The sequence below is a fragment of the Nicotiana tomentosiformis genome, chromosome 5 (assembly GCF_000390325.3).
Source record: "Nicotiana tomentosiformis chromosome 5, ASM39032v3, whole genome shotgun sequence".
In the NCBI taxonomy this organism is placed as follows: Eukaryota; Viridiplantae; Streptophyta; class Magnoliopsida; order Solanales; family Solanaceae; genus Nicotiana; species Nicotiana tomentosiformis.
The window spans coordinates 104,323,174-104,395,262 of record NC_090816.1 but is presented as its reverse complement, the minus strand read 5'-3'; the positions used below and the strand labels follow the sequence as shown (position 1 = coordinate 104,395,262).

The 72,089-nt window shown below is 36.3% G+C and overlaps 3 protein-coding genes, 1 long non-coding RNA gene and 1 other non-coding gene across 5 annotated transcripts; 3 read left to right on the top strand and 2 right to left on the bottom strand.

Annotated features, from left to right (window-relative positions):
* Positions 1 to 2,671: 2,671 nt before the first annotated feature.
* On the top strand, positions 2,672 to 5,946 carry LOC138892928 (uncharacterized). Its single transcript, XM_070176684.1, has 6 exons — positions 2,672 to 3,857; positions 3,980 to 4,163; positions 4,305 to 4,540; positions 5,036 to 5,133; positions 5,317 to 5,389; positions 5,648 to 5,946. The coding sequence occupies exons 1-6, from the start codon at positions 2,672 to 2,674 to the stop codon at positions 5,944 to 5,946; spliced, it is 2,076 nt and encodes a 691-aa protein (XP_070032785.1).
* Positions 5,947 to 21,421: 15,475 nt separating this feature from the next.
* Positions 21,422 to 41,557, top strand: LOC104109110 (ABC transporter D family member 1). Its single transcript, XM_009618314.4, has 27 exons — positions 21,422 to 21,749; positions 23,776 to 23,957; positions 25,172 to 25,289; positions 26,392 to 26,671; positions 27,629 to 27,853; positions 28,236 to 28,433; positions 28,594 to 29,048; positions 29,917 to 30,052; positions 30,130 to 30,208; positions 32,506 to 32,744; positions 32,879 to 33,183; positions 33,270 to 33,381; positions 33,467 to 33,625; positions 34,116 to 34,215; positions 34,307 to 34,415; positions 35,440 to 35,530; positions 36,330 to 36,454; positions 36,534 to 36,683; positions 36,762 to 36,834; positions 38,333 to 38,513; positions 38,609 to 38,767; positions 39,244 to 39,387; positions 39,464 to 39,694; positions 40,618 to 40,778; positions 40,885 to 40,937; positions 41,021 to 41,099; positions 41,194 to 41,557. Exons 3-27 carry the CDS (start codon positions 25,228 to 25,230, stop codon positions 41,302 to 41,304), a joined length of 4,017 nt encoding a protein of 1,338 aa, XP_009616609.1. The 5' UTR covers positions 21,422 to 21,749; positions 23,776 to 23,957; positions 25,172 to 25,227; the 3' UTR covers positions 41,305 to 41,557.
* Positions 25,484 to 41,096, bottom strand: LOC138891603 (uncharacterized). Its single transcript, XR_011407974.1, has 2 exons — positions 40,991 to 41,096; positions 25,484 to 25,852 (listed from the first exon to the last, which is right to left on the bottom strand). It is a non-coding gene; the product is annotated as an uncharacterized lncRNA (long non-coding RNA).
* A 3,306-nt stretch (positions 41,558 to 44,863) lies between the features above and the next one.
* TRNAW-CCA (transfer RNA tryptophan (anticodon CCA)) lies at positions 44,864 to 44,935 on the bottom strand. The gene has a single exon. It is a non-coding gene; the product is annotated as a tRNA-Trp (tRNA).
* Positions 44,936 to 55,967: 11,032 nt separating this feature from the next.
* Positions 55,968 to 56,857, top strand: LOC104109109 (uncharacterized). The gene has a single exon (XM_009618313.4). The coding sequence runs from the start codon at positions 56,056 to 56,058 to the stop codon at positions 56,788 to 56,790; it is 735 nt and encodes a 244-aa protein (XP_009616608.1). The 5' UTR covers positions 55,968 to 56,055; the 3' UTR covers positions 56,791 to 56,857.
* The last annotated feature ends 15,232 nt before the right edge of the window (positions 56,858 to 72,089 follow it).

Sequence of the window (72,089 nt, the reverse complement as noted above, 5' to 3'; positions counted from 1 at the left end):
AGGTTACGAGTCTAGTTTGCAATCAAAGAAATCTCACATCAAACCGACATTGGAGTAAAAATTTATGACTGTTTTACCGCGGACTGTCCGGACTGAAATCGGGTCGCGAACCGGGTCGGGTCAAACAAGTGGTATAACTCGGAAAATCCAACTTTTAAGACCCCAAAACATTTCATCTTCGTCCCAAAATAGTGAGAAAGATTAAGAGAGGGTTTCATGGTGTTCTTGAGTGATTAAGGTGCATTTTTAACGATTTCTATCGTTAAAGTTTGCCCCCGTGCCTAGAAGCGCAATCTCTACGCTTTGCAATCGTTTTCCCCTTCTATTAGCTGTGTTTGGAGCTATTTTTAGAAGATAGGAAATTGTTGTTCTTGCTGGTTCTTCAGGATTTATACTTGGTTTGCCAAGGTAATCATCTTGGGACTCTTTTATGATCATTTTTACAAAGTTCTACGGGCGTTTCTTCAAGTTAGGTTCATATGGCAAATCTGCCGATTTAAACTCATTTATGAACTATTTATAGATGCGTATAAGCTGCATATATATAGTGGTTTCGAAGCTTAGGACGTAAGGAACAACTTTCGTGAAGGAACTACAGGCATTCGGACGTTCGTTGGAGAGGTATGTTAAGGCTAAGCTTCGTCCTTCCTTTTAGCACGAATTTTGGGAAATTCCTAAGACGCCAAATGTGATAATTTACTATTCTGTTGCTAGAAAGACCTTCTGTGAAAGGCATTGGTATCGTAGCTGAAGTATTTTCATGATGCTATTAGGTTGATATTCCACTCGTTCGGTTAAAAAGGATATTCGACATCTATATATGTCATTTTGTCGGCTTTCTTAAATATATGTCCATATATATAAATTCTTATTCGTCTTTGGGTTGTGTGACTTAAAAATAAAGGCATTTAGTATTTGCGATCAGTCTTTCTTCCTTGTTAAAGTGTATTTTAAAATCTCTAAAGTGACACGTCGATTTTAAAATTCTCAAATATAATTTTTATGTTTAAACTACTAAAATATTTGATTTTTTTTGAAATACTTTCTTTTACTAATTATCAAGAAATCAGGTATAAGGACTAAGTGAAGCACCTTAAGCTTTTTATGAACATATTCAGAGTTAAGTTATCTTTCTAAAAGTCGAGTTAAGTTTTCAAACTTATTAAAAAAAGATATGAGGTTCCACGAGACATTTATATGCGATACGAAGGTGATTATGAGATTATGAGAATAAGAGTACCAATGAGCCAAGGTTGGCTAAGTTCTTGTTATGGCCTATTATGTGCTTTCAAAGTTCATATCATACATGACATATTATGCATGGACTTCGAGCTATAATCGGAGGTAAGGGGTCTATTTGCCCGAAATACTATATATATTGTACAGATAGCCACAGGTTGGCAATATGATACCGGTTAGCTACCGGGAGAGACCGCCATTGCTAGCATTTGGTTGGGTATGTCATGCATTTGCATCAATATATATGTATTCACGGCATATGATTACACGAGTATACCATGCATATTTTATTACTATGAGGTCGGATGTCGGCCATGGAGGCTATCAGAGTTTCAGTGTCAGGTGGTATCTTTATTACCTTTTTATATCAGCTATGTATGATTCTACTTTCTGCCTTACATACCAGTACATTTTTATTCGTACTGATGTCCCGTTGCCTGGGGACACTGCATTTTTGTTTCGTGCGTGCAGGTCCAGGTAGGGACTCTGATCGACCCCTCCGCTAGGATTTTAGGGTTCAGCTGTGAGTTGGTAAGCTCCACCTCTTCCTGGAGCTTTCATAGGATGGTTACTTTTGTTGTACAGTTTGGGTATAGTTGGGGCCTTATCCCGACAATGCTTATGACACTCTTAGAGGCTATTGTGGACAAAATATTCTGGATTTTTTTTTCTTTTTGCTGCTTTCAGTCTCCAGCCCATAGGCTTGGCATATATATATAGGTGTGTAGGCATGTATGTCTTCAGTCGCGGCCTCGTCGGCCAGCTAGTATTTTATTATTTTGGCTTGTCTACCTATGTTTATATGGCTTATTGTTATTCATGTCATAACCTTACGGTCCAGGCTTAGTATTTCTGATGTTGCGCTGCCCGATCTGTTGGGCCCCCAGTCTAGTTAGCTAGTATGTTTAGTGGCTAACTTGATCGAATACAGTATCGAGTGCCAGTCGTGCCTCCCCTAGATTGGTGCGTGACAAACTTGGTATCAGAGCAGGTCGTATCCTAGGGAGTCCACAAGCCGTGTCTAGTAGAGTCTTGCTTATGGATGTGTTGTGCACCACACTTATAATCAGGAGGCTATGAGGCATTTAGGAATGGTTACATTTCTTTCAATTAATAGATCGTGCTATAGAGCGAAGTTATAAGAACATATGAAATCTAAATCATGCTTTGTGTTTCCTATCTAATAGGCTACCTACGCTCAGGAGATGGCACAACGAGAGATAGGTATGGATCTGGGAGAAGGTACCAGTCGTTCCCTACCGGGTCAGAGGGATAGATTTCCCTTAGAGGCTCACAGTGAGTCTCCAGTACCCCTAGTTTCAGTTTCCCCAGCACTTGTTGGAGCCCAGGGAGATGCAGTACCCCCTCACCAGTTCCATTGGTACCTGAGGCAGCACCTATTGTTCCCCCATCAGAGACTGGAGAGCAGGGGATGAGGGAGGCTGTTCAGTTGCTGACTAGGATGGTTTCTATTCATGAGCGACAGCTACAGTCAGGAGCAGATGCCCGGAGAGATCGGATAGGAAGCTCGACGGTACGAGAGTTTCTTTACTTGGCCCCTCCATTATTTACAGGATCCAATTCCACTGAGGATCCCCAGGACTTTATAGACCATATGTATAGAGTATTGGGGGTGATGCATGCCTCCGTCACCGAGGATGTGGAGTTGGCTTCTTTTCGACTACATGATGTAGCCGTCCTATGGTATGAGGCATGGGAGAGATCTAGAGGACCTGATGCTCCGCCAGCAGAGTGGGAGGACTTCTCTGAGGCTTTTTTAGTCCATTATTTGCTACGGGAGGTTCGGGAGGCCCGTCTTGACCAGTTTCTTAGCCTAAAGCAGGGGGATATGAGTGTGAGGGATTATAGCCATAAGTTTAATTCTTTGGCAAGGTATGCACCAGATATCGTACGTACCATGAGGGCTAGAGTTCATCATTATGTGGATGGTTTGGGGGATCATCTAATTAGAGACTGTAGGGCTGCATCCCTATCGGATGATGTAGATATTTCCCGCATACAGGCTTTCGCTCAGACTACAGAGGACCTTTCCCGTCGGATTCGTGATACTCGCAGGGATAGGGAGCAGAGTAAGAGGGCTCGTACTATGGGGTCTTATAGGGAGCCACGGGTTGATTTTAGGCCCCCACTCCATCGATATCCACCTCGGTCAACAGGTAGTTTCCCACCACAGATGCAGGGCCAGCGGTTTGATCGTTATATTCGGTCAGGACCGGGGCAGAGCTCAGGCCAGCCTGAGGGTCGTCGACAGGAGCGTTCTGCACAGATGAGAAAGCTTACTCCTCCATGTACTCAGTGCGGTAAGCTGCACACCGGGCAATGTAGACAGGGTTCGAGTGCATGTTTTCATTGTGGGCAGACAGGACATTATATTAGCCGGTGCCCGGGGTTAGGCAGAGATACACCAGCTCAACCTTCAGGATTCATAGTAGCCTCTTCGCCCTCAGTCCGTGCTCCCCGACTAGGTCCACAGTCTACTCGGGGCCGTGGTAGGGGGAGAGGTGGAGGAGACACCTCAGGTTCTAGTGGTGGCCAGAACCGTTTTTATGCACTCACAGGCCGACAGGATTCAGAGGCATCCCCGGATATTATCACAGGTATATTGACAATACATTCTCATGCCATTTATGCATTGATGGATCCGGCTCTACATTTTCATATATTACTCCATTTATTGCTGGTAAGCTTGACATGAGATCTGAGTTATTGCCACAACTAGTTGAGGTGTCTACGCCAGTTGGCGACTCTATTGTAGCTAATCATGTCTATCGAGATTGTACAGTGTTAATTAATGACCGTCCAACCTCTGTTGATTTAGTTGAATTGGTTATGCTAGACTTCGATGTCATTATGGGTATGGATTGGTTGGCAGCTTGTTATGCTAATATTGATTGTCGTGCAAAGTTGGTCCGATTTCATTTTCCTGGTGAGCCTGTCCTTGAATGGAAAGGTAATGCAGCCACGCCCAAGGGTAAGTTTATTTCATACCTTAGGGCTCGGAAGTTTATTGCTAAAGGTTGTATATACCATCTGGTTCATGTTAGGGATATAGATAAGGAGCCAGCGACTTTTCAGTCGGTTCCTATTGTGAATGAATTCCCGAAGGTATTCCCTGGCGAGCTTCCAGGAATTCCCCTCGAAAGGGAAATCGATTTCGCTATAGATTTGCCTCCTGATGTGCAGCCTATATCCATTCCTCTCTACAGAATGGCTCCTGTAGAGCTAAGGGAATTGAAGGAACAACTGAAGGACTTGCTCGATAAAGGCTTTATTAGGCCAAGTACATCCCCATGGGGTGCTCCGGTGCTCTTTGTTCGAAAGAAAAATGGGTCCTTGCGGATGTGCATTGACTACAGGCAACTAAATAAAGTCACTATCAAGAATAAGTATCCTCTTCCATGGATTGATGACTTGTTCGACTAGTTACAAGGTGCCAAATGCTTTTTGAAGATCGACTTGCGATCCGGTTATCATCAGCTACGAGTCAGGGATATTGATATCCCAAAAATAGCATTTAGGACGAGGTATGGCCATTTTGAATTCCTTGTCATGTCTTTTGGGCTTACAAATGCCCCAGCAGCCTTTATGGATCTTATGAACCGGGTATTCAAACCATTCTTGGATGAATTTGTGATTGTGTTTATTGACGATATCCTGATATATTCGCGATCAGAAGCCGAGCATGCGGACTACTTGCGAGCTGTATTGCAGACTCTCCAGGACTACAGGTTATATGCTAAATTCTCTAAATGTAAATTTTGGCTAACTTCTGTAGCTTTTCTTGGCCATGTTATTACCGGCGATGGTATCAAGGTTGATGGCCAAAAGATTGAAGCTGTGATGACTTGGCCGAGGCCCTTGAATCCGACAGAGGTTCATAGCTTTTTAGGCTTGGCAGGGTATTACCGAAGGTTTGTGGAGGGATTTTCCTCTATCTCTGCACCATTGACGAAACTGACACATAAGGGAGCTAAGTTTCAGTGGACTGAGGCATGTGAACAAAGTTTTCAGGAACTAAAAAAAAGGCTTACTACGGCACCTGTCTTGACTCTCCAGGATGGCACTGAGGGTTATGTTGTATATTGTGATGCCTCGAGAATTGGCCTAGGTTGTGTTCTTATGCAGCATGGTAAGGTTATCGCGTACACCTCCAGACAGTTGCGAAAACATGAACAGAACTATCCTAAGCACGATCTTGAGTTAGCCGCAGTTGTATTTGCCCTAAAGATATGGCGGCATTATCTATATGGGGTTCATATTGATGTTTTCACCGACCACCAGAGCCTTCAGTATTTATTTAAACAGAGGGAGCTGAACCTACGACAAAGAAGATGGCTAGAATTACTAAAGGACTATGATGTTGATATTTTATATCATCCCGGCAAAGCTAATATTGTTGCTGATGCCCTTAGCCGGAAGTCCATGGGCAGTCTAAGCCATGTTGAAGCTGATAAGGTCAAGATGACCAAATATCTATGCCAGCTAGCTAGTTTGCAGGTGCGTTTGGTAGATGCAGAGGGTGGACGCATTCTCGTTCAGAATACGGCAAAATCTTCTTTTGTTACTGAAGTGAAAGAGCGACAACACGAGGATCCTGAGCTTATAAAACTGAGGGAAAGTATTCCACAGCAGCGACAACCTTTATTTGAGCTAACTGGAGATGGAGTCCTTAGATACCAGGGCTGATTATGTGTACCGTCAGTAGGAGAGCTCCGTGCCAAGATTCTTTCGGAGGCCCATTATTCTAGATATGCAGTTCATCCCGGAGCGACAAAGATGTATCGGAACCTTCGACAGATCTATTGGTGGAATGGAATGAAAAAAGATATCGCGGAGATGGTAGCCCAATGTCCTAACTGCCAGCAAGTTAAAGCCGAACATCAGAGGCCTAGAGGCCTAACTCAGTGTATTGAGCTTCCATTATGGAAATGGGACATGATAAATATGGACTTCATCATTGGTTTGCCTCGCAGTCCACGGGGGTATGATTCTATTTGGGTAATTATTGATAGGCTTACAAAATCTGCTCATTTCCTGCCAGTCAGGACGACATATTCAGCCGAGGATTATGACAAGCTTTACATTCGAGAGATTGTTCGCCTTCACGGAGTGCCATTATCTATTATCTCTGATCGAGGGGCTCAATTTACAGCATATTTTTGGAAATCTTTTCAGAAGGTTCTATGCACGCAGGTAAATCTTAGCACCACTTTTCATCCGCAAACTGATGGACAGGCACAGCGTACTATTCAGACAGTTGAGGATATGTTACGTGCATGCGTGCTAGATTTTAAAGGAAGTTGGGATGATCATCTACCTCTTATTGAGTTCGCTTATAATAACAGCTTCCAAGCTAGTATTCAGATGGCTCCTTACGAAGCACTATACGGGCGGAAGTGTAGGTCGCCGATCGGTTTGTTCGAGGTCGGGGAAGCAGAGTCACTAGGTCCTAACTTAGTCCAGCAAGCAATGGAAAAGGTAAAACTTATTAGAGACCGGCTGCGTACAGCACAAAGTCGGCAAAAGTCTTATGCAGACGTTCGACGACGAGACTTAGAGTTTGATGTAGAAGATTGGGTTTTCCTGAAAGTATCGCCTATGAAGGGCGTCATGCGATTTGGAAAGAAGGGGAAGCTCAGCCCCAGGTATGTTGGACCGTATAAGATTATTCGGAGGATTGGTAGGGTGGCGTACGAGCTTTATTTGCCTTTAGAATTGGAAGCAGTCCATTCTGTGTTTCATGTATCTATGTTGCGGAAGTGCATTGGAGATCCTTCATGTATTATGCCCATTGAGGATATTCACATTGCTGAAGAATTATCTTATGCAGAGGTACCAGTAGTTATTTTAGATCGGCAGGTAAGGAAGCTTCGAACTAAAGAAGTGGCTTCCGCGAAAGTGTTATGGCGAAATAACAACATCGAGGAAATGACCTAGGAAGCTGAGGAGGAAATGAGGAAGAAGTACCCCCACCTATTTACGACTTAAGGTGAGTCGCATTTAAATAATTTCCAATTATTTCTTTACAGCAACTTAATTGGATTTTAAATGACTTGAAAGTGCAATTTAAATTTCTTATTGCGAGATAGCTACACGAATCCTAGTAGTTGGAATCTTTAGAATTTGATTTATGCTTTGCAAATGTAACAAATATAGCCTCGCAAATAACGTATTAGCGGACAAGAAATGAAACCAAGGAATTGACTTGACCCATTCGCGGACGAATGTTCTTAAGGGGGGAGACTGTGAGACCCTAGGTTTTATACGTAATATACATAATATACGTAACGTGGCGTGGTTATATTAGGTATATATGATTGGGCATAGCACATTGGGAGAACAAGACTGAAAATGTGTGGTAATATCAAGGAACTAAACTAAAGCTTTAAGTCAAAGGAATGCCTTAAACAAAGGTTCATGGTTAAAGAAATGGCTCGGGTAGCACCCCGCGCGTTCAGAAGATTTAAGTTAACTTGCACCTGTGGGATAAGACTAAGAGTGTATAATATACTACGAATAATGTGTTATGAGGTATTATAATATCACACTGGTCACATGTTAAGTTTTGGAGTCAAGCAAGTTGTGAAATAAAGGTCGGCAAAAGTTTTCGTAAATTTCTCTAATAAATTTTCTAAACTTCGGGTCAAATGTATCAGATCATTTCTCCCAATATATAAAGCGTTATGGGACTCACAACCTACCAAATCGAAGGTTACGAGTCTAGTTTGCAATCAAAGAAATCTCACATCAAACCGACATTGGAGTAAAAATTTATGACTGTTTTACCGCGGACTGTCCGGACTGAAATCGGGTCGCGAACCGGGTCGGGTCAAACAAGTGATATAACTCGGAAAATCCGACTTTTAAGACCCCAAAACATTTCATCTTCGTCCCAAAATAGTGAGAAAGCTTAAGAGAGGGTTTCATGGTGTTCTTGAGTGATTAAGGTGCGTTTTTAACGATTTCTATCGTTAAAGTTTGCCCCCGTGCCTAGAAGCGCAATCTCTACGCTTTGCAATCGTTTTCCCCTTCTATTAGCTGTGTTTGGAGCTATTTTTGGAAGATAGGAAATTGTTGTTCTTGCTGGTTCTTCAGGATTTATACTTGGTTTGCCAAGGTAATCATCTTGGGACTCTTTTATGATCGTTTTTACAAAGTTCTACGGGCGTTTCTTCAAGTTAGGTTCATATGGCAAATCTGCCGATTTAAACTCATTTATGAACTATTTATAGATGTGTATAAGCTGCATATATATAGTGGTTTCGAAGCTTAGGACGTAAGGAACAACTTTCGTGAAGGAACTACAGGCATTCGGACGTTCGTTGGAGAGGTATGTTAAGGCTAAGCTTCGTCCTTCCTTTTAGCACGAATTTTGGGAAATTCCTAAGACGCCAAATGTGATAATTTACTATTCTGTTGCTAGAAAGACCTTCTGTGAAAGGCATTGGTATCGTAGCTGAAGTATTTTCATGATGCTATTAGGTTGATATTCCACTCGTTCGGTTAAAAAGGATATTCGACATCTATATATGTCATTTTGTCGGCTTTCTTAAATATATGTCCATATATATAAATTCTTATTCGTCTTTGGGTTGTGTGACTTAAAAATAAAGGCATTTAGTATTTGCGATCAGTCTTTCTTCCTTGTTAAAGTGTATTTTAAAATCTCTAAAGTGACACGTCGATTTCAAAATTCTCAAATATAATTTTTATGTTTAAACTACTAAAATATTTGATTTTTTTTGAAATACTTTCTTTTACTAATTATCAAGAAATCAGGTATAAGGACTAAGTGAAGCACCTTAAGCTTTTTATGAACATATTCAGAGTTAAGTTATCTTTCTAAAAGTCGAGTTAAGTTTTCAAACTTATTAAAAAAAGATATGAGGTTCCACGAGACATTTATATGCGATACGAAGGTGATTATGAGATTATGAGAATAAGAGTACCAATGAGCCAAGGTTGGCTAAGTTCTTGTTATGGCCTATTATGTGCTTTCAAAGTTCATATCATACATGACATATTATGCATGGACTTCGAGCTATAATCGGAGGTAAGGGGTCTATTTGCCCGAAATACTATATATATTGTACAGATAGCCACAGGTTGGCAATATAATACCGGTTAGCTACCGGGAGAGACCGCCATTGCTAGCATTTGGTTGGGTATGTCATGCATTTGCATCAATATATATGTATTCACGGCATATGATTACACGAGTATACCATGCATATTTTATTACTATGAGGTCGGATGTCGGCCATGGAGGCTATCAGAGTTTCAGTGTCAGGTGGTATCTTTATTACCTTTTTATATCAGCTATGTATGATTCTACTTTCTGCCTTACATACCAGTACATTTTTATTCGTACTGATGTCCCGTTGCCTGGGGACACTGCATTTTTGTTTCGTGCGTGCAGGTCCAGGTAGGGACTCTGATCGACCCCTCCGCTAGGATTTTAGGGTTCAGCTGTGAGTTGGTAAGCTCCACCTCTTTCTGGAGCTTTCATAGGATGGTTACTTTTGTTGTACAGTTTGGGTATAGTTGGGGCCTTATCCCGACAGTGCTTATGACACTCTTAGAGGCTATTGTGGACACAATATTCTGGGTTTTTTTTCTTTTTGCTGCTTTCAGTCTCCAGCCCATAGGCTTGGCATGTATATATAGGTGTGTAGGCATGTATGCCTTCAGTCGCGGCCTCGTCGGCCAGCTAGTATTTTATTATTTTGGCTTGTCTACCTATGTTTATATGGCTTATTGTTATTCATGTCATAATCTTACGGTCCAGGCTTAGTATTCCAGATGTTGTGTTGCCCGATCTGTTGGGCCCCCAGTCTAGTTAGCTAGTATGTTTAGTGGCTAACTTGATCGAATACAGTATCGAGTGCCAGTCGTGCCTCCCCTAGTTTGGGGCGGGACAAGTATCTGTCTCAGATCCTGCACAAAAAGTGCAGCAAGTGTAGTTTGAGTACGTAAACAACGTGTACCCAGTAAGTATCAAGCCTAATCTCGAAGTGGTAGAGACGAGATGGCCGACTTTGACACTAACTATGGGTCAATAATAATTGAAAATAAATTAGGATATTCAAATCAGCATGATTTACAGAATTTACAAATAATTTATTTAATCAGCGAAAATAATCAAATTCCTTCAAATGTAACAATTCTCAATATATTAATTAAATTCCTTCAATTCAAATAAATTCTAATTTATCAATTAAATCTCATTTACAGGAGTAACAATTAATTCCTAAATAAGCAAGAATAATAATTCATTAAATTTCAAGGATTTTCCAATTTATTAATTAGCTTCACAAGCTGAAATAAATTATTAAAGTATCGTATAATTATTATTATTAAGCACGATTTCTGCCGAGGACGTACGGCCCGATCCAGAGTGTCGTGTACACTGCCGAGGGACGTGCAGCGCGATCCATAGATGCATCCATCCTGCCGAGGCGTTCGGCCCGCTGAAAGGAGGACATTTTCTTATGTGTCTCCGGAAGGAGAGTATAATCATTATAAGATGAATTTGGGAGGAGAACAATTTCTTTTAACAATTAATTGATTTAAACAGACAATCAAGCCTATGAGATTTCCATCCTTTAATATCTTTATCTAACAATTTACAATATATTCATATAGATATCAATTAATATAAATAAATCAAAGAATACAATTTACACAAGTAAGGCATGCTTTGAGTCCTAAACTACCCAGACTTTAGCATTAATAGTAGCTACGCACGGACTCTCATCACCTCGTGCATACGTAGCCCCCCTCCCCTCCTACAATTAGCAACAATTATTTAATTTTAATCACCTATGAGGTAATTTCTCCCTCACAAGATTAGACAAAAGACTTACCTCGTCTTGCTCCAATTTAATCCACAATTTTGCTTTTTTCACGATTATCCAACTCTGTCCGACTCGAATCTAGCCAAAATAATTCGATACAATCGCTAAAAATTATAGAAAATAAATTCTATAAGGAAATACTATATTTTTAATAAAAATCCCGAAATTAATTAAAATTTCGCCCGCGGGGCCCACATCTCGAAATCCGGCAAAAGTTATAAAATCCGACAACTCATTCAATTACGAGTCCAACCATACCAGTTTCACTCAATTCCAACTCCGAATCGATACCGAAATCTCAAAATTTCGTTTCTATGAGATTTCTAAACTTTTCCAAATCTCAAATCTCAAAACACTAATTAAATAGTGAAAAACTATGATACACTTGTATATGTAGACCAAATCCGAGTTAAAATCACTTACCCCAATATTTTTTCCTTGAAAATCTGCCAAAAGTCGTCTCTACTCAAGCTCAAGTTCGTCAAAAATGGCAAATGGGACGAATGTCCTCTTTTTATAAAACTGCCCAGCAGCCTTCGGAACTGGTCCTCGAACTGGGCCTCGATCGCGGCATCGAACATATGCCTTCAATCAGGGCATCGAGGTTGTGCCTTCGATCAGGGTATCGAGGTTGGGCCTCGATCCTAGCCCTCGAGCCATACCTTCGATCATGCCCTCGAGCCTTGCCTTCGATCAGGGCTTCGATCACAGGCTCGAGCCTGGACCTCGGTCATGGCCTCGATCAGGGCATCGAGGTTGGGCCTTCGATCATAGCCTCAATCATGGCATCGAGCTTGAGCCTTCGATTGTGACCCTCGATCTTGGGTCTCGATCCTGGCCCTCGAGCCTTGCCTTCGATCATGGCCCTCGAGCTGGACCTTCGATCATGGCCCTCGAGTTGGACCTTCGATCATGGCTTCGATACACTAGCTCGAGCCTGTACCTCGTCAACCCTAGGCTCGATACTTGGGCTCGATATCTGGCTCGATATCTGGGCTCGATCACAGCCCAGAATGTCCAACAGAAGAGGTAAAATTGCAGCAGCTTTTTAACTTAAATTTTTGATCTGTTAACCATCCGAAACTCACCCGAGGCCCTCGGGACCTCAACCAAATATACCAACAAGTCTTAAAACATCATACGAACTTAGTCGAACTTCTAAATCACATCAAACAATGCTAAAACCATGAATCATACCCCAATTCAAGCTTAATGAAACTAAGAGTTTTCAACTTCTACATTCGATGTCGGAACCCATCAAATCAACTCCGATTGACCTCAAATTTTACACACAAGTCATAAATTACATAATGGAGCTATGAAAATTTTTGGAACTGGATTCCGACTCCGGTATCAAAAAGTCAACTCCCCGGTCAAACTTTCAAACATTAAATTCCTATTTTGGCTATTTCAAGCCTAATTTCACTACGGACTTATAAAATTCCGATCACGCACCTAAGTCCAAAATCACCATACGGAGCTGTTGGAATCATCAAAATTCTATTCCGGGGTCATTTTCTTTAAATGTTGACCGAAGTCAAACTTAGCACTTTAAGGCCAACTTAAGGAACCAAGTGTTCCGGTTTCACCTCAAACTTTTCCAAATCCCGAACCAACCATCCCCGCAAGTCATAATTCATTACAAGCACCTACGAAAAGTTTTATTTTAGGGAACGAGGTTCTAAAAGTTAAAATAACCGGTTGGGTCATTACAATGTCAACCTTGCAGTGATAAAAGTTATTTTTTTTACTTGTTTCTTTGGTATTAAGGCACAAAAATAACAATCATTTTCATAAGATATTCTTATAAAACTCTAAGGATTGGACTAGATTTGGGATCAACATATATATATGTTTAGAAAGTTATGCATTTTATTTTTATTATTAGTTAAAGATATTATTTAATACTACTTATGTAATTTTTTTTACAAATTATTTGCTTATTGACATGGGGAACACGCGCAAAGCGCGTACCCTAAAACTAGTATTTATATTATTATAAAAGCATGAATACAATAATGATTTACAAAAATAACCTTATAATATTAAGCATAATAACTCGTAATAAAAGGACATAACCGGAACTCTAGATATTAGCTTTATAATCCTATTAGTTTTAGGACATAATACTACACGTTAGGAATCCTATTAGTATAATTACTTTTGGACTGTCAAATTCATAAAAAATTGAACAAGTAAATATCTTTAGTCATGTAATCCTATTACTTTTAGGATATACTTCTTAAAAATTCCTATTACTAATTTAATTTGAAAACGTATTATAATATCCTATCACTAAATTTAATTTGAGAATGTATTATATTGTCCAATTCAATATAAGGATTGTTGCGCCAACAGGCCTACGCCTCTCGTAAGTCTCCCACCATCTGAGTGCAGCCCCAGAAAACTGAAAAGTAGTGAATTAGACCCCACAAGTCTCCAGAATACCAGCTGTACGGAGTATCCTCTAACACCTGTCCAAGAAGTCCTGGGCATCCTCTCTCTCTGTGCCACTGAAAGTTGGAGGCTGGAGTCTCCCAAACCTCTCCAACCTACGTTGATCATCCTCAGGCATAGTAGGAATCACATAGTCCTGAGCAGCTACAATCGGCTAGGCAGGTGGTGCCCCCGGTGTCTGGAGTCCCTGAACACCCTGCTCGGGTGTGCGAGCGGCAGGAGTCTGAGTGCTTCCCCCGACCTGAGAAGTGGCTGCGGTCGTCGAGATAGAGACCGCCTGAGCAAGGCCGGTACACACTGTCAGAATCTGAGCTAGGGCCTCCTGAAGGCCTGGAATCACAATAGGCACAGGAGGTGCCTCAGCTGGGGCATCAACAACTAGGATCTGATCCTGATCTGGGGTAACTGGTGGGTATGCAGGTACTGCCCCAGCTGCTGTGCGGGATGCACCTCTACCCCTACCACGGCCTCGACCGCGGCCTCGGCCTCTGGCGGCCATGGCTGGTGGTATTGGTGCCTGTCCATCCCGACCGGTAGCACGAGTCCTCACCACCTGTGAGAGAATGAAACAACAAGTGTTTAATTACCAGAACAAACAGATTCGCACGACAAGAATCCAAGAATGTGAAATTTTCCTAAGGGTTCTGCAACCTCTCGAAGATAAGTACAGACGTCTCCGTACCAATCCACAAGACTCTACTAAACCCGCTCATGACTCGTGAGACCTATGTAACCTAGGCTCTGATACCAACTTGTCACGACCCAAAACCTAACCCGTCGTGATGGTGCCTATCGTGGAACTAGGCAAGCCGACTCATTTCCAAAACAAACCGATATATTTATTTCAAAGTTAATTTCAAGGTTATTTAACATAAAAACCTTCGTAAAGGATTTTAAATCAAAACAAAAGTGCGGAAAAGAAAAAGCCTGACATCGGGGTGTCACTAGTCATGAGCAACTACTACAAACTGTCTGATAACATTAAGACTAACAAAGTCTGGGAAAAATCCAAAATACAACTAAGGGGAAGATAAGGAAAGAGAAAAACAGGGTTGCGATCGCCAAGCAGCTACCTTGCTATCTCCGTTGATCCGCTACTGAATATATCAACAACCATTACCTTAGCTAGCAATGCCTGGATCTGCACACAAGGTGCAGGGAGTAACGTGAGTACACCAACTCAGTAAGTAACAGCAGTAAATAAAGACTGAGAAGTAGTGACGAGCAATAATGCAACTAAAGTTCATATCCCAAAAATTTAGTAAAATACAGCATGCTTTTAAAACTAGATTTTGAATCAAATCAGCTCTTTTAAATCCAGTTCCAGTAAAATCATTTAAAGATATCTTTTAACAGTTTTCAAACGAAGGCTCAATGCAAAGGTGAGCAAAAATAATAAAATCATAATCAGCCCTCGGGCAACATCACTCATATATAGCCTCTCGGGCAAACCTCACAATCACTCATATGCAGCCCCTCGGGCAGACCTTATCATCACTCATGCCTCCCAGTCACTCAGCACTCGACACTTGGCACTCACACTCAGTAGGTACCTGCGCTCACTGGGGGTGTGTACAGACTCCGAAGGGGCTTCTTCAGCCCAAACGCTATATCAAGCCAATCATGGCATAAATCAATGAGACCCTCGGCCTATATCAAACATGTTGCGGCATGCAACACGATCCCATAAATATCCTCACAAATTAGGCCCTCGGCCTCACTCAGTCATAAACCTCTCCAATCTCTCGGGCTCTCAAAAAACAAAGTATTCAGCCCAAAAAACATTTATATAATGCATAAAAATAGAGTAATAGAGACTGAGTTATGTTGTAAATATGTATAAACATGACTGAGTATAAATTTTTAATCAAAAACAATGAGAGGATAGCACGAAAAGACCTCTAAGGGTCCAAACAATACTGGCATAAGGCCTAAACATGGCATCCGGCCTGACTTACAGAAATTCTTTCTAAAACACATAAGAATCATACAGTTTCAACAGAATATTCAACTTTACAGTTGATACGGGATGGACCAAGTCACAATCCCCAACGGTGCATGCCCACACGTCCGTCACCTAGCATGTGCGCCACCTACAAAAAGTAAAATGATACAAAATTGTGGGGTTTCATACCCTCAGGACCAGATTTACAATCGTTACTTACCTCAAACCGATCAAATCCCTACTCCACGATGCTCTTGCCCCTCGATTCGCCTTCCCAATGCTCCGAATCTATTCACAATCAGTACAATACCGTCAATTTATGCTAAAGGAATGAATTCCACAAGAAAAACTACCAATTTAGACCAAAAACTCGAAATTGGCTCAAACCCGCCCCCGGGGCCCACGTCTCGAAATCCAACAAAAGTTACAAAACCCTAAAGCCCGGGACCTCAACCAAACATACCAACCAATCCTAAAACACCATACGAACTTAGTCGAGCCTTCAAATCACGTCGAACAATATCAAAAACACGGATTATGCACGGATTCAAGCCTAATAAACTTTAAAATTTCTAAATTCTACAAACGATGTCGAAACATAACAAATCACGTCTAAATGACCTCAAATTTTGCAAACAAGTTTGAAATGACACCACGAACCTACTCCAACTTCCGAAAATCCAATCCGACCCTGATATCAAAATTTTCACTACCGGCCAAATTCGCCAAAATTTTAACCTTCGCCAATTCAAGCCAAATTCTACTACGGACCTTCATATCACGTTCCGGACGCACTCCTAAGTCCAAAATCACCTAACGGAACCATCAAAATTCAAATCCGAGATTGTTTACACATAAGTCAACATCCGATTGACTTTTCTAATTTAAGCTTCTACTAAGTGTCTCAATTCACTCCGAATCCACTCCGGACCCGAACCAACTAATCCGACACATCATAATATAGCTGAAGAACATAAAAAGAAGTAGAAATGGGAGAAGCATGGTTATAACTCTCGAAACGACCGGTCGGGTCGTTACACTTATGTGTTATGTTAAGTTGCTGAGAATTTAGTGGAGGTAAATGAAAGTATTTTTTTCAAGTTGTTCCAAATGTGTGCCTTTCAAAAATAAAACTCATATCTTATTCGCAAATTTACTAAATTAATTGGAGATTATATTTTTACTTTAATTGATACCTCAACTTTCTCATTATCCTATCGTCGCGTAATTTGTGTGAAAAATTATTATTTCGTTTTACTTTAATAAATCCCATATTTATCTCATTAAAACTTCATTGAATGTCTTATTTGGTATAAGTGCAGTATTTTTATTGGATCTCATATATTTCTAAACTAAACTAAATTGGTATTCTATTTGCACAACCTCTCTACTATTTTACCTTATTTGAATCCTAAATTGGTTCAATAACTCATTTGACGCATCACTGTATTCAATTTGGAAATTGTATTTAAGTATGTTTATATTATTCATTGGTCATCTTGGTTGATATTGATACGGAAACTATACACATAGTAGCACGAGGATTTTATCGTGCAAAAGTGATTCGGAAAGATGGGGGGGAGGGGGCACAAGATGTCATATGTGTAAGAATTGGAAGTTGTGAATCATGATTTGAGGTTTTGAAGAGTGATACCTCTAGTAATTTATGTTGAAATACATGCATTATAAATAATATAATCGATTGATTTGTCATATGATTCCTTACTTAAACCCATTCATATGTCATTTGTACTCTGACTATGTTGTTGTTTAATTATTTGATTGTTTTCTCGTTGTCATCCGTGTTCTCATTGTTCTAATTGTTGATTTGAATTGGAAAGTTTTTTATTATTGGCCTTACAATGATATTCTTTCCTTGTTATATTTATGTAATATTTTGTACAGGTTTATTTGTGTGGTAGGTGTCTTGACCTGGCCTCGTCACTACTCTACCGAGGTTAGGCTTGGTACTTATTGGGTACCGCTGTGGTGTACTCATACTACTCTTCTGCATATTTTTGTGCAGATCCAGGTTACTCGGAGTTGTTGATATTCCTGTTATTTGATCGGGCATTTCGGTGGAGACTCAAAGTACACCTGTTGTCGCGTTCGCATGTCTCAGAGTCACCTTCTGATATTTTCCTTGCACTGTTTGATTCTTTTCTATAACAATTGTATTTAGAGATTTTCTAGCAAACTCTGTGGAGTTTAAGACTTGTACTACCGGTTTTGGGAATGTAGGAAATTTCTATTTCATATTTATTTCAGATATTTGGTTGAGTTATTATCTTTTCGTTTGAACGGTTAAAAATGGCTAAAATTTATTCTAACGTTGGCTTGCATAGCAAGTGAAATGTTAGGCGCCATCACGGTCCTGAAGGTGGGATTGTCGGGTCGTGACATTTATCAATCCCAATGGTAATAGTAGTGCATTTAATAATAGAAGTATTTCTATTATTAGATTAAAAACGCAATTTGTGCAAATCGCATGATAGAATTAAAAAGATATTTTAGCTAGAAGAAATGAATATATTGATCGACTAAATAAAAGTTGATTGCAAAATTTTATAGTAAAAATAAAATATTTTTCAGTTTTTGACTCAGCATAAAATAATACTAATAATTACTACCAAGAAGAATACTTAAATACTTTAATACCAAATGGCCTTCTGCCATACATGTTTGTTGTCAAGTTTCTTATTTTTTATGTATGTTAGTGTCACCGTATATATAATAGACTAAGTTAAAATTGATCTTCTATTGTAAATAGGTTAATTTTGAAGAAACATATGTCCGTCATGCTACTGAAAAACTTAAATACGTCGAATAACTTATGTAATGGCACACATATGGTATATAGAAGTTTTGACAATGACGTCATACATGCAAAAATTATGATACTGGTTAATGTGCTTCTAAGTATATTATTTTTTCTGAATTCAACTTTCGTCTTTCGAGACTCAGGAATGTCCTTTTAAATTTGTGTGAAAATATTTTTTAGTATGTGTATGTTTTGCAAATATAATAAATAAAGCACAAGGACAAACATCCTAAATATTGGATTATATTTACCGCAAATATATTTTCTTGCACGAACAATTATATGTTGTACTTTCAAGAGGGATATCAAGATCGACCACAAGAGTTTTGGTTAAGGCAGAGCAACCAACGCATTAGGAGGAAATATACACAAAAAAAAATATTGTCCACAAAGGAGTGTTCGTTAAGATACCATCACATTAAATACTTTTAAACTATAACATATAATTATCTAACTAACATGACAAAATTGATCATTTGTGTAACTTTTGATGATGTCCTTTTATTTTAAATTCATGTATTATACTAATGTAATAATATTTTCGGTATTTAGATGATTGTTGTATTATTATACATAAAATTTCTCTCATTAATTAAATTTTATTGTTCTTTCATATCAATAAATATTTAAATCATCACATGACATTATTAACGTACACATGTTCATAGATACTAGTTATATTAAACATGACATGCTTTCACCAATGTCATCATAACTTAAATTGTAATTTGAGTCCATTTAAAGTATAACTATAGTAATAATAAATATTTTGATTACTATTTTCATATAACACACATAAAATATATATTTAAATTTTACTGTCTCTTTTATTCTTTATTGCGCACACAATTTTGATTTGATTGTCATATGTGAATGATTTTTAACTTAAAAACTCATTAGAAATATAAACGGCTAATCTTTCATGACTTTTAAAAAACATATTTCTATACTTAATAATTATTATTTTTGTATTATAACGCATTAAATATATATAAAATTATCGCTCTCTTTTATTCTCAATTGCATAAATATATTTTTTAGTTTTGATTGCTATTATTCAAATTCTATAAGAGCAAATTATTTTTAACTAAATTTTTTTATTTTACTTGTTCTTTATATTATTTATGCTTATTTTTACTTAAAATAATAAAATAAAATTTATTCTAAAAAATAAGTCTTTAACATAGATTAAAATAATAATGTTATATTAAAAATAAAGATAAAGTTTGAAGATCAAGAGGGTGAGATAGATATTTAAAAAGGTTAATTAAGATAGGAGGAAGAGTATATGTTATTTTTAAAGTTGGAGGGAGAAATTAATTATTAAAGTAAAATTAGATGGAAATTATAATAATTTTACCCAATACTAGATGATAAAAAAAAAAATATACAATTCTTCATACGTCACACGTAAGCACAATAGAGCCAGCAAATCATTGCTTTCGTCATATCCTTTGAACCAAATATCAGCATTACGCCTAACGAGGCAATTAACTTCCCGTTTCAGTCCCCCATGTTCCCACTTGCGTTTACTCTATTTTTTCATATTTATCAAAAGTAACTTCAGTTATAAAATAAGGACAGTAAAATAAAGAAATTGAAGACAAATATAGAGAAATATTGATATATTATTTAACTTCAAATTAATATACATAATAAACTGAAATCTTATCTATTTATAGAAGAAAGAAAGCTGCTGCTGTAAGCTGCCGTGTAAGCTGCTACTACAAGCTGCTGTGTAAGGTACTCGTAAGCTGCTATGTAAGTTGCTACTGTAAGCTGCTATTGTATCAGATATATATAATCTTCTAACGGGGTAATATTTATCCATAATAGAGTACTAAAAGGATAAACTTTTTCAGGAGGCTTATTTCCAATAGAGTACTAAATAGATAAACATATTTACGGCGAAGTTCCATATGGATAAGAGCCCGTTTGGATTAGCTTATTTTAAGTGTTTTTAAGCCAAAATAACTTTTAAATTATTTTGTAGTGTTTGGATAAAATAAAAAAGTGTTTTTAAGTACTTATTTTTAAGCTAAAATGATAAAAATAAGCCAAAAGCTAAAAATTAGAATTCCTAACTTATGACTTTTGGCTTAAAAGTCACTTACAACAAGCTCATCCAAACGAGCTCTAAATTTCTTCAGAAAACTTATTTACAAGAGAGTACTAAATGAACATCCATAATAAAATATATTTATAACACAAACTAGATTTTACTTAAAGTTTTGTATTTTATAAGAGTTTGTATTTTTGCTCAAAATTGAGATACCATAATAAATTTACACTTCAGTCGTCAATGAAAGAGTCGAGTTGTTACCAAGTCAAAATAGTGGCTCCTATCGAAATTCGTGTTCTTGTCATTTTAAATTTTTAATATTGGTGTTCTTTATAAAATTTGCATTAAAAATGTTACTAATTTATATCAACTAGTACAATATATTTTGGAATTCTTTCTACTCTTTGATAAAAACTAACATTCTATTTTCAAATTCCAATAACTTATAACCCTTGCCGTCTACGATAAATGAAAGAAATAAAATAATTTCATCGCTTATTTTCTCAAAGACAATTAATTTATGTAACGTTAACAAAAAAATATTTTTGGTACAAAGTTTTTGACCAAAAAAAACAAAGAGGAAGTTTAACTTCCAATTAACAAAGCAACATAAAAGAGATCATGGATGTTCGTCTAATGTAATTTTGTTTTAACTTGATTTTGTTGCCTTAAAAAAAACTTCAATTTCAAGCTTATAAATTTTTTCCACCAATATTAGATTAAGATGACTACAACAACAGTTATAAAATATTTAACAAATCAATTTAGTAATTCACAAATTATACTAGTATATTGTAATCTACTATTAAAAAAGTAAATCATCTATTGGATCTCTTAAAATAATTTTTTTAACATATACATACACACCTAATTAAAAAAATAAATATTCCATAAAAAGGACACTAACAAGTACGAGTAATATTAGCAAAAAAGAAAAAATAAAAACAATAGGGTGAAAAAAAAAAAAAAACTAGTAACACTAGTACCCTGAGAAATCCGAAAAGCCACCTCACTTTTATTTCTCTCATCATCATCTTCTTAACGCTTCTCCAATCTAGGAGTAGTATTTATTACTTACAGAACTCTGATTCTCCCTTTTCTCTCACTCCCAACGTTTGAGGAAGTTTGTTACTTCTTGGTTGTTGCAACTTCTCTGTATTATTCTTTTTCATTTATTTTTTCCTGGATTTTATTTATTAGAAAAAAGACTAGATTTTTTTTTGTGTATAATAAAAGACTCTAGGGCTTGACCAGTTGATTCAAGAATCTTGGGTTTTTAATGGTTTTGCCAATCGTCAATTGGATAGCTCTTGTCTCTGCTGAGTTTTGCTTGCTTCAAGATTTCAGGTTATTTTATTTATTTATTTGCTGCTGTTTTTTTTATTGATTCTGTATTGTGGATTCAATAAAGTGAAAACAATTGGATTGTGGGTTTATCTTTTCTTGGAGTATATCTGTATATGTTTAGCTTGTGGTGAGTGTTTTTGAAATCTTTGATTAAATATCAAGAAACAGTTCAACAATGGGAAATTTGATACATGGGAGTTAAAAAGATGGTTTCTTTGATATTTAAAAAGGAAGAGGTTGGTTGCTTTGATTCTTTTTAATTTTAAAAGAATTATATGTAGGTTGTTGTTTTTAATAATTTTGATTTAAAGTGACCCTTTTCAAGGTTGAGAATTCTTTTATATATAAATGTACACCGAGGGCAGGATATTTCTGGTGTGTACTAGAGGTGTATAAATGAAGTTCTTCCCCGACTATTCTGTTTGGAATTCAATCTTTTTGTGGAAGTTGATAGCAAATATACAATATGGGTAATATGATCCTTATTGAAATTTAAAGGTGGAATATTTTACAGAGGATCTTTGCTTTGTCGAATTGTGTTGAAACTTTCACGAATGTGATGCCTTGTTAATAAGTTATTTGTTTGTTTCCTTGACAATAATAAGTAATCTGTCGTCAGGTGAAAGTTTGCCCTTACATTTATTAATTAGTGCTTTCTCATGGTAACAAAGCTGTTACTAAATGTGTAAACTGCACGCCCAACTTTTCAGTTTCAATAATATATTGATGGTGTCAGCAATGACGGGGGTTGAGTTGGTGGTGAAAGCTTAAAACATTTAAACTCTGGATTATTTGCATCTTACATCGCAAAATTACTCCAAAGAGTTAGTGTACTTCTTGGCATTGAGCAAAATTTTCTTAGATAAATAGGAATTGAGAATATCGAAGTTGAGACAACATCAATGAAGGAGTAAAGGAGAAGATTTTGAAACCATGTACCGTTGATTCACAACATTATTTTTTTAGAATGGTAGACTGAGACTTGAGTTGCTCTAGTGGTGAGCACACTCCACTTCCAACCAAGAGGTTGTGAGTTCGAGTCACCCCAAGAGCAAGGTGGGGAGTCCTTGGAGGGAGGGAGCCGAGGGTCTATCGGAAACAGCCTCTTTAAGGTCTGCGTACATACTACCCTCCCCAGACCCCACTAGTGGGATTATACTGGGTTGTTGTTGTTGTTGTTGTTGTTGGTAGACTGAGACTTGAGTTAACTGTCAAGAATGAAACAATCAGCGGTGTTGCCCTATTCAATCAATTGAATTAAGTGGCATTTTCTTTAGATCTAACAAGTCTCATCAATTCAAATTTGATACCAGCTTCTTGTTTTTTTGATAACCGTAGTGTTCGGGACACTTGTGCGCACCTCAACTATTTCCACGGGATACGTAATACCTCCTACCAGCAATAGGTACCGGATAACTCTATCCACCAAGGTTTGGACAGATGGAAAGAAATCACCTAGTGATTAATCACCCAATTTAATCTCATCATTTTTGTGAATGTAATCTCAAAGTTGCTTAGGGCTTGCTGTATAACTGCATTTTGGTTTCGTTATCAACTCAAAATATATGCTATGATATTTTTGGGTCATTCTTGGGTGAAAGAGGTTTCTAAGACCCATGCTACATGATGATGCCAAGTGTGAGGGGCGAATTACTGAGGAATATAGTGCAGGGGTTGGGGAATGATGTTGATCATCTAATGAGGAGCTGGTCTACGCTCAGGAATTGGATCAAGTATTTCTTCCTCCTAAGGAGTCAAGGCATGCATGAGACAAACAATTTGCTTAATATTATTTTGTCAATATATGTGTGATCCGAAAATGAATTGTGATTTTGTAATGGGATCAAGTTCATATGATTATTAGCTGTTACTCGTTTTAGGCCATACTTGGTGTTAGTTGATCTACTACTTCCGCGCTGTGTGGCAACCATCAATGTTCCATGTCTAATGTCTTGACTTCAATGTGCTCAATGTGTTATTGTATATGAATCAATTCATTTGACTAGACCAAGTTTTTAATTTACAGTTACAGCTGTCCAATTGCTTTGAGACTGTGATCTCTGCTGGAAACAAGTTGCACAATATTACGCATGGTAGTTTGTCCAATGATCTGAAGTAGATCGTCAAAATCCCCTTTCAAGAAGTATGTTCGTGTACCGGTTTCTTTATTTGACGGGGCTTGGTTAGCTTTTTCGCCACTTCTGAAAGGTAGCTTTCTATCACCATCTTTAAGTGATCTCTTTATTCCTGCCGTGCATTAAGGTGTATACTGGTCTAATTTGATAGACCTTCATCTGTTGGAATCTTGAATAAAGTCCCATATAGATTTCAGGAGTTACATGATCAGGACTTTGATTCCTTTGGTGTACATGCATCTCGTCATGCTTTCATTTGCCTGTTAGTGATCCATATGAGGTCACGGTTGACACAGTTCAATGCTAAGAAGATTGAGAAGAATAAACCGAATTGCTATAGAAAATCGAACGAGTCCTAGTGAAGTAGCCCATTAATTTGATAAATTACCTGCACATATACTTATGATAAATTATCTGTGCGTATGCTATCTATGCTAAAAAGAACCTGACCCTAGGTATCTAAGGGAGTAGCAAAGGTGAACTTCATTAGGAAAGAAGACGAAACCATTGGACTAGCTGCTGGAATTTGAAGATCCGGCAGGTTACACAACAGAGAGTAAAGATGAGAGAGATAGAATAGAATCAAGACAAAACTGAACCAATCTAGGTCCTATTGAGCTAGCAAAGAAATGGAATAGAACAGAGTGAAAGTAGGATGAAAGGTAGCAGGTACTTGGTGGAATAGTCAAGGTGCACGTTAAGCTGGGCCAGGCACCATCCTTTGTTTTAAAAAGAAAAGATAAAGAAAATTCTTTATTATGTTTATCTCAAATTTTTGCTGTCACAGGGAATTTTTCTAATTTAAGTAATCCTAAGCCATTTCCCTGATCTATAAGCTTGCTCTATCAACCACATCCAAGTAAAACACTCATGAATGTCAAAAAGTAAATAACTGCAACATGGCACACTAATAACTATTAACTAGTCAGTAATAGGATGCTGGATATCAAAACATGCAAATTTCTGTATTTGGTGATATTTGGATTCTCTTTTGCATTTCTTTTGCTTTTCTTTTCTTCTTCCCCCCACACCCTTTTAGAAATATTTGAGAGGGATGGGGAAGCTGTCAGAAGGATGATATAGGTGTTTAAACTTCTTCTTCTCCTTGATATGCTATCATTTTCATGCGGTGGTGGTTTCATATCTAGATTTAGTGTATAACAAGAGCAATATATTTGTGCTGAAACAGTAATATCCTCTACTTTTCATTCTTTTGTTCTTCTGATTTCCTTGAAGTTTATATTTCTTCGTCTCCCAATTAGTAACATAAACACACTATTCCTACAGGTATCAGGAATTTTTAGCGGCTAAAGTCTGTTGGTCTTGAAGGTTTATTTTCAGAAATGCCTTCTCTTCAACTTCTGCAGTTGACTGAACATGGGCGAGGCCTTCTGGCTTCTAAGAGGTATAGATCCTTTCTCCATTTTGTGCTGCTAGTTCATATCTTTTTTCACGTGTCGACGCATGCCTAGTTTTGAAATATAAAAAAGAAACGGAAAATTACACAAAAGATGCTGAGATTAGTGCATTGTTCTATCTCTTTTCTTTTGATAAGTAACAAAACTTTACTTTTGAAAAGCAGGGTGTACATAATAGAAATTTACAAGTAAAAGTTCCTTCCAACAAAATTCATCCAGTGATCCGAAAAATGAAGAGCTTAGAATGAGAGTTTTAACAAAATGGATTTATGGTCAGGCTTAATAGGATGTAGAATGCGAAAAGCTGACTAGCGATTACCTTCTGTTTTTAAGAAACATACATCTGATTGATTATGATAGAAAATTACTATTCCAGAAATTTCTGAAGCCGGATTTCCTAGGCATGCTGTCGTTGGGGAGTTCTGGCAGGGTTCATGAACAGAAGTCTTGATTTTCCTGGATATTTCCGGAAATCTTCAATAGGATGAAACAATGTTTTAAAAGGCAAAAGTGCAAGTCCGTGCGAAGACCTTTTGGTGTTTGTAGTAACCTGTGGCTTAAAGAAATAAAAATGAATTTTAATCCCAAAAAAATAAGTAATAATAAAAATGAGGATAAAGGAAAAGTTCAGGAAAGCATAGAACATTCACTAAAAGGAGTCACTTATTCAACAAAATTTATTAAATGAAATGAGAGATGCTATACAAATTGAAGTTAAGACACTCAGGAAGTGTGGGGAAAGGGAAAAAGGAGCAAACTACAAGAGTTAGAAGGATCTACAAGAGATATCAAACGTAAAAAATAATGAACAAAAGATTCAATAGTATTACTGGGGAGGATTTAAGTGTAAATATGTCACTGCACGAAAAGAGTGAGAATTTATATTTGCTGCGTGTAGTTTAATTTGATATTTTTAACTGTACCTATTTCTGGTTTTTCCATACTGAAATTCAAGTAACCTGTGATCCAACTTCATGTTCATATGTTCTTACATGCATTACTATCTTCCAACAGTGTTTTGAAAACTGTGCATCAATAGATTTTCTCCTACATGCACTAGTGTTCTTAAAGCTTTACTCCAATTTACAGGAAAGCTCTGCTGCTTGCAACGGGTGTAATTGTTGCTGGTGGAGCAGCGGCTGCATACATGCAGTCACGGAGAACGTACAAGGAGCATGATTCTATTCAATGCAATGGACTGAATGATAGTAAAATGGAGCCAAATAAGATGACCGGGAAGGGTAATAATGTGAAGAAAAGCAGGCAAAAGAAAGGAGGTTTGAAGTCCGTAAAAGTTTTAGCAGCCATTCTGCTATCTAGAATGGGCAAAATGGGAACACGAGATCTTTTGGCTCTGATAGCTACAGTGGTAAGAGTTTTTAGTTAAGCATATACTTCTTGTCTAACTAAAAACATACATTATACTATTCAACTGCATCTTGGATCTGATAAATATGGAGTATCTAGTAATGTTTAGGAGGTATGCTGTAGTTTCCAATGGAGAGACATAAGATTGGGTCTTAATAAAAGAACATAAGAAAAAGCTCGAGCACTATAAAGACTTCACAAGTTAATCACATATGCAGATACTACTCTGGATTGTGGTATTTTTGCTTTAGATGTTTGGCTTTACAATAAGAGGAGTCTTGGTATCATGATCACCTTACTCCAGGCCGCTTTTTCTTGCCTATAAATTGCATTTTGGTCTAAAGAGATGAAAGTTGGGACCAAAGTTACCATAGTGGTTTTGCAAATGTGCTTGGTGTATTTCTATTCAAGCTGCTTTGGTTATAGGACATTTAATGTTCAGAAAATTGAAGTTCAGTGAGCTGAGTTGTAAGGCTGGGTTAGAGCTAGCAAAATACTAACTGAATAATGGCTCTGTTACTCTTTTGATCATATGAAATCAGAAATCAAGTTCAGACCAGAAGGAGATGCAAATACTCCAGCACTGGCATCTTCTCACCATTGGAGTTGCTGCTGAGTTGTAAGGCTGGGTTAGAGCTAGCAAAATACTAACTGAATAATGGCTCTGTTACTCTTTTGATCATATGAAATCAGAAATCAAGTTCAGACCAGAAGGAGATGCAAATACTCCAGCACTGGCATCTTCTCACCATTGGAGTTACTTCTGAAGAGCGCATGAGCTTTACCACTTTTTGTTTACTTCTTCTTTGTTTTCTCATTGTAGGCATGTTTGCATATTTTTTTTTTAAGTACATTTTCTTATGTTTGGCTGGGATGCTCTTATCTGATATTTTCCACTTACCCTCTGTCTTGATCATTGATTCTTTTATAAACGTAACTGACCTTTCAACATCTGCAGGTGCTACGAACTGCTGTAAGCAACAGATTGGCAAAAGTACAGGGGTTTCTTTTTCGTGCTGCCTTCCTCCGACGTGTGCCAATGTTTTTCCGCCTCATACTTGAAAATATTTTGTTGTGTTTCCTCCAGTCAACATTGCATTCAACCTCGAAATATATAACTGGGACCTTGAGTTTACGCTTCCGGAATATTTTAACAAGGCTTATTCATGCACAATATTTTCAGGTAATGATTGACTCGCGACGTCTTCCGACAGTATTTGTTTTGTGTTTCATATTTGGTCTTTGGGGCGCTGAGAGGCTATTTATCATTTGAAATGAGAGTGCAAGAGCAGCTTTGACCAAAACCCTATTTTCTGCATTTCAATTAAATATACTTTTTCAAAGTAGCCTTTCTAGAGCAGGAAAGATAGCATTGCTCTATTCGTATTTGAAATCACATTGATGCTTCCTAATGGCAATTGGCATATATGTATAATTGTACAATGGTCTTACAAATTGTGCTGGAATTTGTTTGCCAAAACACTTGTTGTGGTGTGTGTCCAGATAGGAAGGAAATAGTGGAAGTTTGTTCATTGTCATTGTTTAACAAATCTTTATGATGTTAGGATATGGTGTACTATAAACTGTCCCATGTTGATGGTCGGATAACAAATCCAGAACAGAGAATTGCAAGTGATGTACCCAGGTTCTCTTCGGAGCTGAGTGATCTTATACAAGAGGATCTTGTAGCTGTCACTGATGGGCTTCTCTACACTTGGCGTCTGTGTTCGTATGCGAGTCCGAAGTATCTTTTCTGGATTTTGGTAATTATTTTGTTAAATTATTCCAACTCTTCAACCTTTAACATATGATTGTTGATTTCTTCAAATGCCTATTTATGGTTAATTCCTATTTTCTGTTCTGAAAATATCAATTTGCAACTCTTTTGTCTAGTGGGTTTTCTCAAGTGATGTTATTTTCCAGGCATATGTTTTGGGGGCAGGGGTTATTGTTAGAAACTTCTCACCTCCATTTGGGAAACTAATGTCAAAAGAACAGCAGCTGGAAGGGGAATACAGGCAGCTTCACTCACGATTAAGGACCCATGCAGAAAGCATTGCATTTTATGGTGGTGAAACCAGAGAAGACTTCCACATTCAGCACAAGTTTAAGAGTCTGGTTCGGCATATGAAGGTTGTTCTTCATGATCACTGGTGGTTTGGGATGATTCAGGATTTCCTGCACAAGTATCTTGGTGCTACAGTTGCTGTTGTCCTGATTATTGAGCCCTTCTTCTCTGGCGATTTGAGACCTGAGGCATCTACATTGGGACGAGCAGAGATGTTGAGTAACTTGAGATATCACACCAGTGTCATAATATCCTTATTCCAGGCATTGGGAACCCTTGCCATTAGTTCAAGACGACTTAATCGTCTAAGGTATTGCTTTATTGCCTTTTCAATGCAAGACCACATACACCTTTCAAATTCTCTATCGAATTAAATTTGCTAAGTGATTTAGCCTGGCATTATATAATTGCTTTTTGCATCTCTTGCTTCTTTGTTAACTGCATGTGTATTGCTGCAGCCACAATGAAGTCCCCTATCTACATAGCAAGATTATCTAATTGAGGCCTATGGTTCTGCATCTTTCTTGAGCTTCACTCTTGTTACAGAACCAGGCATTGTAGATAACCAGGAACTAAAGGAAAAAAATAAAGATACATACGAGGGATATGACACGATAAACTTTCCAGCTCTTTTATTACTCATCGATGATAGATTGATAGCAATGAACCCATTTAAGATGTGCAACTCTTATCAGCAATAAGATGAACGATAGATGAATGAAAGACTGCTAGATTTGTTTCCATTGATTCTATGGAGATTATTAGTTTATCAATTTGTGAATACTATTTCTTAGCTGCAAATCTTTGTTGTAGTCACTGGAAGATACTATTTTTGCTTCTCCTTTTTTGTTAAGAACATTGGCCTTGTATGGACTCAACCCAATAACTAGTTCAAGTAGTGAGGATTATCCAAGGCCAAATAAGAGAACTATAGCCTATAAATTCTCATGCACGCCAGTGCATGATGTAACATGGGGGGGGGGTGCACAATCTTGGTAGCCTAACATCACGGTTCTGGCTCTAGCTCTAATAACGTGTAAAGTAGAGATTGAGCAACACTAGTTACTATCTTATTATTATTGGTGTACTAGAGTTGTACTACACATTTTCATTTGCATTTCTACTGTATACTTGAGATAATCCTGTATCTTTTTCTGAATTGATTTTGGTATTTGCAGTGGCTATGCAGATCGTATTCATGAGCTCATGATTATTTCTAGAGAATTAGGTGGACGCAATGCCTCTTCCATGCACTCTAACGGGAGTAGCAATTACGTTACTGAGGCAAATTACATTGAGTTCGATGGGGTTAAGGTGATAGATCATCTCTTTGTTTTGATTTTAGTACCATCCATATTTGGGCTGTGATCCTAGATCTTTGGCGCTTTCAGGTAGTTACTCCAACTGGTAATGTTTTGGTAGAGGACTTGACCCTAAGGGTTGAATCAGGGTCTAATCTTTTGATAACAGGTATGTTAACGTTCTTATATATTTTCTTTTGATTGACTGCTCACTTTGTGCTCAGAGCACGGTGCTTTTGGCTCAGTTATGTCAGAGAAGAACTAAAGGTTCTCATGTAGTCATTAGGCCGAGTTGCGAAATATCCTCAACTGTAGATGGAGGCCAAATGCCAATTACCTGACAGGAATTAGTAGTGCATGGGTGCGCACTCCACCACATCTTTTCAACTACTCTCAAATTGGACAGGAAAGAGGGAATCTATTGTATCCTTCATATTCTAACTAACTACTGAGGGAGGCTAGACCCTCCTAGGAGCAAAAAACTCATTTTATCTCCTTTCTCCCTTACCTTCATTAGATTAAAATGTGGTGTTATGGAGATGAATTGTCCTTGTGTTGATTGTCGAACACTCGAATTTTCAGGGATCAACAACTACTATGAATCAATCCCAAGCTAGTTGGGGTCGGTTATATAAACTCTCACTATCTGTGTCGCTCCATTTAGGCTCGTCTCAATCTAATGTTAAAAATTTTAGGTTCTCTAACACTAAAAATTATTTATATTGTTTATTGGCAATTTGGCACATTTGACCTAAAGTACGCGTACTAACATGATTCCTCAATCCTAGGTCCTAGCTAATCGATTTTTTTTTTTGAGAAGGTAACATATTTGTATATTAATATATAGACTTCACTAAATTTGTGAAGTCACCCATAATTACAAAATGAGTGCCCAAAAAAGGAAATTAAAACACTTATAATCCTTGTTCTTCTCACAAGAAATCTAGCACATCAAAAATGGATTCATGATCTTCCAAAAACTTTCCTTTACACCAAAAATAGAAGAGAGCTAGACATTTCATCTTCGTCTTCTGGATGTTTCTGGATTTGTCTTCAAAACATCTCTGATTTCTCTCTTCCCAAATTGTCCACCATATGCACGCCGGGACAATTCTCCATCTCTCTTTATAACTAGAAAGGCAGCCCTCTTTATTCCAGCAAGCTAAAACATCAAGAATTCTTCCCGGCATTGCCCATAAAATTCCCCTAAAACTGATAAAAATCCTCCATATTTGAACTGTGAATTTGCAATGCAAAAACAGATGACTGATTGTCTCCGCCTCCTCTCCACATAAGTAACATCTAGAGCACAAGTGGAAACCTCTCTTAATTAGATTATCTTGTATTAGAACCGCTTCTTTTGCTAGTAACCATTGTGGATCTTTCTCAACCATTGTGCTTTATTTCTTGCTAAGTCTGCACGGATCCCACAAGATAGGTCTTTTGAGGCAACTTACTTCTATGTGATTTTAGGTATGCCTCATCCCTTTGTTAACCTTCAAGCACCATGGTTTCAACCTATGCATTGGAGGTTAACGTAGGACATGATCAAACCATCTCAACCGACTTTCTCTTAATTTATTCCCTATATGTGCTATTTGCACATTCTGTCGAATATTGTCATTTCTAATCTTGTCTAGTTGTGTACGACCTCACATCTATGTTAACATTTGCATTTCTCTGCAACTGTCATGCTTTGGATATGTTGGACATTATTGGTGCGCTGTATGCGGTCAGTTTTTAGGCAAATAAACATTTTTTGATCTGTCATAATGGTGGGAGCATTTTTCATGTGGGTTTGCCACAAATGTAATTTTTCCTCTGAGATGTCTTTGTTTTGTTATTTGGAAAGAAAATATTTCTAGCTATTCTACTGTGCTATTAAAGAAAAGAAAAAAAATCATTTTTTGGAAAATTTTCACTTGATCATGCCCTCATGCTCTGGAAATTAATTACAGTTTGCAAATATCCAAAATAGGAAAATTACATAATTACAAGCATATAATCCTACTTAGTGTGACTAATTCTTCCCAATCTAAGGCATGGCTAAAAGGATAGAGATTCTTAACTGTTATGTTGGAACATGGTGAAATAGGACTAATGTGGGACAGTATGGAGGGAGATATGAAGGAGTAGATAATGATTTTATACACTTGAGGTGGAGGAGTTGCCATTCCTATTTATATAGAAGATTCTGTGGCTTTTGTAGAAACCATATCTTTTTGTAAGGTTTTCTACTTTTTGCCATCGTACCTGTACACGGTTGTTTTGCGCTTTTCATTAATAAAATTTTATTAATTTATCAAAAAAGAATGTCGGAACATGGTGAACAAACTTTTAGCTATTTAAATTTTATGTTAGAGCATGGGGGACAAAAGTTTTGGCGACAGGTTCTTCAGAATAATTTTTTCGGACATAGGGGTGCATAGAATTTAATTCTCAGAGTTTGCTGGTTTCATTTTGAAGGTCCAAATGGTAGCGGCAAAAGCTCACTTTTTCGAGTCCTGGGTGGCCTTTGGCCACTTGTGTCTGGCCATATTGTAAAGCCTGGAGTTGGTTCTGATCTGAATAAGGAGATCTTTTATGTGCCCCAACGTCCATATACAGCTATCGGAACACTACGTGACCAGATTATATATCCTTTGACTGCTGATCAAGAGGTTGAACCACTCACACGAAGTGGTATGGTTGAACTTCTTAAAAATGTAAGTTCCCATAATTAATCTCTGCAACCTACACATTCACTTACCTATTACTAATCTATCATGTATTCATGGATTGGAACTGCTAATGTCATTCATTTTGGTTTAATGCGGTAAATTCTTCATTGACATGCTAGGTTGATCTTGAGTATCTTCTGGATCGCTATCCTCCTGAAAAGGAGGTAAACTGGGGTGATGAATTATCTCTGGGAGAGCAGCAAAGATTGGGGATGGCTAGACTTTTCTACCATAAACCAAAATTTGCCATTCTGGATGAATGTACCAGTGCTGTGACAACCGATATGGAGGAACGCTTTTGTTCAAAAGTAAGAGCGATGGGAACATCATGTATCACCATTTCTCACCGCCCTGCTCTGGTTGCATTTCATGATGTCGTCTTGTCCTTGGATGGTGAAGGGGGCTGGAGAGTTCACTATAAGAGGTACGAAGCTGAAGTAATAAATCTTTTAACACATGTTCTTAGCGAAAGCAGATACTTATTACTTGTTTGTTCTACAAAATCTCCAGGGCAGATGCTCCTAGTCTCACTGACTCTGAGTTCAATAAAAACCAGGATTCTGAAACAGATCGCCAAAGTGATGCAATGACTGTACAACGTGCATTTGCAAATGCAAAAAAGGTTTGGAATACTCATATGCTGCTCAAGCTTGTTTCCAGAGACTATTTCTACTTCAACTAACTCTTCTATTTGGCATCACCTACAGGGCACTGAATTCTCCAAGTCAGAGGCCGAATTGTATTTTTCGGAGTTAATATCGGCATCTCCATCTGAAGCTGATGTTTCCCCTTTGCCTGTCTTTCCACAGCTTAAGAGTGTTCCAAGGATACTTCCACTGAGAATTGCAGCCATGTCTAAGATTCTGGTGAGTGTTGTGCTACTATGACAGCTAGCTTGGTCCTTTTTAGTTGGTCAGTTTCCAATTTGCTCTCACAATTCTTTGCTTTTCATTTGTTGTCAAATCAAAACAAAATAAATCCTATAAACTTTTTACACAAGGACAAGTTATTCTATTGCGATTTACATGTAACATTTACTGAGTTTGGCTTAAAAAGCATTGTGGAAAAGTAATTGTATGGTTAGAAAATGGTAAGGCGGGTTTGAGTGGGTGCGACTAGTAAGTCGTGAGTTATGATGTAAATTTATATTTAACTGTGTCCAAAGTCAAGATTAATTACTCTGAAATAAATCTGATCACTATCTTTTTTTTTTTTTTTTTTTTTTGTTTTGTTTTGTAAAGAGCTGATCACTTTTTTTTAAATAAGGAGCTGGTCACTATATCTGTGTGGAGGGAGTTAATGTTATTGAGAACCATCTTCTTCACTTGCTTCTTATAGCTCTGGTGCTTGTTTTAGGTACCCACACTGCTAGATAAACAGGGGGCACAATTCCTTGCGGTCGCTTTACTCGTGGTGTCCAGAACGTGGGTTTCTGATCGCATTGCCTCTTTAAATGGTACTTCTCTATTTTCTCTTTTAATTGTTATTCTAATTAATCTGGAGTGAAGGATTTCACTGGACTCTTTATAATACATCTGTTTATATAGGAACAACTGTGAAATTTGTGCTGGAGCAGGATAAGGTGGCCTTCCTACGTTTGATTGGTGTTAGTGTCCTTCAGAGTGCTGCATCCTCTTTTATTGCGCCGTCTCTAAGGTGAATTTTTAAATCTGGAAAGACTACACACCTTCCTTACTTGAAACATGCTTGCATCAACTAGTTTTAAAATTTATACCTGGAAGACTCGACAGAAAAAATAGAACTTAGGTAACTAGGTCTCTTTCCCCGATCAACAAAACCATGATTCAGTTATTATAAAGAGCTATTAGGAGTCCAACCTTTGAAGCGATGCACAAAAGGAAAGTATTCTCGGATACATATATCGTCGATTCTGTGTACATCGAATTTGTGTTTAGAGCTCCATAAGATCAAAAACGTATTCCTTTTCAATGAAGTAAGATTAATTCCAGTGTTCTATTTGATGAATGTTCGCACATAAATAACATACAGACACTAATTCTTTTTTCCAGGAAGTAAGATTAGTTTCCAGTGTTCTATTTGATGAATAACACACATAAATAACATGCAGACTAATTCTGAGGTTCAAACAGACTACATCTTAGTCTAACTACACTCCTGGTTCAAATGCTATAGTTAACCTATATCTGTTTTTTGTTTTATGTATATAGTGATGTTATCTTTGACAAGGTTATATGTTTATTAATTTTATTTTTTAAAGAGAACAAGAATTGAAGAGACAATTCAGCCAGGTGGTTTTTCCCCAACATTATCCTGGAACCTTTTTTCTCGACTTTGGGTTAATAGTGTGGACAACTAGATACCATTATAGCCAAGCAGCATAAGATATCTCTTTGTATGCTGATTCAGGATGCTAGAAAGGTTGGACTTGATGTGGTTTATGTACTTTAGCTCCTCTAAATGAAATTTCTGTTCGGTAAATTTAAGTTTCAATAGATTGCTGCTTTGGTTGCTTATTGTGTGGGCAAACTCTGTTCTATCATTTCATTTAGTGCCATTTATTGTTTGCTATTATCTGCCTCTGAATCTTGCAGTGTTTTAGACCGTTTTATTTCATATTGGCATTTTTGTTGTGTATGTTCTTTGTTGATCTTTGTCCTTTCTTCGTTGAGATCAAACATTTCTTCCTCCTCTCATACAGGAACTTGACAGCGACATTGGCACTTGGATGGAGGATCCGTTTGACCAAGCACTTGTTGAAGAACTACTTAAGAAAGAATGCATACTATAAGGTACCTAAATTGTTCCGCGAGATATTATTACTCTTTAGTTCTGTCACATTACACTGTTGCGTCATTATCATTCACTGTCTTACTCATAAAGGCATCTTGGATGTGCTGTTCAGCAAACCCTAAGCTTTCCTATGCCTTTGGTGAAAGTTCAACACTTGAATATCTTTCACTCTTACTCATAAGGGAATCTTAAATGGATTATTTTTTATGCTACTCCATTTGTTCTAAAATTGTTGGATAAGTCTCACTTTTAGAGGTCAACCGGGGCTTTGGTCAGCATTTTTATGACTATATTTCTTAACTTCTATGAAAATTAAAAAACAAAATTCAACTACATGAAAAACTACCATGTGGAAGGTTTAGGATCTCCTTGACGTTTATGAATTTATCTAGAATGCTGGAAGTCGAATTTAACATTGAAAAGCCAACATGGACAAATCTTTAACAGCTTGTCTATTTTGGTCCTGTTGCATGCTGGTTTTTCATTTGCTTGAATACTAGGACACACTACCATGTGGAAGGTTTAGGATCTCCCCAGACATGGTAGGGGTAAGGTCTGCGTACACACTACCCTCCCCAGAGCTCACGGTGTGGGATAAGACTTGGGTATGTTGATGTTGTTGTTGAATAGTAGGACAACTTCTTGTATAACAGTTGCAACTTCTTTGATCATAATATTTTTTCGTCATCCTTGATCAAAGGATAACTAATGTTGAAGTACTATCCTTATCTTCTCAAGCAGAACTCTGATATAGTATTCAAATATCTCGGAAAAATAATTTTGAAGGATGGATTGTAGGTATTTAACATGGCGGGTGTCAACATGGACGCGGATCAGAGATTAACTCAGGATCTGGAGAAGCTTACCGCTGACTTGTCTAGTCTGGTAACTGGAATGGTGAAGCCAACAGTTGACATTCTATGGTAAGTTCGCTGGTTGGTGTTAACCTGGTGTTTTAACACTATGTTTTCAAGGCTTTAGAGAAGTACTAATGAAATGCAGGTTCACTTGGAGAATGAAACTGCTAACTGGCCAGAGAGGAGTTGCTATATTATATGCTTACATGTTATTGGGTCTGGGTTTCCTGAGATGTGTTACTCCTGACTTTGGTGACCTGGCGAGTCGAGAACAACAGCTTGAAGGAACTTTCAGGTTACATGATGTTTTAGTTACTTGCTTGCTCTATTGTGTTTGGATAGGCTACTGTTAAACCTGAATATCTGTTATCAGGTTCATGCATGAAAGGTTGCGGACACATGCTGAGTCTGTTGCTTTCTTTGGAGGTGGTACTCGTGAGAAAGAGGTAACATTATTTAGCAGCATTATTTTTATCTGCAGCGCAACCTTACAGAAATATGATATAGATTTACATTTGTCTTTTATTTGTATACATGCATATACATTTAGGTGATCATTTTCCTATGTGACATGCTAGAAGTTTGCTAGTACAGTAAATTTCTTCCAATTCATCAATCCTATCTGGAAATCAAAAGGGGTAAATCAACTGTCCAGTTTTAAGAAGTTGTCATCTCTTTGTATCAAGTGCTACAGATTACATCAAGACCTCCACTGTTCTTTTAAAAAGTAACTGTTGGCCAAAATGTGGCTAAGATATTACGTACAAGGACTACCTTCCTCATGTCTGGATTTATCGGTAATACGGGTAAAACTTAAAAGGCCAGGAAGTGGATTGAGGAACTGAAGTGTAGAAGACATGTATTGGTGTGGTATCTATCCAGTACATATCCTAGGGGTTTGGAGTAGTTCTTTGCTGTTTTTATTCTAGACCTGCAAAGTCTGCAACAACAAAATAGGTTAGAACTAATGAGTAATGACTAACTCGAACTAGGGTCAAAGAGCATTTAAGGAATGACTAGCTCGAACTAGGGGCCATCATGATCGAGAATACCATAAAACTAATCCATGTGATCCAGTCACCTCTGTTTTGTCCAAGAAAATGTGATCCTTATAAAAATTTGGGGAGGTTTTGAGTTCCAGAAATTTCTGATCTTCTATTGAACAGGTACATGATGCACTGACTGGAAGACTTCACCTTTGACTGATATTAGTAATTTGTAAAACTTTAACTATCTGATCATTATGAAGGGCATGGATAAACTTCAGGTCAAGGACATCGATATGAAATTGAACTTTATTGCCCTGATTTCTTAATATATACTATATATATACTTAACTACAAGGGGAGGTGAGCTGAGGAAGGAAAGAGAAGGGTTTTGCTTAGCTGTATCTTAAGGAAAAAGAAAAAACTAGTGAAAAGGACAGTAGTTGAATAGGTCTGGCGTACTAGAAGAAAAAAAGGAAAGACTGTGAAAAAGAAAGAGAAGAATAAGAAGCAAATCAAGAGATGCATAAAAGTATTATAGAAGAATCACTGGAGAAATACATAAAGAGAATAATGAAGAGTACCTGGTGAGAGCCCTGGACCTCAAATAGCAGAAGGTCATATTTTTACTCTTTTCTTAACATTCTTTTAAAGTAAAATACCAAATCCTAGCCCAGCTTCTCACTTGGATTGCTTTGCATCTGCTGCTTGAAACACCCGCTTCTCTGAAGTCACATTGCGTCGCCCTTGGAAGCAACAACCCCTTGTCTTTGTGTGTCTCTATTGCTTTAAGCAATGAAGCAATTGCTTTTAATAACACTGGTTCTTGTAAATTTCTTTCTTTCTTTAACTATCATATTAAGGATTCATGGAAGATTTCTTGCTTTTGTTATGTTTTACGGTTTTCTTGTCGATCCAGTTATCTCTATGCAATACTTATGCACGTTATGCATGGCAGATGGTTGAAGCAAGGTTTAAAGAACTTCTTCATCACTCTTCTTTGCTTCTCAAGAAGAAATGGTTATTTGGCATAATAGATGAGTTTATCACGAAGCAGCTTCCTCACAATGTTACTTGGGGATTGAGCCTGTTGTATGCTATGGAGCACAAGGGCGACCGGGCTTTGACTTCAACTCAAGGTGATAGCCAGACAAGTTATGAATTTGTGTATTCTTATACTGTTGTGATTTTGTGTTCAAATTATCACTTGTTATTTCTTTGTCCTGTTTCTTAGGTGAACTGGCTCATGCCCTGCGCTTTTTAGCATCTGTTGTGTCTCAGAGCTTTTTAGCTTTTGGTGACATCCTCGAGCTCCACAAAAAATTTGTCGAGCTTTCTGGTGGTATCAATAGAATTTTTGAGCTGGAAGAGTTTCTCGATGCTGCTCAATATGGTGGGTGTGATTTTTGACATTTTCATTTCTCTTGTTTCTGTTACTTGCAACTTTCAAATGCTTCACTCTGGTTATAAGATTCAATGACATTTATACAAGGTCAAGCTCTATGTTGGCCTGATTCGGAAGGCAAGAGACGTGGTCCAGTACATATGATAGATCTGTTTGAAGCCATACATTGTTGGAATTTCTGCTTACACATAGAAATTTGCTGTTTACTCTCTGGTTTGTTACAAATTAAGTTGAATTTTAGATAGAAGACTGAAATAGGAAAAATCAAATAGCTGACGCTAATTTTTGCTTCTGATAAAAATCCTGATATCCACCGGTGGTCAGGACTTTATAAAACCATTCAAATGGTAACTTTATGAGATGATTATCTTTCCTTTTCAAATTGCTCTTTGCTTGAAACTGCTTCACTAGTCTGCTGTTGTTAGTATAGTTATACGGTACTGATGTTTCTAGTACGCATGCAGAAGTTCCTGTGGGCATTTCTTCATCACCTTCCGCTGAGGATGTAATTTCTTTCTCTGAAATGGACATCATTACACCCGGACAAAAAACCTTGGCAAGGAAGCTGACATGTGATATAGTGCAGGGAAAAAGCCTTCTTGTTACTGGTTAGTGGCCCAATGACCCCTGATTTATACTTTAATACAGAGTGATACTTACTTGCTTATTACTTCCACTCTGAAGGCCCTAATGGAAGTGGAAAGAGTTCAATCTTCAGAGTGCTTCGTGGTTTATGGCCAGTTGTGAGTGGAAGACTAGTCAAACCATGCCAGCCGCTTAACTCAGAATTGGGAAGTGACATCTTCTATGTACCGCAACGACCATATACCTGCTTAGGAACCCTACGGGATCAAATCATATATCCTCTCTCATGTGAAGTGGCAGAGAAAAGGGTACTGGCTTCTTTCCAAGAAGGTACTTTTCTGGCTATATTGTATTCCTCCTCCCTGATTATGAATTGGCTTGCTGCTAGTCTGTGTACAATCTGTACTTGAGGTAAACTCGTTGAAAATCATACAGCTAACATAGGGAAGCGGAGATTTCTAATTGACGTGGTTATGTGATTTTATAACTTTTCCCGATGTATATAGGTGGTACAATAATTTATTTTGACATGGAGCTCTGTTAATGTCACTTGTTTTATTTAAAAAAGGATCCCAATGTGGAGGACTGTTTCAGGGGTATGCATACAAGTTTGTTGTGGTTTTCCAAAGGGGTATAAAAGTTCTTGTGATTTCATACTTGGTTTTCCTTTAGCAGTTGCAAAAACTCTGTTTGTAGCTGTTAACTAATAGGAGTTGGAGTTATTATTATGTAAAAGACATTCAGAAATGGAGATGACGTTGGTTTTGAACCATCCAAGTTTGTATATGTGTTTCTCCTCTTTCATGGCATTGCTCGGAAAACCCGCCGGTATAGAGTAAGTGGGTCGAGCAACCAAGTAGCAACTCTTAAGAAAACAGAGCAAGATGTAATTGAAAATTAAGTAAATTACTGATCATCTCACTTTGGTCTCGAATCTGTAACGCATTTAACAAAAGGTCATATTTTTGTTGATGTTAGCCTCCGGTATCAGGCCATAAATCCGGTGTCTGTGCTTTATAGATTATTGAACAACAAAAAATTGGATTAATAGGAATAGGTGGAAGACAGAAAAAGCTCAAATTTCTGTGAAAATATACATATACCAATACTATTTTCGGCATTTGGCACAAATTTCTATTTTTACTTTTAAGCATGGGTGGCTTTTGCTTGTGTTCCAGTTCTCATTGTTTTAGCAGGTACCGGTTTTGATGCCAACGTAATTGCCTTCTCATTGACTTATCTTGTGAATACAGGTCAGAAACCTCTAGGGTCTGCTAACATTTTGGATTCACATCTGCAAACAATTCTCGAGAACGTGAAATTAGTTTACCTTTTAGAAAGAGAAGGTGGCTGGGATGCCAACCAGAACTGGGAAGACATTTTATCCCTTGGGGAACAACAGCGATTAGGAATGGTGAGCTCAAATTGTGCTCTAATTGCTTGTTGACCCAACAACTATATTCTGAAATGTAATATTCATGTTTTGTTGCTAACTTATCCGGATTTCTACTTATGTCAAGGCACGCTTATTTTTTCACAAGCCACGGTTTGGAATCCTTGACGAATGTACCAAGTAAGTAAACCAGGAGCTCAGTGTCTTCCAATTTTGCGAAAGCTTTTCTATACCTGACCTGCCGTTTCCCCTTCCATTCGCAGTGCTACTAGTGTTGATGTTGAAGAACACCTTTATAGGCTTGCTACAGATGCTGGCATTACTGTTGTTACATCCTCACAGGTTGGCATCTGGTCCTCTTATTCTCATTGTTCTTTCTTATAGCGCTACCACTCCAAAACTTATTCAACTATTTCCTGGCAATGTTTTTCCTCAGCGCCCTGCTTTAATTCCATTCCATTCTGTGGAATTACGGTTGATTGATGGTGAAGGCAAGTGGGAGCTCCGTTCAATTAAGACCGATGAGCGGGAAGGCGAACCAAAATGACATTCCTTTTAGCCGGTAGTTGGCAAAGGTCTATTAAATTACACAACAATTGTGACTATGATTATGTATTCCAATGTTGTGAAAACGTTCTTGGACGGGTATAGAGGCAGTAATGAATTGATTATGCATGTGTTACATTGCAGTTAGATTGAAGCTAGGAAACTATACAGTTAGGGTATACAAATATTAAATTGTTTCTTGTAATATTTCATATAGCAAAACGAGTTTCTGTATAGGCAGTTGTTCTGATTAAGCCTTTGTCCCGTCGTTGTAAAAGGTTTATACCTGATCAGCCCCCCCCCCCCCATGAATAAAAATGGCAGGTAGAATTGAGGCTGATGGTTTTTATTCTACATTTAACATTATATATAATATTAATCAGCAGGCAAAAGGTGTACCCATATCTTTCTGTTCTGGAATTTATGATGTTTAATTGTTTATGCGTAGAACTCACTTGTTGCAAATATCGGGATTTTAGTAGGGCAAGTTACTCATTTGATCGGTCAGCCTAAATTAATTGCATCTGCTAGCCAATATATTAAAAATATGCATTGATTTAAATATGTACATTTTTTGTATGTTCTTATTTTTTCATATATTATATATTAATATATAAAAAAATGTACTATTTACCGGCAATTATTTTGAGATTGTTACACAAATAGCCGGTCAAATTCAAAGTTTACTTTTTTTAGTCGGTATACATAGATTATAAATTGATTATACGCAGTTATACATATATTACACATGAATTATATACATATTATACATCTGTCGGCCGGCTATTTGGGTTAATTCATCTATTTTTTTAAAGCATTTATACTATGTAGTTTTCCCATTTTATTAGTAGGCTCTTTTTTAATTCTGAATAGGCGGAACTATTCTGTTTTGGTTCCTTAGCGGTTAATTTCCTACTTTGTTCATGATTTTCACTTTCTTTTGTAGGTTTAAGTATGATTACTTGATATTTGCTGCGTCTCATGCTTGGTCTAGAACCATGGTTTTGATTTCTGGATATCTAGCCAATCTATATGCAGGGCATTGCGGTCTATTAAAGGTGGCTGGTGTCATGGATTTGACCATATGGTTAGAAGCATGAAATTTGAGTATAATGGATTTGCCTCTATTTTTAAGGTTGATATACGGAAAGTCTATGTGGCTATTTCACAAACATGCATTTGAATAGGCAGAATGGCCGATCAGATTTTACAACAACAACAACATCAACAACCCAGTATAATTCCACTAGTGGGGTCTGGGGAGGGTAGTATATACGCAGACCTTACCCCTACCCTGAGGTAGAGAGGCTGTTTCCGATAGACCCTCGGCTCCCTCCCTCCAAGAACTCCCCACTTTGCTCTTGGGGTGACTCGAACTCACAACCTCTTGGTTGGAAGTGGAGGGCCGATCAGATTTTACAGCCGATATTAAAACTCATTTTCCCTAATTTGGCAACTCAACTCGATAAAAATGATTATGATAAACCCCTCTTAGAGCGTGTATCTCAATTGCTCGATTTTAAAGCTTCTGGGCAACCTAAACTTGCATCGGATTTTAAAGCCGATATTAAAAGAGAAAACTACCCTCTATAGCCCCTCAAAATTTTAATAGCCCGTATTTTTCCTCATTGACCCGAAATGTCCCTCCGATTCAAACATATTACATCTAATAGCCCGAAATGTCTATTTTATATATTTTTTATATAGTGACAGTCTATTTTGTATAGTGACAGTCTATTGTATATAAATTGTATAGTGACAGTCTATTTAGTATATTTTTTATATAGTGACAGTTTATTTTGTAGAGTGAATATTATGCATTTTTCAAATTAATGATGTAACCATGTTTTGCACACGTTGATGCTCCACCACAGAGTTCAACTAATTTAATGTATGTTATTTTCATACTCGACTCCTCTATTTAGGGCATTTCTTGAAAGAAAATGACACCAAATGCACACTTGCATTTTAGCGATTGACAATTTTTTTTTACATAAAGGATTTTCGCCATGCAAAGAAATGCTTTTATATATATATATATATATATATATATATATATATATATATATATATATATATATATATATATTGGAAAGAGTGCATGCTCGTGATAGTGGGAAAAAAGAAGAAGGTAAATTTCACAAATGGTCATATAATTATAATTTTTCTAATCAAAGTCATACAACTATGTTTTTCACATAAAAATCATAAAATCTGCTAGTAACTCACAAAAAAAAAAAAAACATAATGACCGAAAAATATAACTTTTCAATAGCATTTTTTTTATTTTTCAGTCTAACAAATAATAACCGAATTAAAATAGGAATGACCCAACCTAATAAAAATATAAATAAATTGAAATAAATTTAAATCCTTCCCTCAAAAATACGTAACTTCTATTTTTGGAGTATTTTGCTTTTTTAAATTTTAATTATTTATCTCACTTAATATGGGCACATATTGAACTCATATAGGAAAAGGCAAAAAGTAACATTTATGACAAAAGTTTTATTTTTATATTCTTCACAAGTATGTATAAAATATTAATATCTAAATAGCATAAAAGCCAAAAAAGAATAAAGTAATGAATGATTCCCTTTGAATAAATTAAAAGCCATCTTAGAAATCATCTCCCATTGTGTTTCCGTGATAGTTGGGTTTGTCAATTTTTGTGGCTAGCCGCTAGAATTAGTTTTAGACTATAAATTGTATATTATAATTTGTGGCTACCGATTATCATTAATTTTTTTCGGATGGCTAGAAGTGGTAATAGCTCATATTAAAACTCTTATTTTTCCCAATTTGGCACCCCAACTTGATAAAAATGCTTATGATAAGCCCTTCTCTTAAAGCGTGTATATCAATTGCTCGATATGAATACAACGTCAGATTCTTAGACCATTTATTATTTGATAGCTGTAATTTGTGGGTCCTGTCTTTTTTCAAAATTAATTTATTAAGCTTCTATTTTTTCTTATCTTTCCCTTCTTTTATTCTTCATCATAGCTCTACCGGAAGAACCTTCCCTCGCCCAGCCATATTTCGAGCTTGACAGTTTTATTCTCTCTCTTAAAATTAGAAGGAGCATATATATGAAAAAGAAATGGTGAAGGAAAAAAATTAAAATGTTTGACTTTATTAATATGGTAGAACAAAGGGGGGAGGGGGAAAGGGGAGGTGGGAGCTTGGTAGAGAAGACGAGAGAGGTGGGAGGGAGGGGGAAAGAGAAGGGAAAAAGGAAATGTCTTTTTTTTTTCCTGTCTCATTTATGTTTTATTCTGATTCTAATATTTTTTTAAATAAAAATAATACTATCCACGTGCCTTGGCAACGTGATTTGTGTACAATTTAGCCATATCAGCTGCGCCGCTTTCACATAGTGTTCTAAAAAAGGCAAACCCGATTAAATTTTTAACAAGAGGGCATGGAGTCCATGATTATGACGATGGGGAATAACAGAGTTTTATTATTAAAACTGAAAAGGAATGAAAATGAAAAAGACATAAAAAGAGTAAAACCAAAAACAAAAATTTAAGGACCATATATTGATCGGGGATATTTGAACCCGACGTGAATCGAACACGCAACCTTCTGATCTGGAGTCAGACGCGCTACCATTGCGCCACGGATCCTTGTTGTGCAATCTTTTACACAAACCTTTTGTAATATCGTGACATCGTGTTTTCTCTTTATCTGTTTTTATTTTTACATTTTTTTGCGACGGCGAATTGAATATATAAGTGAAAATATTTCTGCAATGAAAAATATATATTAAAACAATATCTCACACAAAAAAAAAAGGACATTAGAAAAAAGTAAAAATATTTTGAGGGGAACGAGGTATTTTTAATGTTAAGAAGGAAAGATGGAACTCATGGAGTCATAGTGTGGATAGAAGCATAAAACGGGATGACAAATCTTAAATGGAGAATGAGGACATAATTAGATTAATAAAATAAAATTTGCAGTGAATGAACACTCAAATACTTTATTTACATCTGTCCTCCTTTCTCAATTTGAAAATTAAAAATAGTTTCCTCAACATCTTTCTGGAGGGGGCATATATTGGTGATGCTAGTTCCACTTTGTTTTCCTTTAAATTATGGAGAGGAAATCTGCAAAATCTTATAAATAGAAATTAAATTAGAAACTACTGTTTAAACAAACAAGACGAAAACAAATCACTAATTAATTACTTATTAGAGTATATATAAGTGAATTAAAAGAGTTGCGGTGTCTACACTTTATATGTGTGGTTTATACTGCTACTTGACTGTGGCCTAACTTGTTACTAGTATTTTATACCAAAAGAACGTACGGGTAATTTTACTTTGGAGATTTGATTTACAGACATGATATGCATTTTATGTTCATGTAGTGTTAATTAATGTATCTTTTTTCACTTTATACTTTATTTTTACGGCTGTCAATTGTCATAATCTTTCTTTGTTGAGTGTAGAAGGTTTGGATTGCTATACTTCCTATTCATTAATCAGCTTTAAGATAATAACAGGAAGATTATCTTTTCGCCTAAACATGTGTTTATGCCCGTGTAGTTGTAAAGCCAAAATCTTTATTTAATTCTTTCTCTTTTGATATAACAAATTTAACTTTAAAAAGTGACCAACAACAACAAACCCAGTGTAATCCCATAAGTGAAATCTGGATAGGGTGATGTTACGCAGACCTTACCCATACCTTGTGAAGGTAAAGATGTTGTTTCCGATAGACCCTCGGCTCAAGAAACAGTAAAAAAGAAGCATCCAATAATAACACCAACAAGAAAAAAAAAAAGTGACAAAAAGCCCAAATATATTAAAATGTAATCTTTGAAAAACAATGGAAATCATAGTACCCTCATGCAATAAATAGAGTTAAACAAATAATTACTTAATAAGAGAGATAAATTACAAAGTCACTATTCAATATCCCTTAATTAAGATCACATTTTAAACTTTATTTTTATAACTTTATAAGGTAGGGCATCACTATAAATTAAATTACAATTTGGCTTGTCCCTCACTTTTAAAGTACTTAAAGACAGTGGTCTGGTCTCTCTTTCTTTTTCTTTCTTAAGAGAAAAGGTTGTCTCTTAGGACACTTTCCATATACTATACTAGATTTCTACAGTGGAAGGTAGTGATCCGAATTGATAAGCAAGAATCCAGAAATTTAAGTTCAAGTATTATTAAATTTATATTTCTTTTATGACTTTATCATCTGCCTTTTCTTAATCTATCATATATGTCTTTTTTGTGTCTTTTATTTTAATTCTAAACTTAAGATCATAGATCTGCTTGCCAATTACTAGTTGATCTTCTTAACCCAATGGATATTAATCTGTGTGATTAAAAGAGCTTCTGAGTTGTAATTAAAAGAGTCAGAATCTTATCAAAGATTCAAAGATAGTGTTTACAATCCCATTCTTGTTTGTGTATTTTAAAGAACATCCCATTTATAAGTACACATATTTATGGTAGACTGCTAAGCAAGGGCGGCTCAATCTTAAAACCACTAAAGCACTAGTTTTAGACCCCCAAAAATTAAGGCCCCAAAATTAATCATATATATATATATATATAATATAATATAAATAATTATATATTTATTTTTAGTAAAAAATATTTTTTTGCAATTATATGTTGTCAGTTTTTATTAATTACTATTAAAGTTTATACTATGTACTATTTTTTAGTATGTAATGTTACGTTATTACGGTAGAAAGTAGTAGGCAATTAAATTTGTAGTTACTTTTTATCTTAATGTTGTGTCTAATGCATTTGAACTGGAATCATTCTTGTTTATAACTTCGGTGTTGCAAGAATTTTTTCAATTCTTTGAATATCTTTTTAAATACTTTCAAGCTAAAGCTAACTAGATTATTAAACAATTAGATTAGAAAATATGTTGTCTTATAGTCCGTTTCCTCCTAAAAGTTTGGCCAAACACCTCAACTTCTTAAAAAGGATATTTTTTTGGGGGAAAAGTATTTTTGCCCTCGAAGAAGCTTGGCTAAATAAGCTATTAAACTTGAATCTTTTAAAGCATAATGATCTATGAAATTGGTGATTTTACCAATTTTTATAATTAAAAAAGATATAATAAAAGTAAAAGATGATACTCTAATTTGCATATGCGAGGTCTTAATTATATTCTTTAAATTTTTTATTGCTTATAGAATAATTTTTTTTTTTCTAACAGTTCCTTCAATTGAAAAAAGTTTGTAAACTAAAATTAATAAGATTTAACTTAATATCAACAATGTCTTATGAGAATTACACATAATGATCATATTGTTAAATAAACAAAATTGATTATCCAAATATAATTAAGGCAAAATATACAAAGACCCCATTAAACTTGTCCAGAAAATATGTTTGAACACTTAACAGCTTGTTTGGATGGTCGTTACCTATCGTATTGTTACTTTAAATACAATGTTTGTTTTGGTTGTTACTTAAATTTTATTGTATCGTATTGTTAAATCCGTCGTTACGTAACGACGAAATGTGCCACTTTATGTAACGACCGATATATTTGGTGTGGTTGCGTCGTTATCTTATCTTTTTCTCTCATCTCACCCTTCACTATTATTAAATAATTTTATTTTATCATTTACCTTACCTTTTTATATAATAAATTTACCCATATCATAATTTTTCTTTATAATATTATAAATTTATTCTTCATATTGCTGGTGCATGATATCATGAAATAACGACAAACGATATAATCTATCCAAACATTGTATTCATCAAGCGATACAGTACAATACAATACGATATATTATGAAACGATGTGTAATAACCATCCAAACAAGCTGTAAACTAAGCGGGTGATTTTTTTTACCCCCTAAACGTATTTGGAGTGAATTATTATCCTCCCCTGAAATACTAATGCCAGTCTCACAATATGAGGTATTTTACACACGCGCGCCACGTCAAAACCATGCGAGCGACGCCTTAAATCTTTTTTCTTTGGTAAACTTTCCTCTTTTTCTTTTTCTTTTTTCTTACTCATAGTTTTCCACTAATAATCCTAATTAACTATTAAAATACTTCAATAATAATACCAAGTTCAGTGCTTGATTTAACCATCTCTTCAATCAAATGAGTAAGAATTTAGATATAGCAAAATCTTAATCTATTCCTATTTGTTCAACAAATTAATCACAATGCCTTCAAGTGGATTTGTACACCAAACTCCACAGCATTCCACGTAGGGGAAGTGCTGCCAATTGTGCAGGTACCACTGCGGTCGAAGGAGACTGGATGCTTAAAACTTTATTTTGGGGCTAAAAGAGAGAGCTGATGCAAAAGAGCTTTGAGTATTTTATTGATAGCATTCTTCTTTTTATACATAGAGAAGAGAATGAGATCCCATGAAAATAAATCAATACAAAAGAAAAATATACAAAGTGAATCAAAACGAATATTCTTGTGTCTGAGAATATCAAAACAAATATTCTTGTGATTGAGAATATCACAATCAATCTTCAGTTTTCTTATTATGCCTCCGCAAGTTAGGAGTTGGTGAAGCTACTCCTAACTTGATTAGATTGCGCCAAAAAGGTGCTTTTGGCAGAGGCTTGGTAAGCACATCTTCCAGTTGATCTCCCGAGTGAACATGTATTACTTGAATCTTTTGTTGTTGAACTTGATCGCGGACAAAGTGAAAATCAATGGCTATGTGCTTCATTCGACTATGAAAGACTGGATTTTGGCATAAGTAGTGCCCACATTATCACAGTAAACTGTTGGTGTGCGAGATAGAGCAATATGAAATTCAGAAAGGAGATTCATTATCCAATTTGTCTCTGTGACAGCTCCAGCCACAACACGATATTCTGCTTCAGTGGAAGATCTGACACAGTCCTTTGCTTTTTGGACGACCAACTAATGGGATTTGAGCCAAAATAAATAACATAAGCAGAGGTAGAAGACCAATCATTCAAATCACCCGCCCAATCCGCATCAAAATGAATGTGTAAGGTTTTTTCTGATTGACGACGAAGGAGAAGACCATAGTTGATTGTTTGCTTAAAGTAACGAAGACGCTTGACAACTTGCTAGTGTATAACTGTAGGCTTCTGCATAAACTGCGAGAGCTTGTTGACGGCAAAACTAATATCAGGCCGCGTAAAAGCAAGATATTGGAGTTTGCCGATGCCACTTCGATATTGTTTGGTGTCAGTAAGTGCAGAACCATCCTCAAGTTGTAGTGGTGTGGAGGTTCTTGACGAGCTAAAAACACAACACAAAATTATGCTCGCTAGTCGAATATAGTATAAAAAATATCGTATCCACAGGGATTAGATTTAAACAGTGTTTTCGTAGCTTCTAGTTTTAATTGCTATCCAAGATGATCAATAATTTAGATTTGTGTGAATTAAAACTAACATTAACTAAAAGTCTAACTATTGGCTAATAACAATTGTAACAAGAGTAAGCAAAAAGATATCAAGGGGAGAAAATATGGGTTGATTGGATAGGTGTAAGATACTTGTTTAGGAATTAACTTTAGTTACTTCACTTCTATGGTTTAAGTGAGTCTCTCGAATTCACTCTATTATGTTCAAACATTCAGTAGAAACTCCTCTCTCGATTAAGTCTCAACCTTACGATATGAGCTAAGTTAAGCTTGGTGAAGATATGCAAGAATTCGTAGTGGATTGATCCTTAGGAGAACCTCTTTCGATTATCCTCCTAACTAGGTCTAAACATTAATTCAACTAGCCTCTTTTGATTACTAAGAAGAATCAACGAATTCAACCAACAAGATAATGCAAAACATCACAAATTATGCCTCTTTCGATTATATAAACAAGTGAATATATATGCAATAATAAAAATACCCAAAATACTTCAATATATAAAACTAGAGTTAATATCCACAAACAATTCTCAAAATACCAAATCCATCAATCCCTAAGGAAGAATTACTCCATGGATATGGAAAAATTCATCATAATTAAGTTTAAGTCAAAGAAAAACATAAAATATCCAAACCCTTGTCTTGAGTGAGGATGAATGGTGAAATCCTTGTGCTCTTGCTTCTCCCTCTTCTCCTTAGCTTCCTTAGGTCTAAATTATTTCAAAAGTCCTCAAAATACCATTTTTCTATGTATATATACCTAGTAGGGTCGGGCCCAAATATATACACCTTCTCCTACGCAAAAAAGTATACTTTTCCGGAGTTGGACGTGCGCGACCGCGCACCTGGAAGGGTGGCCGCGCACTTTTCACACTTTCTGCAACATATGCGCGGTCAGTGCGTGGCCGTTCTTTTGCCGCGCACTTTCTACACTGTTATGTTGGGAATTTGAAATAACGTAAAACATGAAAATTGTAGCCCTTTGAATTAGATTTCCAACAATATATTGTGGAGCCCAAATAGATTTCTGAGCGAAAGATTATGTGTATTTAACTATACAGTGTGCAATATGCCTGCTCGATTCTTCATTTCGTTGCACTATCATCTGTTGATCCCCGAACATGATTCCGAATTAATTCCCTGGGCTTTTACTCAGACTTTAAAGTTTCAAATCACTTGAATTCATTCTATAACATCTAGATAGCTCGGAATTACTCCTACAAGGCATAAAATACACCATTAGTATAAAGCACTGGCGATTAAAGCTCAACTCAACTAAAGTACAGTAAATTGAAATGTAATAATCGATTAAAATATGAGATTATAGCCTACCATCAGTGCTGAGAGGCGTGGAAACTCTATTGCAATCATCCATACCGAATTCTTTGAGAACCTCAAGTATGTACTTTGATTGAGAAAGAAAAAGGTCATCAGCCAGAGGAAGTACTTCAACACCAAGGAAGAAGTTGAGTGGACCCAAATCTTTTAGTGAGAATCGAGCAGCAAAGGCATCTATCAAACTTTGGAGTGTTTGAGTATTATTCCTTGTTATCACAATATCATCGACATACACAAGAAAAAACAGAGTGATATCCAAGTTTTTATAAATAAAGAGAGAATTATCAGAATAAGCTTTGGTAAAACCTGATTAAACTAAGAAATTTCTTTCGTTGTACCATGTCCGGGGAGCTTGTTTGAGCCCATAAATGGTCTTTCGCAGGCGGCACACATGATTTGGATAGTCAGGATGCTCGAAGCCCTTTAGTTGTTGCATGAAAACTTCTTCATCAAGATGTCCTTGTAAAAAGGCATTATTGACATCAAGATGGTGGAGCGGCCAGCCATGCATTGTTGCAATGGACAAAATAACTCTAACGGTTGTTGGTTTGACGACCGGGCTGGACGTTGTGTGAAGCCTTTGGCAACTAATCTAGCTTTATATCGATCAAGACTCTCATCTGCTTTATGTTTGACATGAAAAATCCATTTGTTACCTATAAAATTCTGATTTTACATTGGTGGAACAAGGTCCCAAGTGTGAATTTTGAGTAATGCAAAAAATTTTTTTTGCATAGCTGCACGCCAGTGGGGGTCCTTAACTTCATGTGAGACTGAACTAGGAGTAATAATTTCATTAGAAATAGTAGCCGTGTAGTCAATAAAGTTTTTTGGTTTGAAAATATTATTTTGTGATCGAGTAGTTATACGTGGGGGATTAGGTTGGTGCAAATTTTCCTATGTGGAAGCACTATTATTTAAGGGAGAGTTATCAGGTGATGAATATAAAGCAGAAGATATTGATGGCGAAGAAGAAATTGAAGGATATTACTTACATGGTTTGAAGATGTACTTGGCGACTGTGAGGGTGCAACGATTGTGGCCTGAGTAAGAGGACCTATTTTAGTGTTCAATTTAGATTTGTTGCTGGAGTTTTAAAGTAAAAAAATAAAAGGAGAATCACTAGAGATATATGATTGGGAAGATTTGTTTGAGATATCAGTGGAACATACTTTGTGCCACAAAATAGGAGGGGATTACAAATTTAAACTGGAAGATTTGAGATGAGCGAAAATTATTTTGAAGGGAAAAACTTCTTCAATAAATCTTACATCACGAGAGATATAGACTTTTGACAAAATAGGATCGTAACATTAATGACTATAATAGAAATTAGAAAAATCCAAATAAACACATGGTACTAATTTTGGCTCTAATTTATTTTTGGCATATGGTTTAAGCCAAGGATAGCAAAGACATCCAAAAGGGCGAAGTAAATCAAAGTTAGGATCTTTGCCAAAAAATATTTGATATGGGGATTTGCGTTAGTAGTTGGTAAGGAAAAATGATTTATGAGGTAGACAGCTGCATGACATGCAAAGGACCATAAATTTTGGGGCAGGTAAGCTTGATGTAATAAAGTTCTAGACGTTTCTAATATATGACGGTGTTTCTGTTCAGCTAAGGCAACACGTTGAGGGGTGTAAGGTGGCGATAATAATTATTGTATTCCTTTAAAAGCTGGAGAAGATTTTAAACCAAGGTATTCTCCAGCACCATCAGAGTAAATAGTCAGGATTTTTGTATTAAAATAATTTTATACTAAAGGCTTGAAATCAGTAAGAATCTTTGCTAAACCACTTTTGTGTTTTAAGGTGCATGTATAACCATATATATTTGAAAAAATAATCGACAAAAATGACATAATAAGAGTTTTGATCGATAGATCGAACGGGGAAAGGGCCCCATACATTAGAGTATAGAAGTTTAAATTGTTTAGTACTGCTTAATGAATTTGTTGAAAAAGGAGATCTACGGATTTTATTGCAATAACAAGAATTACAAAACGCAATTTTTTCTGAATCGAAAAAAGGAAGATGATGACTACGTAATATGTAATCCAAAAGACGAAGATTGGAATGTCCTAATCTACGATGCCATAGAGAGAGAGAAGGTCTTGTGGTGGTGGCCGAGTATACAAAGGTTGATGATGTGCGCAAGAAATCTGATGTGCCACTCATAAAGATCCTTCCTATTCTGGCCACTAACCAACGGTGCCCCCGTATTCAGTGCCTTGATAAAAAATAAGATGGAAAAAATTCAATAGAGGTCTTATTTTGAGAACAAAATTTAGAAACTGAAATAAGATTCCGTTTAATAGAAGGAGCACATAAAATATTTTGCAGAGGAAAGGATCGAGAAGGAGTAAATAGAGAGGAAGTTCATGTGTGAGTAATTGGAATTGCATTACCATCACCCATTGAAATCTCTGCCGGTCCAGTATAATCCTATGCAGTAGCCAAGTTTTGAGGGATGTCAGTGATATGGTGAGACGCTTCTGTGTCTAGAATCCATGGTGCTTGGCTTGAGTTTGATCTGGAAGCAAATAAAGCTTTTGCTTCAAAGTCGTTATGAGACTTTGAGCGACAAACAGAGGCTGCATGACCAAATCGTCCTCATAGCTAGCATTGAATAGGCGACTTATTATAGAATAGGGATGAGGGACGTCATTGCTGAAAGTATCCATTGTTGCTCATATTTTTGTTGGGCTGTAAGTTTGCAGATTGTGGGTTATGTGCATGCCATTATGGTTGTCTGTTTCATGGTTGTGGTCCATTCCAATGCCGATTGCTTTTGGTATTGTTTGAACTAATATTTTGTTGTGCTACTTGAGCAGTAATGGAGTTGGTCTGCTTCTTCTTTTGTTCTTCATGTTGTAAGAAGATTTCATGATCTGAAAGTTTCTCAAATAGTTCTTCATAAGAGATGAGAGTATCACGTGTTCGAATAGCAACACTGAATTGACTGTATTCTGGTCCAAGACCATTCAAAATCTTGATTATTAACTCTTCATGAGCAACAGTTGATCCAACAACGGCAAGTTTGTCAGCGAGAGATCTAATTTCTCGAAGATATTCTATGACAAATTTGTTATCTTTCGAAACCTTAGCAAGAAGATCCCGAAGACTGTAGATTCTGGTTTGAGACTTATTTGCAAATGTGATGTGCAAATAGTCCCAAGCCTCTTTAGCAGTAGATACAGTAGCAACAGAAGGAGCAATTGTTGGGTCGACCGACGCCATCAATGCATTGCATATCAAACTATCATGTTGGAACCATACTTTATATTCTGGAGTAATAACATTAATATCGCCTTGTTTGATGATTTTGGGAGGCCAAACAGCGGAACCACCAAGGTAAGAAATAAGGTCAAATCCACACATCAGTTTGAAGAATTGAGCTTTATAAGTTGCAAAGTTGTTACTGCCTGTGAGCTTTATTGGCAGTTGTGATGCCAGATTAAAGTTGAAGACTTATGTTCTAGCAGAGGATATATCAAGATAAGTGGTATGTGAATGTTCTTGTAAAACAGATGGGTTTTATTGGTTGGATTTGGTTGCAAAGGATTCATATGGAGAGTTAGATGGAGAGCTGCCTGCCATTGGTTAAAAAAAAATGGAGAGAAGTGATCAGATTGCTCGTTTGAGTGTGTAATGCTCTGATACCATAAAAGAGAGAGCTGATGCAAAAGAGCTTTGAGTATTTTATTGATAGCATTCTTCTTTTTATACACAGAGAAGAGAATGAGATCCCATGAAAATAGACCAATACAAAAGGAAAATATACAAAGTGAATCAAAATGAATATTCTTGTGTCAGAGAATATCAAAACAAATATTCTTGTGATTAAGAATATCACAATCAATCTTCAGTTTTCTTATTAGGGATAAATTGCCAATCTTCCTGAGTTGAGTGTAATAATGTTAAATCACAAATGATATGCTACTATATAGCAATCTTGTTAAAATAATTTGAAATCATATGTTGCTGCAACCAAATCAATCCAATCATCTTATCAATAGCTTTCAGAACTATGTTCATTCATTTTATTTTTTCCTCAATTTGCTTCGTTAATTTGATAAATCAAATTCTGAATTCATGTAGATTAGTTCCCATATTTGTCTTATAGATTAGTAAATCTGCATATTAATTCAAATTTTTTTGTTAAACTATTAAAGAAAAGAAGTAAGAAAAAGAAGAAGAAAGTAAACGAACATAGATATGAAGAAGAAAGGGGGAGAAGGAGAAAGAAGGAAGTGATTGAAGAGATCTCATAGAATAGAAAAGAAAGGGGCTCAATTTTTTTTTTGCCACATCAGTTATTAGGGTGGAATAAAATTACTCACAATGTGTTTTGGGGGGGGGGGGGAGGAGGAGGGGATTAAAAATCACTCGCTTAGTTTAAGTGTTCAAACATATTTTCTGGACAAGTTTAATGAGATCTTTATGTATTTTATCTATAATTAACTTCCTTGCATTTTAGGAAGCTATAGGAATAAATATCAAATACAATATATATATAAAAATTTACGAAAGAAATTTAGGGCTACAACACGCATTTATCTTCTTCAATTCACAGGTATGAATTTAAGTTGGGATAAATAATCTAAAGATTTTGGGTCATCAATTCCACTTGAATCCTAGACAGAGTAAAATATATGAATATAGTCATATGTCAAATTGCAGTAGATGCCATATTTTAACAGCTGATTGGACATTCCAGATAAACCCACTAAACCGCTATTTGCCACATCCACAAGCATTCTACCTCAATAATTAATTATCCTAAGAGTCGTTTCATACATTTTTTAACCTTTCAAGATTCTGAAGAGCTTTGTCTTGAAATTCTTCATAAAGACAATATCTTTCATATGATCCCAAAGGATTCACTTCAGCTCCATATATACGAGATTAGCACTAATTCTCGTGTAGTTTAATTTTTCTTATTTATAGTGTAAGGATAATATATTCTAGCTAGCTAGTTCCTCCTCCATAAATAAAGTTACACCACTTTAATTTCCTTCCACTGCACAGAGTGAAGCATGTTTCCAACTATAAATACTCCCACTAACTATTTGCTTCCCATCACCAAAACAAACCATCTCTCAAAGAAAACAAGACAACCCTATAAAAGAAAAGCCGTTTTTTTTTCAATGGATAATACTCAAAATTGTTCATCTATTAGTTGTGAAATACAAATCATAAGAGCAAGAAACATAGAAAAAAGCTCTTTAGCAAAAAGCAACCTGTTTGTTAGATGCTATCTTCCAGCAGGAAACAACCAAAGAATTCAGCTAAACAGCCAAGAAATCTCATCATCAAAATCCGACAACTTGTTTTGGGATGAATCTTTCTCATTGGATTGCATGGGAACTCAAGAATCCATTAACATGCTGAAGCAAGGAACAGTCGTTTTCGAGCTCCGATCAAGAAAATATATTCCAGTTTTTGGGAAAAATATTGGTGGATCACAAGTGTTGGGGAGAGCTGAAATTCCATGGAAAAGAGTATTTGAGTCAACAGAAATGAAGATTGAGGAATGGGCAATCATGGCCACTTCTAAGAATAATGAAAATGTGAAACCTCCAGCAGTTAAAATAGTAATGAAGGTTAATGTAAAAGATCAGGCAAATAAAGTCAAGAAAAATGATAGATTGATAAGATCATGGGATGAGTCGTGTACATGTAAAGGTTACTGTGGGTGCAATGGTGGTAGTATTTTCAGTGCTGATGATTATGAAATCTTTGCACTTGGAGTTGCCCTAGATGCCTTTTAATTTAAGGCCAGAAATGGGCGAAGCACTGTTACTCAATTGGATTGATTTTTTTAGTGACTTAGACTAATTAATTCTTGCATTAACTATGTCATTGTACGTTTTTAGTGTTAAGAAATTTCATTGCTTTGATAGAATACAAGGCTTTTATCTTTTCATAGAAATTGTTCTTTCTTGTTTAACTTCAGTTCCCTTAAAGTGAATCTTGACTTCTTCTTTTTTCAGTATCAGCAACACAATGAAATGATAATTAATTGACATACCATATTACAATTTATAATTAATTATATATAAATCAAGATCTACACCAAATGACCAAGTTAATTATTCACGAAAGTAAAATCTTTATATATGCACATTAAATTTTCAAGAATCAATGCTGTTTTTCAGGGTAATCGAACCAAAGGCCTCAAGGGTCGAGCATAAATGTTTCTGTTGGTTCTCTTTAAAATGGGAGCCAACTCAACAGAAAAATAATGTTTCTTCGAGGGGATATTGAGGGTAATAGCCAAAAGGAGAAGTATAGGAAACTAAATTTGCAAGTATTCTTTAAACAAACAAAAAGAAAACAAACCACTAATTAACTTAGAATACAGAGGTGAATTAAAAGATTGTTGTGGTGCTTACACTTTATATTTGTTGTTTATACTGCTACTTGACTGTGGCCTTTTAAACTTGCTACTACTAGTGTTATATATCAAAAGAACGTAAGGGTATCGCTATTTTGGAAATTCAGTTGAATGCGTTAACCTTAGATTAATCTAGTGTAAATAAATGTATCTTTTTTCACTTTGTACTTTACTTTATGGCTGTCAATTGTCATTAACTTTCTTTGTTGAGTAGATTGCTACACTTCCTATTTATTCGGTATTTGAAATCGACTGGCCCGACTAGATAGGATACGAGTCGATATTGATAAGTCAACTCGTTAGTGTTCCCTATCAAGAAGTTCACAATTTCTAGGGCTCAAACATGATACTTCTAGTTCAAGGGGAAGAAATCCAAATCATGTCATCACATCCCTTGATGATCATAATTAGCTTTTGTCAATTCATAATACTCCCGTCTCTAATAAAATGAGTGTTAAACAAATAATCATAATTACAACTTGGCTTGACCCTCCTTTTTCATAACTGTGATGACCCAAAATATTATTTTTAAATTTAATAATTAATTATGTTTTAAGACCTCAAAAAATACTATTTATCATTCCTCGACTTGCGTGCGTAGTCAGTAAAATTTTCCGGAAAGTTTTCAGGTGAAAAATGGATTAAAATGTGAATTAGTGCTTTAAAACTCAACTAAGTTGACTTTGGTCAACATTTTGAGCAAACAGACTCAGATCAATGTTTTGACAGTTCCGGTAGGCCCGTATCATGATTTGGGACTTAGGCGTATGCTCGGAATCAAATTCCGAGGTCCCTAGCCCGAGATATGGAATTTTGATAAAAAATTAAAAGTTTAATTTCAAATAGTGACCGAATGTCAAATTATATGCAAACGACTCCGGAATAGAATTTTGATGATTCCAACAGCTCTGTATGGTGATTTTGGACTTAGGAGCGTAATCAGAATTTTATTTGAAAGTCCGTAGTGGAATTAGGCTTGAAATGCCAAAAGTTAAATTTTTTGGAAATTTGACGGGGGGTTGACTTTTTGATATCGAGGTCGGAATCCGATTCTGAGAATTGGAATAGGTCTGTTATATCAATTATGACTTGTGTGCAAAATTTGAAGTCATTCCGAATTGATTTGATGTGTTTCAGCACAAGATATAGAATTTGAAAGTTCAAAGTTCATAGATTTTGATTTGAGGTGCGATTCGTCGTTTTGATATTGTTTGATGTGGTTTGAAATCTCGACTAAGTTCGTATTATATTTTGGGAGGTGTTGGAATAATTGGTTAAGGTCCCGAGGGTCTCGTGTGGATTTCGGAAGGTAACGGAATGGATTTCGAACAAAGAGGGTTGCTGCAGAAATTTCGCCAGAAATTTCTAGTGCGTGGAGCCACCTTTGAAAGCTTATATCTCGCAATTTATAAGGAATCAGAAACTTTTCAAAACATGAAAGTTGTAGTCGTTTGATTCTTGTTTAGAGAAAGTTACACCATTCATTATTTGGACATTTGTACAGAAAGTTATGATGGATTGAATGAAAGCTGGTAGAGCAGTTTTGCCAGAAATTTCGCTGTGTGGAGCCGATTTTGGAAGCTTATATCTCGCAATTCATAAGGAATCGGAAAACTTTTAAAATATCAAATTATAGTCGGTTGATTCTAGTTTCCAGAAAGTTAAACCATTCATCATTTAGGCATTTGTGCATAAAATTATGATCGATTGAAGGAAGGCTGGTACAAGCAAGTTCTGGTGAATTTTTAGTGACGGAAAATGGACTTTTAGTGATGGATGGACAGAAACTTAAGGACCAAAAATGGTCATTTTCTTCATTTCGTTTTGGATTTTTGGAGCACGGTTCTTGGGCGATTTGCACGGAAAAATATTGGGGTAAGTGTTTCTTATCCTATATTGATTATATTTCATGATTCCATACCCATTTACATCATGAATCCGTGAATTTATAGAAGAAAAATCAAGATTTTTGCAAAATCTTTCAGAAACAAAAATTTAAGATTTGGAGGTCGAGTTATTGCCGGAATTTGGTAAAATTGGTATGGGTGGACTCGTAATTGAATGGGTTATCGGATTTTGTAAGTTTCACCGGATTTCGAGATGTGGTCCCCACGGGCAAATTTTGAGCTAATTTCGGATTTTATTGAAAAATATAATATTTTCTTATGATTTTGATTACTATAATTTTTATTGATTTATCGAATTAATTATGACTAGATACGAGTCGATCAGAGTCAGAAAATCGAGGAAAAAGCATAATACTTGGTTAAATTGGAGCAAGCCGAGGTAAGTGACTTGTCTAACCTTGTGTGGGGGAAATTTCCCCTAGGATTAATAATTGTAATGTGTGAAAAGTCGTGTACACGGGCTAAATATAAAAGATTATGTTTTAAATTATTTAGATCACTGTTGCGCATTGATTAAATTATTTTATTTTGTTATATTCTTCATTATTGATTTAATGTTTATATTTTAAATTTGCTTGAATTTTTCCTGCTAATTATTTTATCTGTTTAGTTGGAACTTGATTTCTTTTATTTTGTGTATTATTTGAAGGTTGATTTTTTTTAAATTAAATATTATTAATATGAAGTATTTGACATTTTTAAACTTGATATTAAAGCAACGTATTAAAGATTTTGAAATATTATTTTCCTGAATTATTTATTCCTGAATATTTTTGTAAGATTTTCGTACTCATTGTGATGGAGCAGTGAGCTCTTTATTGTGGAAAAATATTATTGTGTAATTATTTTGACATGAGCCGTGAGCTCTTTATTGTGAAAAAATATTATTGTTGAATTATTTTGATATGAGCCGTGAGCTCTTTATTGTGAAAATATATTATTGTTGAATTATTTTGACATGAGCCGTGAGCTCTTTGTTGTGAAAAAATATTATTGTTGAATTATTTTGACATTAGTCGTGAGCTCTTTATTGTGGAAAAATATTATTCTTGAATTATTTTGACATGAGTTGTGAGCTCTTTATTGTAGAAATATATTGTTGTTGAATTACTTTGACAAGTTAAATTATTTGAGCACCTGAGGTGCAAATTGTGATATATTGATACGCATGCGGTGGTATAAGGTCTGGGTATTGAAACGTATGCGGTGAGATAAGGGTGGCTTGATACGCGTGGCTAGTAGGGGGAACTATTAGAAGTCATGCGGTGTGATAAGGATGGCTAAAACGCGGGACGCTATTTCGGGATAAATGTTTTCTTTAAAATAAATTGTGAAGGCTCTCACGGTGAGATAAGAAAATGAGATATTGTGAATTTGTTTATGATTTAGGACTACGAGACGGTACCTCGGGAGTACCCTTGTTGATATTGATTTATGGCCGCAGTTGCCTTTGATTATTGTTGTGATTTTCTTAAAGTTGAAAAGAATTCTGTTTTGTTTTCACGAGGTATTTATTTGTCATTAATTGATGTAATTAAATGTGACATACTACTTGATTCATTTCCATTGTCATTTTAACTTATAATATTATTTAAACATTTTACCATGCCATTATTTATTCTCCAGTAGGGCCTGACCTGACCTCGTCCCTATTCTACCTAGGTTAGGCTTGACACTTACTGGGTATCGCTGTGGTGTACTCACACTACGCTTCTGAACATCTTTTTGTGCAGATCCAGGTACATCTTATCAGACCACGCATCAGTAAACTAGTTGTACGAGGAGACTTCGAGGTATATCTGCCAGCGTCCGCAGACTCCGGAGTCCCCTTCTATCTTACTATGTTGTCTTCCTTATTTACTTTAGACTTTGATGTATAGAGACATAGAGAATAGATTCTTAGAAACTTGTGACTTATTTCTACCGGGTTTTGGGAGCTGAAATTATTTGAATTGTAGTTTATTTATTTCAGATATTTATTATTATTTCGCATTGATAGGCTTACCTAGTCTTAGAGACTAGATGCTATCACGACATCCTACGGAGGGAATTTGGGGCCGTGACAAGTTGGTATCAGAGATCTAGGTTCATAGGTGTTATGAGTCACAAGCAGGTTTAGTAGAGTCTTGTGGATCAATACGAAGACGTCTGCACTTATCTTCAGGAGGCTATGCAACGGTTAGGAAAATATTCACTTCTTTGATTCCTTATTGTGCGATATTGATTTAGCTTGAAACATATATCTCATATTCCTTTGTATCCACTCGTGTATGACATTGTGCACTCTGTATCAGTTGTGCATCAATGGCTCGTGATGCCGCAGATGGACTACGAGGGAGCCAGAGATGCTCAAACATTGCCTTAACGTGTGGTTCCGACTGAAGATGCGGGCATATTGAGAGATCACCTAGTGAATCATGTGCTGGGTGCAACGGACATTGGCGTCTGGTTGATTTATATGAGCTGTGAAGGTTATTATTGTGAATCATCGGACGTTGTGACCTATGACTTCATGCCGTCCACTATCAATGGGTGGATTGCGGGGTCATATATTATATCAGTTTTGGGCCTGAAATATATATATATATATATATATATATATATATATATATATATATATGGTACTGAAAGGTTCCCTAAAATTTACACATGTTTAAGGCTTGAGATTTTGTAGAGGATAAGGTTGGGACTTGTGGTATGTCCTTCCTTAATAATCCTATACTTCAATACCAAAGGAGTTATAGAAACAACTCTAAATTTGTAGAAGGTCTACTCAGCGTGGACGTCACTTTTTGCGGATTTTGGGGTGCTTCGGAGGAAGTACACTTGTTGACGAGAGTCTGGACTATGTGGTTTGTGACAAGATTTGTCTGTATGGACCTCTACTTTTGTGATCGTTGTGTATAAATAGGGGTAAGGGTTACCCCAAAGAAGAATCAAAAAGTATGTTAAGAAATGGGTTAGCTCAACAGTGTTGAGTTAGCATAACAAAAGAAGAAATTTGCCTTGGGAGAGATAATTATCCACCGGTGTTCGTGGCAAGCCTATGAAGAGGGCAGACCAACCAATGCAACACCGCCCGCTTGGCTCAGTTCTCAGAAATGCTTTGAAAAGAGTTTGTTTTCCGGACTCTCCGTAATGCGTGTCATATAGGGTTTGAACAGTTGCGTCAGGTCACCATTGACGGTGTCAGAATATGCCATCAAGTTCAATAAGTTAGCCCGTCATACTCCTACTTTGCAACCTACAGCCAGAGGGCGAGTCCACAAACTCATTAAATGACTCAATTATGACCGTAAAATTTTGTACGACTCGGGAGCTACAAGCTGATACTTCATTTCTTCTAGTTGTACAAATTTCCAAGATATTAGAATGTGTTCGGGGTGAGGAAAAAAAGGAACCTAAGGAGACCAAGACGTCTCGAGGTTCTGGGGGATTCAGTGGATTCTACTCTGCAAGTATAAATCATTATGGCGGGGGCTCGGGCTGTCAGCCAGCCCAGTCCGCACATCGGATTACTCGGGGTGATCCAGTAAGTTCTTTTAATGCACCACCGACATGAGTTCCTACATTGGTTATTCCAGTTATCTGGCACAGACTCAATATGTGTAGCCTAACCCGCAAAGGGGTTGTTATGAATACGGTGATACTAGGAACATCTTGAGAAAAATTGTCCCAAACTTGGGAGAGACTTATTTCATCAAAGCACTCAGGCTACGTGCTCCATTGCAGTTACTACACCACCCATACGACACGTTAGGGGTGGAGGACAGGTGGGTAGAAGGCGTCCTAGAGGTGGAGACCCAGCCGTTGATATATTTGTTTTATGGTATGGCGGAGGTCGCTACATCAGTTGGTGTCGTTACAGGTACGACCTTGATATAATATAAATGAATAATTTCCTTAACTTGATTCGGTTCTGAGTATCGAGACGATTCCTCCTATTGTGCTCCACTTATGAGTGAGTTTCATAATTCTATAATCTACTTATGTGTTTACTTTTGTTGGGAGATTCCATGGAGATAACTACGCTTATCATTCCATGTTGGTCACTAATAAGACCTGTGAGGCTAAATGTGGCTTTCTGTTACTCATTCCGATAAGTTTTAATGTAATTTACGGATAATTAATTACAAATTATGAATTATATACCCTACCGGTGTGGGGTTCATTATGTGTTGTGATTTTATTTAACGAAAATTATTTAGAAGGAGCAAATAAAAAGTTTCGATTGGCACGATGTGCATTGTGATTCAGAACCGAGGACGAGATTCTCGCATTTTAATATAAACTGATATGTTTAAATTGGGCTACGAGCTGCGGTTGAAGTTATATAAGGACGAGATCCTTGTGAGAAAAATTCTTGTGTTTAAGTTATCCCTTGTGAATTTTAATTTGTACTATAGTACTAATAGGGAGTCATGCATGTTAGGCTTATTTGAAAATTCTATATGAAATTCTTTGTGCATACTTACCAATTTTTTGTTGTAATTATTGAGTTTTAACCTACGAGGTAGGTTCCCGCCCAGGTGACGTTAAATGTGACTCATTAATTTGGGTAAATAATTATGAGGTCTTCATGCCTCGTATCTCGTTATCAGTATTGTGAAGGTTTGAAATGAGATTTTTGTTAACATGAAGTTAATTGACGCTTTTGTAATTGATTATGAACAACTATTAAGACCAGATTGACCCAGAAGGGTGCTCCGTTCATATGGACCGAGGAATGTGCTAAGAGCTTCTAAAAGCTCAAGACAACTTTGACTACAGCCCTAATGTTAGTATTACCTACAGGTTCAGGGTCTTATATTATGTATTATGATACGTCACGTATTGACCTCGGCGCAGTGTTGATGCTAAAAGGTAGGGTGATTGCCTACTCGTCCAGATAGTTAAAGGTGTATAAGAAGAATTATCTTGTACACAACCTTGAGTTAGCAGCTATTGTTCATGCCTTAAAGATTTGGCGGCATTATTTGTACGGTGTCCATTACGAGGTCTACACCGATCACCGAAGTCTACAATATCTGTTTAAACAGAAGGATCTTAATTTGCGGCAACGGAGATGGTTGGAGTTGCTTAAGGATTATGATATCACCATTCTCTATCATCCTGGGAAGGCCAATGTAGTGGCCGATGCCTTGAGTCCTACGGCGAAGAGTTGGGCAACTTAGCATATTTACCGGTAGCAGAGAAGCCTTTAGCCTTGGATGTTCAGGACTTGGCCAACTAGTTTGTTAGACTGGATGTTTCCGAGCAGAGCCGAGTGTTGGCTTGTGTGGTTTATCAGTCTTCTCTTTATGACCGTATCAGGGAACGTCAGTATGATGACCCCCATCTACTTGTCCTTAAGGACACAGTTCAGCACGGCGATGCCAAGAAAGTCACTATTGGAGATGAAGATGTATTACGGATGCAGGGAAGGCTATATGTGCCAAATGTAGATGGTTTGCGCGACTTGATTTTCCAGGAGGCTCACAGTTCGTGGTACTCCATTCATCCGGGTGCTGTAAAAATGTATCAAGACTTGATACAACACTATTGGTAGAGGCGGATAAAGAAATATATATTGGAATATGTAGCTCGGTGCCTAAATTATCAGCAGGTGAAATATGAGCATCAATAACCGGGTGGATTGCTTCAGAAGATGGAAATTCCAGAATGGAAATGGGAGCGGATCACTATGGATTTCGTTGTTGGGCTCCCACAGACTCGGAGGAAGTTCGATGCAGTTTGGGTGATTATGGATAGATTGACCAAGTCATCTCATTTCATTCCTGTGATTACTACTTACTCTTCAGAGCAGCTGGCTTAGGTATATATTCGCGAGATTGTCAGACTTCACGGTGTACCGGTATCTATCATCTCTGACCGGGGTACACAGTTTACCTCACGGTTTTGGAGGGTTGTACATCAAGAGTTGGGTACTCGTGTGGAGTTGAGTACAACATTTCACCCTCAGACGGATAGGCAGTCCGAACGTACTATTCAGATACTGGAGGATATGCTTCGTGCGTGTGTGATAGATTTTGGGGGTACTTGGGATCAGTTCTTACCACTTGCGGAGTTTGCTTATAACAACAGTTGCCAGTCAAGCATTCAGATGGCTCTGTATGAGGCCTTGTATGGTAGGCGGTGTCGGTCCCCAGTGGGTTGGTTCGAACCGGATGAGGCTAGGCTATTGGGTACAGACTTGGTTCAGGATGCCTTGGAAAAGGTTAAGTTGATTCAGGATTGACTTCGTACAACCCAATCTAGACAGAAGAGTTATGTGAATCGGAAGGTTCGTGATATTGCATTCATGGTTGGTGAGCGGGTATTGCTCCGAGTTTCGCCTATGAAGGGTGTGATGAGCTTCGGGAAGAAGGGCAAGTTGAGCCCTAGGTATATTGGGCCTTTTGAGATTCTTGAGAGAGTTGGAGAGGTGGCTTACAAACTTGCACTACCACCTAGTCTCTCTGCGGTTCATCCGGTATTCCATGTTTCCATGCTTCGGAAATATCACGGCGATCCGTCTCATGTGTTAGACTTCAGTTTGGTTCAGTTGGACAAGGATCTATCTTATGTTGAGGAACCGGTGGCTATTTTGGATAGGCAGGTTCGAAAGCTGAGGTCAAAGAATATTGCTTCCGTGAAGGTTTAGTGGAGGGGTCATCTGGTCGAAGAGGCGACTTGGGAGACCGAGCATGATATGCGCAGCTGTTATCCACACTTATTCACCAGCTCAGGTACTTTTTCTAACTCCGTTCGAGGACGAACGTTTGTTTTAGAGGCGGAGAATGTGATGATCCAAAATGTCATCTTTAAATTAATAATTAATTTTGTATTGTAAGACCTCGAAAAGCACTATTTATCATTCTTCGACTTGCGTGCATAGTCCGTAAAATTTTTCGGAAAGTTTTCACGTGAAAAATGGATTAAAATGTGAATTAGAGCTTTAAAACTCGACTAAGTTGACTTTGGTCAATATTTTGAGCAAACGGATTCGGATCAATATTTTGATAGTTCCGGTAGGTCCGTATCGTGATTTGGGACTTAGGCGTATGCCCGAAATCAAATTCCGAGGTCCCTAGCCCGAGATATGGAATTTTGATAAAAAATTAAAAGTTTAAATTCAAATAGTGACCGAATGTCAAATTATATGCAAACGACCCCGGAATAGAATTTTGATGAATCCAACAGCTTCGTATGGTAATTTTGGACTTAGGAGCGTGATCGAAATTTTATTTGGAAGTCCGTAGTGGAATTAGGCTTGAAATGACAAAAGTTTATTTTTTGGAAAGTTTGACCGGGGGGTTGACTTTTTGATATCAAGGTCGGAATCCGATTCTAGAAATTGGAATAGGTCTGTTATGTCATTTATGACTTGTGTGCAAAATTTGAAGTCATTCCAAATTGATTTGATGTGTTTCAGCACAAGATATAGAATTTGAAAGTTCAAAGTTCATAGATTTTGATTTGAGGTACGATTTGTCGTTTTGATGTTGTTTGATGTGGTTTGAAGCCTCGACTAAGTTCGTATTGTATTTTAGGACATGTTGGAATAATTGGTTAAGGTCCCGAGGGTCTCGGGTAGATTTTGAAAGGTAAACGGAATGGATTTCGGACAAAGAGGGTTGCTGGAAATTTCTGTTGCAGAAAGTTCGCCAGAAATTTCTGGTGCGTGGAGCCATTTTTGGAATCTTATATCTCGCAATTCATAAGGAATCGGAAAAATTTCAAAACATGAAAATTATTGTTGTTTGATTCTAATTTACAGAAAGTTAAACCATTCATTATTTGGACATTTGTACCGAACGTTATGATGGATTGAATGAAGGCTGGTAGAGGAGTTTTGCCAGAAATTTCTAATGCATGGAGCCGACTTTGGAAGCTTATATCTTGCAATTCATAAGGAATCGGAAAACGTTCAAAGCATAAAAGTTGTAATCGTTTGATTATAGTTTCCAGAAAGTTAAACCATTCATCGTTTGGACATTTGTACATAATGTTATAATCGATTGAAGGAAGGCTGGTACAAGCAAGTTCTGGTGGACTTTTAGTGACGGAAAATTGACTTTTAGTGACGGATATGCAGAAACTTAAGGACAAAAAATGGTCATTTCCTTCATTTCGTTTTGGATTTTTGGAGCACGGTTCTTGAGCGAGTTTTGGGCGATTTTCACGGGAAAACATTGGGGTAAGTGTTCCTTATCCTATATTGATTATATTTCATGATTCCATACTCATTTACATCATGAATCCGTGAATTTATGGAGGAAAATCAAGATTTTTGCAAAATCTTCCAATAACGAAAATTTAAGATTTGGAGGTCGAGTTATTATCGAAATTTGGTAAAATTGGTATGGGTGGACTCGTAATTGAATGGGTTGTCGGATTTTGTAAGTTTCGCCAGATTTCGAGATGTGGGCCCCACGGGCAAATTTTGAGCTAATTTCGGATTTTATTAAAAAATATAATATTTTCTTATGAAATTGATTACTATAATTTTTGTTGACTGTATCGAATTAATTATAACTAGATACAAGTCGATTGGAGTCGAAAAATCGAGGAAAAAGCATAATACTTGGTTAAATTGGAGCAAGCCGAGGTAAGTGACTTGTCTAACCTTGTATGGGGAAATTCCCCCAAGGATTGATAATTGTAATGTGTAGAAAGTCGTGTACACGAGGTGACGGGTGTGTACACAGGCTAAATGTGAAATATTATGTTTTAAATTGTGTAGATCACTGTTGCGCATTAATTAAATTATTTCATTTTGTTATATTCTTCATTATTGATTTAATATTTATATTTTAAATTTGCTTGACTTTTTTCTGCTAATTATTTTATCTGTTTAGTTGGAACTTGATTTTTTTTTATTTTGTGCATTATTTGAAGGTTGATTTTCTTAAATTAAATATTATTAATATGAAGTATTTGACATTTTTAAACTTGATATTGAAGCAACATATTAAAGATTTTGAAATATTATTTTCCTGAATTATTTACTCCTGAATATTTTTGTAAGATTTTCGTACTCATTGTGATGGAGCAGTGAGCTCTTTATTGCGGAAAAATATTATTGTTGAATTATTTTGACATGAGCCGTGAGCTCTTTATTGTGGAATTCGTGAGCTCTTTATTGTAAAAAAATATTATTGTTGAATTATTTTGACATGAGCTGTAAGCTCTTTATTGTGAAAACATATTGTTGTCGAATTAATTTGGCAAGTTAAATTATTTGAGCACCTGAGGTGCAAATTGTGATATATTGATACGCATGCGGTAGTATAAAGTCTAGGTATTGAAACGCATGCGGTGAGATAAGGGTGACTTGATACGCGTGGCTAGTATGGGGAACTACTAGAAGTCATGCGGTGTGATAAAGATGGCTAAAACGCGGGATGCTATTTCGGGAAAAATATTTTCTTTAAAATAAATTGTGAAGGCTCCCGCTGTGAGATAAGGAAATGAGATGTTATGAATTTATTTATGATTTGGGACTACGAGGCGATACCTCGGGAGTGCCCTTGTTGATATTGATTTATGGCCGCAGCTGCCTTTGATTATTGTTGTGATTTTCTTAAAGTTGAAAAGAATTCTGTTTTGTATCCACGAGTTATTTATTTGCCATTATTTGATGTAATTAAATGTGACATACTACTTGATTCATTTTTATTGTCATTTTATCTTATAATATTATTTAAACATTTTACCATGCCATTAAATATTCTCAAGTAGGGCCTGACCTGACTTCGTCACTACTCTACCGAGGTTAGGCTTTGCACTTACTGGGTACCGCTGTGGTGTACTCATACTACGCTTCTGCACATCTTTTTGTGCAGATCCAGGTACATCTTATCAGACCACGCATCAGTAAACTAGCTGTACGAGGAGACTTCGAGGTATATCTGCCAGCGTCCGCAGACTCCGGAGTCTCCTTCTATCTTACTATGTTGTCTTCCTTATTTGCTTTAGACTCTGATGTATAGAGACATAGAGAATAAATTCTTAGAAGCTTGTGATTTTTTTCTACCGGGTTTTTGGGAGTTGAAATTGTTTGAATTGTAGTGTATTTATTTCAGATATTTATTATTATTCCGTATTGATAGGCTTACCTAGTCTTAGAGACTAGATAACATCACGACATTCTAGGGGGGAATTTGGGGTCGTAGCAATTAGACCACACACTTTAAATTGTACAGCATTATATGGTACAACATCACTATAAATTACAAACTTGGCTTGGCCCTCCTTTTTCAAATTTCTTCCCGACCATAGACGCTTACTATGGATTAGACACTTTCCATCTATACTAGATTTCTAATATATTGGTGGAAGCAGTAATCCAATTAAGATGGAATCCAGAAATTTAAGTTCAGGCATTGTTAATTTTATACTATTTCTTTTATGACTTTATAGTCTATTTTTTCAATTATTAATCCATCATTCATCTTTCTTTCTTTTATGTTATCTGTTCTAGTTTCTTAGATTTAAGATATGGATATCTACTAGTCGATCTTCCTTAACCCTATTTATAATATCTATGTGATTGTGCGCATATAAATATAAGGTCTTTTGAGTTGTAATTAAAAGAGTCAGAATCTTATCAGTGATTTTTTCCCCAATAGAATCTTATCAGTGATTCAAAGATAGTTTTTAGGATCCCAATCTTTTTTGTGTATTTTAATGAGCATCCCATTCAGAAGTACACTTGTCTGTGCTGGACTACTAAGATTAGATTTTCATACGTCTGTGCATTTAAAAATAAAATTTTTGTGTTAGCTTTATACCTGGAACTGGATTATGCCAAGAGAAAAATGGGTCCCTTTCCAAAGTGCACTACTTTGCTCCTTGCACACTAATGAAAGGAAAAAAGAGAAACGGCATGAGTTGGTTAATTATAATGCTTTCACTAATCGAGTAAGATTAGTGATAATTAGAGACCAAAAAATGATTTTGATAACATTGTTTTGTAGTTTTGAAATATATAGCGAAGATTATTATAGATTTATCGGTGTTTGATATACACTATTACAATATTCACTTGTATCAAAATTATTAGAGTTGGACACAGAGGCAGAGTTAAGATTTTAAGTTTATGGACCATAATCTGTTTGACTTACTATATTCTAAATAGACTATTTATACATATTCAATAAAGTTTTTAACACAAATTCAAAGTTTGAGTCAAAACTATTAGGTTCTGTCGAACCGTAACTATAAGGCTGGCTCCGCTCCTGGTTTGACATGTCCAACTCACATATAGACGTATAACAATATTTACTTGAATCAAAATTGTAAGAGTTAGACGTTATATAGTTTATGAGGAGTTTCGGTTTATGTCTTTCTTCTTTATGTACTTATTTTTGAATTTTAATATATAGGCAGGGGTCAAGCTCCAGATCTAATGGTCAAATGACTTTTCAAGGAGAAAAAGAAAAACACAAAGATGCAAAGGAATTTAAAATGAATACAATGTCAAATTGCAATGCCATATTTTAACAGCTGGTTGTCCATTCCAGATCAATCCACAAAGCTCTAGCTAGACGAGCATTCCACGTAACTCAATACTTATCCTTAGAGTCGTTTGGTACATTATTTAACCTTTCAAGATTGCAACGAGTTTTTTTTTATGAAATTGTTTCACAAATACAATCTTTCTTATGATCCACAAGGATTCACTTCAGCTCCATTATGAGGGTAGCACTAATTCTCGTTGGGTGGACGTGGTTTTCTTTTTCTTACAATATATTTGTAAGGATAATTATTATTATACTCAGGGACGGCCAACCTCATCGGAGGCCTAAAGCAAAATCTTAATAAGAGGCCTTAAGAGTGTGTATATATATATATATATATATATATATATATAATTTAATGAACATCGTTTTTAAAAAAATTAGACAAGTGAGGATGTAGAATTAAAAAAATGAGAACTTAGTTTTATAAAATACAGAAAATTATATGAATTTAACGTTGATTGTATCACAACTGAAATGGGAGAACCCACAAAACATAAGTGACTCCTTTTTTTTAGTAAGTCCCTTTCTATATTTGGTAACAATTCAACTTTAGATTTTTCTTTTTACCATTAATGAGATGATTTCTAGCCCAAAAACTTCTATGATTTATTTAAGATTACAAGTTTCAAAAGTCTTCCTTTATTTCATAAAATCCATGTCCAGTCAAATATTTTCATATAAATTGGGATGGAGAGAGTATAATTTATGTAAGAAAAATAAATAATAAGTTAGATTATTAGATATAGTTACGTGACCAACTAATGAATAGAAAAATATTTAAGTAAAAAAGTAAAATAAGATTGACAGAAAATTATTTTAGTTATATTAATTAGACGAAGAAATTGAATTATTAAAAATTAATATGACAATAAAAAAATAAATTTATCAATAATAAAAGATATAAATATATATATAAAAATAATATACTACTATATATAAAGAATACTAGTAATTTTGGGGCCTTAAATTTTTGGGGCCTAAAACAAGTGTTAGGGTTGGCCGCCCCTCATTATACTAGTTAGCTTGTAGTAGCTATTCTTCTTGCAACGATTACGTCCTTGAACGTTTTGTTGTTTTGATAAATTTCATGGCTTTGATAGAATATTCTCTCGAGTTTAACTTTTAGTTCCCTCAAAGCAGGGCGGACCAATGTACGTGAACCTTGACTTCAGGGCCGGATCTATGGTAAAAAAAAAAATGTGATTCACTTGAACCCGTGATTCTTCGACTAAAATATATATATATAATTCACAAAAAAG

What these genes read in the sequence shown, in the direction of transcription:
- LOC138892928 (XM_070176684.1), top strand. Translation starts at nt 2,672, where the DNA reads ATGAGGGAGGCTGTTCAGTTGCTGACTAGGATGGTTTCTATTCATGAG. An exon ending in ATCCCCGGATATTATCACAG is followed by an intron (nt 3,858 to 3,979) that starts GTATATTGACAA and finishes TGCCACAACTAG; the next exon opens with TTGAGGTGTCTACGCCAGTT. An exon ending in TAAAGGCTTTATTAGGCCAA is followed by an intron (nt 4,541 to 5,035) that starts GTACATCCCCAT and finishes TAACTTCTGTAG; the next exon opens with CTTTTCTTGGCCATGTTATT.
- LOC104109109 (XM_009618313.4), top strand. Translation starts at nt 56,056, where the DNA reads ATGTTTCCAACTATAAATACTCCCACTAACTATTTGCTTCCCATCACC.
- LOC104109110 (XM_009618314.4), top strand. Translation starts at nt 25,228, where the DNA reads ATGCCTTCTCTTCAACTTCTGCAGTTGACTGAACATGGGCGAGGCCTT. An exon ending in TCTCGATGCTGCTCAATATG is followed by an intron (nt 38,768 to 39,243) that starts GTGGGTGTGATT and finishes GTACGCATGCAG; the next exon opens with AAGTTCCTGTGGGCATTTCT. An exon ending in AAAAAGCCTTCTTGTTACTG is followed by an intron (nt 39,388 to 39,463) that starts GTTAGTGGCCCA and finishes TCCACTCTGAAG; the next exon opens with GCCCTAATGGAAGTGGAAAG.